This window comes from Bubalus kerabau, chromosome 18 (assembly GCF_029407905.1).
Source record: "Bubalus kerabau isolate K-KA32 ecotype Philippines breed swamp buffalo chromosome 18, PCC_UOA_SB_1v2, whole genome shotgun sequence".
Lineage (NCBI taxonomy): Eukaryota > Metazoa > Chordata > Mammalia > Artiodactyla > Bovidae > Bubalus > Bubalus kerabau.
This window is the reverse complement of record NC_073641.1, coordinates 775,839-845,179: the sequence shown is the minus strand read 5'-3', so window position 1 is coordinate 845,179 and position 69,341 is coordinate 775,839. Positions and strand designations below refer to the sequence as shown.

At 44.8% G+C, this 69,341-nt stretch overlaps 3 long non-coding RNA genes and 1 other non-coding gene across 5 annotated transcripts; 2 read left to right on the top strand and 2 right to left on the bottom strand.

The window, feature by feature from the left end:
• Window positions 1–28,455: 28,455 nt before the first annotated feature.
• On the top strand, window positions 28,456–49,483 carry LOC129632867 (uncharacterized). Of its 2 annotated transcripts, XR_008704710.1 has the most exons (4): window positions 28,456–28,525; window positions 29,002–29,148; window positions 32,340–32,492; window positions 35,011–36,238. It is a non-coding gene; the product is annotated as an uncharacterized LOC129632867 (long non-coding RNA). The 2 variants fall into 2 exon arrangements; XR_008704711.1 differs by lacking the exons at window positions 28,456–28,525; window positions 29,002–29,148 and adding an exon at window positions 49,461–49,483 and having other exon boundaries at window positions 32,195–32,492; window positions 35,011–35,175.
• LOC129633476 (U6 spliceosomal RNA) lies at window positions 44,328–44,434 on the bottom strand. Its single transcript, XR_008705061.1, has one exon. It is a non-coding gene; the product is annotated as a U6 spliceosomal RNA (small nuclear RNA).
• A 10,220-nt stretch (window positions 49,484–59,703) lies between the features above and the next one.
• LOC129632891 (uncharacterized) lies at window positions 59,704–62,174 on the bottom strand. The gene is made up of 2 exons (XR_008704736.1): window positions 61,916–62,174; window positions 59,704–60,875 (listed from the first exon to the last, which is right to left on the bottom strand). It is a non-coding gene; the product is annotated as an uncharacterized LOC129632891 (long non-coding RNA).
• Window positions 62,175–62,323: 149 nt separating this feature from the next.
• On the top strand, window positions 62,324–65,902 carry LOC129633204 (uncharacterized). The gene is made up of 3 exons (XR_008704955.1): window positions 62,324–62,493; window positions 63,286–63,362; window positions 65,684–65,902. It is a non-coding gene; the product is annotated as an uncharacterized LOC129633204 (long non-coding RNA).
• The last annotated feature ends 3,439 nt before the right edge of the window (window positions 65,903–69,341 follow it).

Below are 69,341 nucleotides of genomic sequence, written 5' to 3'. Positions count from 1 at the left end.
TTTTGAACACTGGATGTGTTTGCATTATAGTTGGGTTTAGAGTGTGTGGCCATTATGTGTGGTTCAGAATTCTGAGTAGTCCTTTCTGGGATCACCCGAAAGCTGAGACAAAGCATGAGCCCTTCACGTGGACTGTGCTGTGCATCAGGAAGATAATACGAGCCACCTACACAATCTAAAATTTCCTAAAACCCATCGGGCTACTTGACATCCTTCTTTCACTGTGAGTCTTGAAATCTTCTGTGTGATTTCCACATCTAGTGTTGCACCAGCCTGTCTCACGTGCCCAGGGGCGGCACGAGGCGAGTGACTGCCATGGCCGACAGCACAGAGCTGCCAGGTTGATTCGAGTGACTCGGAAACTTGGCCCGTTTGACTTGTTTTACCCCATGAGGAAGTGAAGTGGGCGTAGAGGAATGAATGTGAGGAATGCCCAGGAATGCAGGTGAGCTCCATGGAGACCGTTTAAAGCAATGAGAGGAGTGAGGGCAATAGAGTGAGTCGTGTCCCTCTGACCCGAACCCCCCGCCTGAAGTCCAGCTTCTCTCTACAGACTTCATCGTTGTTAATGGCTTGCCATGTTTCCTCCAGAGAAACCTTTTCTACACCTGAGATGGAACTTCCTCCTCATTATGGTTTATGGGTGAATATTGTTCTGAGTGTTTATATTTTCTAGGGACACCTAGAGAACATTTTCTCAGAATTAAAATGTTCGGAGTTGATACCTACTCACGTAACCTGTTCTGCACATTTCGGTGCAAGTCATTTTGCATCCGGAAAGCAAGCGGTGCAGGCTGTGTCATTGGCTTTTTCGTAGGGCCAGCTGATTCTAAACCTGGAAACCCTGAGAGCCGAAGTGGACCAGACGAGACTGCGAGGGGCTCCCTTCCACCACAGGTAGGCTGCTCCCCCAGGCAGCTCCCCTCAGCGCTGTCGAGTGTGACAAGGGCCTGTCTGGTGTGTGGACAGTATGACTGGGTGTTGCTCATGGTCGCACCTCAAGGAGCCTGTAGCTTCGTGGCCAGCGAGAGGGAAGAGACAAACATTGTTCCTTAGGGTCAAACTTGGTACCACGGAGTGGTAGTCACAGGATTGACAACACTCAAAACCACAGGCAGAGGTTTGGAAGTAGGGGGCCGACCAGTTGATATTTGGGCGTATTCATTTGAGGGGCCTGACAGACTGTGACACTGATGTTTCTGAAGAGTCGCAGAAGGTTAATGACCTGTAGTCATTTTTACATGAATGGAGACTGAGACATGACTTGCCGTTGACTGTGGTGGGAGGAATCACCTGGCTTGTGAATGAGGCGAGCAGATTACTGAGCATTCTGATTTTTTCTTGCTCATTGTTCTAGGGGCGATAATTCTTATTAAGTATTTAAATGTTTCTTTGGCTTCTTAACGGAAAATGGTCACAAGTGAGAGATAAACTTTAGCAAAGGTCATTAAGTGCTTAACTGGTGACATTCATTCATCTGTAGGAAATCGACTACTGCTTGAAGCCTGACTTAGGAGACAGTTTGGAGCCCATACGCATATTTCTGTGTTTGTGTGCTTAGGGGATCCTCGAAGTCCAGGGCCCCAACCCAGCTTTCTTCTAGAGTAAGGGGATATCATTTGAGACAAAGGCAGAGCCAGAAACTGGCAGGTGGACTCCGAAACCACAGTGGGTGGAGTTCAAGGAGAGCCCGTGCCCTGCAGAACGGATAGGGGACATGGCCGGACTTGCTGGTAGAGCTCCCCCAATGTGAGGGGCTGGTGCTGTCAGAAGTGGGGAACCCCTGCTCCCGGGGTGGACAAGGTGAGTGTGAGGCGGACTGTGTAGACAGTGGAGAAAGAGGAGGTGGACATGCCCTCCTGCTCTTGGGGGTTTTTAGGTAAAGAGGAGGGCCCGGGTGCCAGGACCCGAGGCCTGGCATGGTTGGGGGGCTCAGATGGAGAAGCCTGGGGCCTGTTCACCAGTCCCCTGTGTGTCAATGAGAGTGAGAGACGAGAAGAGGAAGCAATGGGCCACAGCGGCTGGTGCGAGGGAGGGGTGTCTCCAGGAGGCAGCTCTCGAGGGGTCATGGCAGTGACTTAGCAGCACAGGTGGGGCCTTGGAGTGGGGCTTGTGGGCACTGTGGGCTGGGTGGGGGGCACTGTGCTGGCTCAGGAGAAAGGGAGTGGGGACTGAAAACCTGGCTCACAGGCAGGGCAGGCACGGCGTATTTGGTGGGACCTCCCAGAGGAATTGGTCACCTTGTCTCTGAAACCTTCTCCTGGAGATCAGAGCAGGCGCAGGCCGAAGAGGAGGTGGGGTGCCAAGGAGAAAGCAGAGCAGGTGCAGGCCCTGCCCTGGGACCAGAGGGTGGGCTCTGGGGCGACCCTGGACGCCCCATCCCAGACAGCCGATCCTGTCCTAGTCAGCTCCACACCCTCGCATCAGCGCTGCCTTCCCCACATACAGAAGTTTTCCAGCTGGTGGGGCTGAGCCCTCAGTGTATGTGGGGCAGTGGGCAGCCTGTTGCTGTTGGAGCCAGGAGGGCCCTCCCAGGGGCCCTTTTGCTGTGAAATTGCTGATCTTCCAAATGGACAGGCTCTGGCTCGACTGACAGAGTGAACTCTTTTCTTCTAACAGTGCTATTCTTACCCGTGTGTTTCAGCCGACTGCCGGGGTCCAGCCCCGGTGGATCCAGGGAATTCAAAGCGGGGACGGCGTCAGCGAGGGTCAGGAAACAACTGCTTAATTAAACTTTAATTAAGGATATAGAGTAATAGAATAAGGATAGCTCAGTGAGGAAATTCAGTGGAGAAAAGAGGCTGAAATAAGAATAGCTCAGTGAGGAAATTCAGTGGAGAAAAGAGGCTGAATAATTCAGCCAGAAGGTGAGAGAAAAAACGACATGGGGAGACCAAGTTTTGGTGAACAAGGCCCGCACTTTATTTTCCAAAGTAGTTTTTATACCTTAAGTTATGCATAGAGGATAATGGGGGAAGGGGTAGAGTCATGCAGCAAGCCAGGCTTTCTTCCTGCAAACTTATCATATGCAAAAGCTTAGGTGATTTGCATCATCTTCTGGCCCGGAGGCCTGTTAACATTTTAAGACCCTTCCTTCAGAAGGCTTATTTTTCTCTAAAGGTGATTGGTCAGGAGCCACCCTCCAAAAGCATTCAAGTTGCATTCCTACAGAGCAAAGGTGTGGTGGGCTATAACAAGAAAAAGAATTAACTCAAGGGTCCCAGGTTACAAACATTAAAGCTACTACTTACACCAATTTTATTAATCAGTACACTGCCAGGGACACAGCAGGTAAGGGATATGGAAACTTAGCAGCAAACATTGGCCCAACAAGTGAAAATCCCTTCACCAATACAATTTCTAATCAATCTTGTAACTGCTCAAAGGAATCTGTGTTTAGACAGTTTAGAACATCTCATGCCTCTCACAGTTGGGAGGCTCTGAGCAATCACATGTGGCCGGAAAAACCTATTCAGGCAGGCTAGAGGATTTCCAAAGGAGTTTGTAGGTTGAAACACTGTCACACCCAGGAATTGTTAACTGGAGCTGTAAGCCAACTCTTTTTTCAGAGAGAGGTAGTGGGGGACAGCCCCCCGTAAAGTCAGAGGTGTAGGTGAAGGCACAAAGCAGAAAGTAGGCAGACTCTGGTTTTGGGGGGTAGATGCTCGAGAATTTCCAGGGGGACTCCTGAGGCTCGATCCCGCCTTTGCGTATGCCGAGCCTCCTTCCTCATGACCTTTGTCATGGGTGGAGCTCCTCACGCTGGCTCCCGGCAGTGATAGAATTCCAGTTGAGCTATTCCAGATCCTGAAAGATGATGCTGTGGAAAGTGCTGCACTCAATATGCAATATGCACTCAATATGCAATATGCCGGCTCCCGGCAGCCGACCCTACTTGGGCAGTGCCCCAAACCTCAGATTCCCTGTGGCGGACCGGCCGGCAGACTCCTCGGGCAACAGGGCGCTGCTGCGGTGCCCCCCAGAAAGGCCAGCTGGCAGCGCTGCAGAACGAGCCATCCAAGGCAAGGACCCCGCCGCCCCCTTCCCATCCCTGGTGGGCACCTTGTGAGGCACCTGCCCCCTCACACTGTGGTCCTGAGGTGGGTTTGGAACAAAGCACTGATAGATCGCTTTACATTTTCCTTTTTCTGGCTAAGAGTTTGCTTTTAAGGCATGCTTTTTTTTCTTAACCAATTTTGATAATTTGTGGCCTACTGTGAGGCTCAGCATGGTACTAATTAGCACAGTTTTGAAATCGTCCTACGAGTAAATGGATACACATATCCATCAGCTTTATAGTGAGAAGAATTCTCATTGGAAGTTTAAGTGCCTTTATCTTTTCACCTCATTCATGGCATGTATTTGTTCATACATGTCTGTGTTTTGAGCTTCTATATTGTTGAACAGTTAGTTTGGGCCAGACATGGTCAGAAGTAGGACTCCAACAGTGAATTAAAAACTGTGTGTGTTCTTTATCCACTGCTATGTAATGGATCACAGCAAACTTAGTGACTTCCCAGGGAGCAGCTCACAGTCCACAGTGCCTGTGCATTGTAGCAGGCGGGCCTGGTTCAGGGCCTCCTGAGAGCACAGACAGCCTGGATGGCAGGCTTTCAGACTCACCTGGCTGCTGGGGACAGGCCCAGGTCCCTGCTGGGTGGACCTCTTCATTGCCTGGCTTTCCTTGGAACACCCTCTGAGAGCAAGATTTTGGGGTGTAGCCCGGGGCCTTTCGCTCCCCAGTCTCGAAGCCACACACCTTCACTTCTGTTTGCGAGAGTGAGCTGCGAAGTCCTGCCTCGCTCAGGGCCTGAGCAGGAGTCGCCCCTTCTGCCTCTTGAAAGGAGGAGGATGGAAGAATTTGTGGACCCCCTTTTAAGCCCGTTGCAGCCTGTCGAACAGTAATGAGCAGGGAAAGGAGACCAGAGTGCCCGAGTTGTCTGAGGAGGAGGGGATGATTGTGTGTGAAGAGTGGCCAGTGAGGTGACACCAGGAGGATGACCTTGAACCAGAGACCCGGAGGCAGGAAAAGAAGTAGCCACTCGGAGATAGAAAAAGGGTCATGTCAACCAGCGGGGAGAAGGGAGAGAGCGGGCTGCATCAGGGAGGAGCCCGGGCTCAGGCCTCAGCAGCTCGAGGCCAGAGCCTGTTTCCTGAGGTGAGGAGGGCTGCCGGGGCGGGGAGCTAAGAGCCGGGCCTCAGCCCTGTTGAGGTGGACGAGCCCATGGGATGTCCAGGGGACGTGTCAGGAGAGCAGCTGAGTGTTCCGGCCTGCATCCGGGAGAGGACTCACTCAGCTCAGGGTGGACTGAGGTCATGGGCATACAGATGGCATTTAAAGGTACGAGCACGGTAAAGTCACCAGGCGGGTGCTGGTGGAGAGAGATGGGGTGCAAGGGTAGAGCCGTGGGGTGCCCCACATTCCAAGGTTGAGAAGGGGTGCAAGGGACTGAGGAATAACCCCAGGGAGGGCGGGGCCTGGAGCCCAGGGAGAGACATGCTGGGGCAGGCGTGGGGGAGGGCAACAGGGGAGGGGGGTTTGGTAACGTGGGTTCCTAGAGCCCCCAGGGAGCTGCCCTGCAGGGCGGGGCACACTGCCTGCTGGCAGAGACTTGGAGACTGGGTGGGGAGGGGGACCGTAGAGGCTGCTCCCAGGGAGCTTTCAGAGACCCGCAGTGGGCGCTGCAGGGAGCCCTGGACGAGGAATCTGCTGGTTCCCCTTGGTTGATCAGAAGGCAAGAGAAGGGAGAGGACGTGCTGACCGGGCTGATGGGGGTGAACTCATAGGCAGCTGGTTCTCTGGAGTGGAGCAGGAATGATGGCAGGTGGTCCTGGAGCCAGTGATGGGGTGGCCCCGCCCTGGGGCGGGGTCGTGATGAAGACAGGAGGCGAGGGTACTGGCCATAGGGGACAGGGAGCCAACAAGCCAGCACCTCAAGGCTGCCCTTCGGTTGCTTTGAGGTCATGTCTGGGAAAAGAAGACAGGACCTGGGTTGAGATTGTGGCAGGGGGGAGATTTGCAGAGAGAAGGGTGTGAGGTGTGAGAATGGGAGGCCAGCACGGGGCACTGTGGGCACTGCCCTGTGTGCCTCTGACGACAGAGCCGCCCTTGAGGTGTGAGGGGCCGTCCCCCAAAACAGCCCGAGGGCCTGTGCCCTGAGAGGGGAGCCACAGTGGGGCTGGCCCTCCCATCCCCCGGCTGCCCCTGCTCGATCCTGTCTGTGGGTGTTCAGACCAGCCTGGGAAACGGAGGATGGCACTCTCCAGTGAACAAGGACCAGTGATGACCACTGAAGGGGACCCAGCGGCTGCCGAGCTGAAGGGTTCTTTTTTCCTATTTTCCTCCAGCCTGGCTGATGGAGGCATGGATGTATTTTTGTAATTTATGGTTTCTGTCTCTGACTCCATCAGCCCACCCATGTGAAAAACCTCATAGGATTGCCTGCCGTCCACGATGAGACCTGAGTGTCACCAGGCCATATAGGAACTGGATTCTTGCCCTGCCCGTTTCTTCAGTCCTGCTCGCTTAAGAGATGGCAGTGTCTCATGAGCATGGCCCATTTATCCACAGTCAGGGCTTCCATGTAAAATTGGGTTCAGTTCCTGATAGACTTGAGCTGCCCTGAATGCCGCTGACGAGACGTGGTCCTCTCGTGCCCAGGTGCAGACCCCGAAGGAGCAGGACTGGGAGTGCACGCAGCAAGCCAGCGTGCTGGCCGACGTGGCCCAGGCGTTCAAGAGTGACGTGGGCATGTCTGACGGTGAGGGCGACAGGGTCACCCTCTTCAGCTTGGCCACTCAACTGTCACCCAGCGGGCAGGCCGATGCCAAGACTCTGACTGTGTTGCTTCAGGAGCAGCTGGACGCCATCAACGAAGAGATCTGGTGGGTGATCGCGAACTCAGGTCCCCAGAAACTCGGTTTCTCTGAGGAGCTGTCTTCTCCTAGGGACGTCTGAGTGTTCCATAGTAAGAAACCAGACCTCAGGTCTGCTTCAAGAATTTTCAGTTTTGAGATGGCCCTTGATTACAGAGCTCGGGCAGCCGGGGCGTTCTGTCCACGGTGTGGTGTCAGAACTCTGTGTGTGTGTGGGGGGGCATTGTGGGGTGTCCCCCCTCAGCTCTGAGCCCCAAGGTAGGTGAGGTGCCGAGGCGGTGTCCCCTGCGGCCCATGCACCCTCCTGTGTCCCTCAGAGCCCCCCACGTTCTGGTGAAAAGCCACCTGGTGAAAGCTGGGGTTTTGGGGTTGGCAAATTCCCACTCAGATCTGCCTTTTCCTTTTTAACTTAATGCAGTGTGAAGATTGGCTTGTTGTAAGACAGTGGTCCAAGGACATGTGTTTGAGTTTTTCTCATCTCATCAGTATATTTAAGATGTTTTCTTTAGACACCGTCTTGGCAGTTATAACAATTTTCAAAAAGGGATAGAATCCAAAGGCCCGCCTGGTGGTAAGCAGGGGGCCTTGGGTCTGGGTGCAGCTGGGTGGCTGGGGGCCCCGAGGCCTGCCTGGTGCCACACCCGCACAGCTATGCCCGTGTCCCGAGTCCATGTTCAGAGTGGCCGCAGGCCGGTGACCCTGCACAGGACCAGACAGAGTGGCTGCTCAGACTGTTTTCGTCACGTCAGCCCAGGCCAAGGTGCCCGTTTCTGTCGGCCGAGCGTGGGGGCTGGGGGAAAGGCAGGGGTTGAATGGGACAGCCAGTAAACGCAGGTGGTGCCGCCTGCCCGTTTGACGCCGAGACACACAGCTTTCTGGGCCGTGTTTGAGCACAGATGAGCTCAGAAAGATGGTCTTTCCACGTTCCCGCAGGAAATATGGAACGGTTATATATTATTTTTATTTTACAGCAAGTTGTCGGGTAAAAGTGATTTTTCCTTATACGACAAATTGACTTGATGTAAATGGTCAATTCTGTCCTTCAACTTGTTATCAACAGTGAAAAACTTTCCAGATGTATGAGTAGAAGTGAAGCTGGAGAGTTTACTTCCTGTAAGAATCTTGTATTTTAATTTGAAAATCATTTTATTCGCATAATCGTGTATTTAAACTGCTATATAAAAACATCCACCACACATTAGGGGAGAAGAGCAGAAACTAAATTCTAGGTTAATGCAGCACATTGACATGAATCCAGAAACTCACACAAAGCTGGTGGAGAACTTCATCGAGTGATGCATTTGTATATATACAACCTTAAAAAAAAAAAAGATCAACTCAGCACTTCATCTAGTCTGGAGACTTGTGTTTAGAAACTGCAGCTTGTTTGTGAATTGCTGTTTTGATTATACAGAGTTCCTGATTCCCAGTGGAAAAGACTTGAGGCACTTGATGTGCATCTCTGCCCTGAGAGCAGGGGAGGCAAGGGTTGTCAACTTGAGGTTTCTCTTCACAGGAAAGAGAGTTGCCACCAGGGCCCCTTCAGAATGTTAGAGTAAATAAGTGAAATCAAGCGTGAATGATCAGGGCCAGTTTGGAAGACTCAAGGCTAAGTTATTCTAAGTTTGAGAATATTCAAACGAGGAAAGGTAGAACCTTTTGGCTGAGATGTTAGTTGAGCAACTGTTTCTGGAATTTGCTAATCATGACACAGAATGCCAGCCCAAATTTATTGTCCAGACAGGTTCCTCTGCTGACAAAGGCAGGTGACGCCTTTTATTCTATTTTAGGTTGATCGAAGAAGAGAAGGAGAACACAGAGCAGTGGGCCGAGGAGACTGAGAGCAGGGAGGGCAGAGGGAGCTTAGGCAGCCTCCGTCGTTTTAAATCAGTGAGCTCCCTCAACCTGCTTCCCACCTCCTTGCATGCTGGCTCCTGCCCGCCCCTGCCCAAGCCCAGAAGGAGGCAGCACAGCCTGGCATAGGAGGGAGACCAGCTGGGCATCATGACTCTGGTATGTGTCTGCCTCCTCCCTGCCGCATCCCTCCCCCAGCATGCTGTTTTTTGTTTGTTTTTTGTTTTTTTCTCTTTATACCCAGAAGAAAATCAGGTACATTTGCTACGCTCAGAGGTCTAAAAGTTTTTAAACTGCCTCGTCTTTAATCATTCCACAATGGCACAGCGACAAATTAGTCTTGATATTTGGACCACTACTTAGCACGTCATCATGAACTCAGCCAGAGCCTGCCTCTGTAACGTTGGGCCTGGCCTTGTGCAGGGCACAGCAGCTGCAGGGAAGTTTCTGTTCTCAGGGAGCAGACAGCTTCGTGAAAGTAACCATAGGCAGCTCTCATGGCATGGGAAAGCTGTGCAGCAGATTTTCCACTGGGGATGCCTGGCTACAGGGTGCAGGGCATGCGGTGGGAACAAAACCAAGAATCTACACTGGTCTGCTTGCTGATGAACCTGGCCACGCACTCCGGCCAGCTCTGCATGTGAAACCAGGTTAAAAGCCCAGGGCCCCAGGGCCCCAGGGAAGACGTCGGGCTGCCTCACTTATCCGAGTCTAAAACTGGGATGACAACCTAGGGCTTTTGGTGACAAAGTGTGCAGCCCTAAAGCACATATTCCAGCTTTCAGAACCCCGGAGTGACCAGAACGATATAACTGGGCATGCTCAGTAGGTTGGCCTGATTTGGAACATACTTACAGCTTGAAAGGGGGTATTTAATGCTGTTTGTTTCAGGGTTGGCTGCATATTCGTCCTGGCACTCTATTGAGAGATGGCAGCCTTTCCCACCCTCTGGGCCCTCCCACTTTTCCATTTTGTCCCCGTGCCCAAATTTGGAGCCAGCCCTCCAGGATCTCCCAGCCAATCAAGAGACCACACATTGTTGCCTAAGAGACCCCGGATGCCAGCGAAAAGATGTATAGGTAGTGATTGGCCTACTGGAAGGGGTGGGGGCTAGACGGAGTCACAGAAACAGGAGCTATGGCAACACCAGCGCTAGAGGCTTGAGGAGAAAGACTTGAAGAGAAAGCCTTAAAGAGGTGAGAGCAGTGATCGCTGCATGAAAAAGATGGAGACTCGTTTGAGAGCTCTTCTCTCAGGTCCTCCTGGGCTTCTCACGAGGCTTGGCAGTGACCCCGGGAATTACATTTTGCTGTGTATTAGCAGTTAAATGACCAGGTGCATCGTATATATGAAATTAACAACCAACAAATAATTACTTCTGTGCTTATCAAAGCACTAGGTCTTTGCATTGTCTTATAGTTTCTCTTTGTTTCCACCTAGTTGAATATAAGATGAATTCATATTTAAATCTAGATCAGATCAGATCAGATCAGTCGCTCAGTCGTGTGCGACTCTTTGCGACCCCATGAATCGCAGCACGCCAGGCCTCCCTGTCCATCACCAACTCCCGGAGTTCACTGAGACTCACGTCCATCGAGTCAGTGATGCCATCCAGCCATCTCATCCTCTGTCGTCCCCTTCTCCTCTTGCCCCCAATCCCTCCCAGCATCCGAGTCTTTTCCAATGAGTCAACTCTTCGCATGAGGTGGCCAAAGTACTGGAGTTTCAACTTGAGCATCATTCCTTCCAAAGAAATCCCAGGGCTGATCTCCTTCAGAATGGACTGGTTGGATCTCCTTGCAGTCCAAGGGACTCTCAAGAGTCTTCTCCAACACCACAGTTCAAAAGCATCCATTCTTCGGTGCTCAGCCTTCTTCACAGTCCAACTCTCACATCCGTACCCTATTTCCTGATCATTTCCTGGCAGTCTCTATATCCTTCTCTGATGATACTGCAGCGTACAATGGGTGAGCTGTGTGTTAGTGGAGAAACTCAACCGTGTTCTGCTCTGTAAACGCCAAATAAAAACCCGATTATCCTGAGTCTAACCCCAATGCTCGGTTCCTAATGTTGAGTTGTACCTTCTTTGCCACTAGCTTTAATCCTTAAACCACCTCACCTCCACTATTGTGTTCATTCATTCTGCTGATTGAGACAAGGTTTTATTGAGCACCTACTGTGTACTACTGAGTTTAGGATTCAGGTGAGCACATTCAGAAAACCACATTAGCAGAGAAGCACCAGTTTTGTACCACATTCTCTGATCTGAAGTTCAGTGTGTCTGTACAGATAGTGCATGAAAGGAGAGGAAGGAAGATGAACCAAAAAGGTAAATTCATGGTGCACCTAGATCAGCATGCTAAGGATTCTGTAGCCATTACTGAGTCTCTGAAGGTTTTTGAGCTGAAAAATGACGAACAGACCTTTAAAAAAATACTTCCCTGAATAGAGTAGTGGTTAGCCAAAGTTGGGGAGGAGGGAAGTGTGGAGATATTGATCAAAGGGTACAAACCTTCAGTTATAAAAGGAATAAGTTCTAGAGACCTTATGTACAGCATGGTGACTATGTGGTGATGGTGGTGGTAGTTTAGTCGCTAAGTTGTGTCCCACTCTTGCAACCCCATGGACTGTAGCCCACCAGGTTCCTCTGTCCATGGGATTCTCCAGGCAAGAACACTGGAGTGGGTTGCCATTAACTTCTTCAGGGGATCTTCCTGCCCAGGGATCATGGTGACTATAGGTAATAATAATATATTATATACTTGAAATTTGCTAGAAGAGTAGATCTCAAGGGTAATCACACACACAGAAGCACACACATGCACACACACGCACACATGCACACACACACAGTAACTATGGGAGGTGATGGATATGTTACATAGTTTGGTTGTGGTAAGCATTCCACAATGTGTACATACACTAAAACATCACCTTAAATATATACATTTTTTTTTGTTAAAAAAAACCCTCTTGTAGTAGACTGTAATCTCCATTATAGGCAAGACTTGTCTTTATACCTGTAATACAGACCTAAGAAGTCTTTAGTGAAGTTGTGCAATGGTGACAGTGTGAAGAATGGCTTTGAAGATGGGATTGGAGGTGTGTTACCACTGGAACTTGACCAGAGGACCTAGCCTTGCCTTTAAGCATGACACTAGAAGCACACACTGGGGGTAAGGGCCAGAAGCCCTTTTTCTTCCCCTTCATCCAAAGAAAAATTAAAGGGGAACATGCAAGGACAGCCATTAAGGGGGAAAGAGGTCATGAAAAAACAACAGCCAGGTTTGTATGTAGAAGGAGGGAAGGCAACTTGCTTTGTCTTGTAATTTTTTGGTATGTTGTATGAAAGCGTCTGAGTGGTCTATACTGTGAACCAGTGTGGACATGCAGATATGCACACTGCCCATCTTCCAGAGTGGACAGAGGAAAAAAACTGTAAAAGGATAATGACAAAAACCAGGGCAGGATACCTCCATATGCCTGCTTCAGGAAGACTATTACCAAGAGGGCTCTTTTGCTCAGCCAGGCCCATCTCCTGAAAACCAAACTTTACTCAAATTGACTTGAAAAAAAAAGCCTAATTCAAATGATTTCTAGCTCTGAAGAACCAGGAAGGAAAAAAAAAAAAAAAAAAAAAACCAGCAAAACCTTAGGGAGGACCTGGAAAAACTACTTTGTCTTAATCAGAAATCGTGCTTAGAATCAGTCAGATTGTTTTCTACTCAAACTGGGAAAAGAGAGTTTCTGAGCTTACAACAGAAGGTTTTAACCTGGTATAATCAAAATGTAATGTTAATATGCGGAGAAGGCAATGGCACCCCACTCCAGTACTTTGCCTGGAAAATCCCATGGATGGAGGAGCTTGGTAGGCTTCAGTCCATGGGGTCACTAAGAGTCGGACACGACTGAGTGACTTCCCTTTCACTTTTCACTTTCATGCATTGGAGAAGGAAATGGCAGCCCACTCCAGTGTTCTTGCCTGGAGAATCCCAGGGACGGGGGAGCCTGGTGGCTGCCGTCTGTAGGATCACACAGAGTTGGACACGACTGAAGTGACTTAGCAGCAGCAGCAGCAATGTTAATATGAATTTTTCTAGGGAGAAGATTCATAGTTTTCATCATATCCTCAAAGAGTTTTATAGCCCTGAAAAAAATAAAATAAAAGATGGAAAACAATTGGTTTAAGGAATTCCCTGGCAGTCCAGAGGTTAGGACTCTGTATGTTCATTGCCGAGGACCAGGGTCAATCCCTGGTTGGGGACTAAGATTTTGCAAGCCGAGTGGCTTAGCCTAAACAGATAAATAAAAATTGTTGTGTACACACAACTTCAATCAATTTAAATAGAAGAAACATCAACCATGAATAAATAGCAATAAAAAAGGAAATATGTGATTTTTAACTGAGCAGATCTAGACTCAGTGACCATGCTTTATATATTTGCCTGCTCATGTGTATTTTTATAGCAGCCAATTAATAATACTGTAATGAAATCATTTCTTACATCTTTGCAACTTAGCTGTTAGGAGCTAAGAATGTGAGGGCTCATCTGAACCTCCTTTATTTCCCCTTATTCCAGTGGAGTGGTATCAGCAGGCAACTGCAGGAAGACATTATCTATGGTTTAAAACCCTGAGGTTTTAAAACTATAGAAGAGAAACTGAAGAGAAAACTGAAGAGAAAACTGGCTTTCTCTTCAGCTCTAATTTAAACCTGAGAGGGAATATTACATGTCAAGTGAGAGTCACAAAATTTCAGATCTAGCATTTGGGGGAATCTTCTGTAAGTCCAAAACTAACGGTTAATTTAAAATATATATATTTGTTTTTATTTATTTGGCTGTGCCAGGTCTTCGTTGTGGCACGTGGATCAAAATATTGTCTGGGTGAATTCCCTGGTGGTCCAGGGGACCTGGGTTCTATCCCTGGTCAGGGAACTACATCCCACATGCCCTAACAAAGACCTGGCTCAGCCAGATAAATAAATAAAAAGAAATCTTTTTTTAAATTGTCTTATATTTGTTGCTATACTTTTTGGAGCCCTGGGTCAGGCAGGCAAATCCTGTGCAGGCTCCAACTCAGCACCACTGCTTTGGATCTGAAACATACCTTCAGAGAGGAAGAAGGCACAAACAAACAGAAACACTGAAGCTATATACTGAAAAATGCCATCCATCTGCTTTAAATATTTTTTACCTTAAAATATTTTGTTGTGCCCCCTTCAAGGAGAGGCTTTGAAGAACTCTGGAAATAACAGGAAGTTCTAAGAAAGTCTGTGGTGATGCTATTTTTTTTTTTTTAAACTTTTTATTTTGTGTTGGAGTATAACCAATTAACAGTGTTGTGGTAGTTTCACATGAACCATGAAGGGTCTCACCCATACATATACATGTATCCATTCTCCCCCAGCCAGGCTGCCATTGAGCACAGTTCCTTGTGCTATATCATGGGTCCCTGTTGGTTATCCATTTTAAGTATAGCAGTGTGTACCTGCCCAAGTCAATCCTAAAGGAGATCAGTTCTGAATATTCATTGGAAGGACTGATGCTGAAGCTGAAGCTCCAATTCTTTGGCCACTTGATGCGAAGAGCCCACGCATTAGAAAAGACCCTGATGCTGGGAAAGATTGAAGGCAGGAGGAGAAGGGGATGCCAGAGGACGAGATGGTTGGATGGCATAACTGACTCAATGGACATGAGTTTGAGTAACCTCCGGGAGATGGGAAAGGACAGGGAAGCCTGGCATGCTGCAGTCCATGGAGTTAGTCGGACATGACTGAGTGACTACTTGCAAAAAGTTTCAAAGCTAGTAAGTTTTAGAGCCAGGATCCAAACTGTGTAATGTAAAAAGTTTTGGTTGCAAACAACAGCAATAGATTCTAGCTAATGTGTGTGTGCTGTGTGCTTAGTCGCTCAGTTGTTTCCAACTCTTTGTCACCCGCCAGGCTCCTCCGTCCATGGGGATTCTCCAGCCAAGAATGCTGGAGTGGGTTGCCATGCCCTCCTCCAAGGACTCTTCCCAACCCAGGGATCGAATTCAGGTCTCCCGCACTGCAGGCAGATTCCTTACCATCTGAGCCACCAGGGATGCCCCTACAAGAAGGGTCTTCTAGCTAATGTAGGTGAAATTTATTGAAGGCTATCAGGTGGCCCACAAAATGGATAAGAAAGGACATGCATGCACGCTAAGTTGCTTCAGTCGTGTCTGATTCTTTGTGACCCTGTGGACCATAGCCCACCAGGGTCCTCTGTCCCAGGGATTCTCCAGGCAAGAATACTGGAGTGGGCTGCCATGGCCTCCTCCAGGGGATCTTCCTGGCCCAGGGATCAAACCTGCATCTCTTCTGTCTCCAGAATTGGCAGGCAGATTCTTTACCACTAGCACCACCAAGGAAGCCCCTCCAAGAAGAGTCTAAGAACAGCTTAACAGTCTACTCAGAGCATCTATGGTACTTTGAATGATCACCTTGGCTGTAAAGCAAGGATAAGCCAGCATCAGTTACCTGGCCTAGCTTAGTCTTATGACTGGGCAAGGGGAGGCCGCCTCGATTAACCAACCCAGCAGACCCTAAACACTGAGGGAAAAGTAATCCCTCGTGGAAATTAGAGTGCTTTAATCCAATGAAGACATACATAGGGACTTCCCTGGCTGTCCAATGGTTAGAATTGGATCATAAAGAAGGTTGAGCATTGAAGAATCGATGCCTTTTAATTGTGGTACTGGAGAAGACCTTTGAGACTCCCTTGGACAGCAAGGAGATCAAATGAGTCCATCCTAAAGGAAATCAACCCTGAATATTCATTGGGAGGACTGATGCTGCAGCTGAAGCTCCAAAACTTTGGCCACCTGATGCAAAGAGCCGACTCCTTGGAAAAGACCCCGATGCTGGCAAAGATTGAAGGCAGGAGGAGAAGGGAGGCAAAAGAGGATGAGATGGTTGGATGGCATCACGAACTCAATGGACATGAGTCTGAGCAAACTTGGAGATAGTGAAGGACAGGGAAGCCTGGTGTACTTCAGTCCATGGAGTTGCAAAGAGCTGGGCACAACTTAGTGACTGAACAACAGCAGTCATGGTTAAGACTCAACATTTCCGATACAAGGGATGTGAGCTCATCTCCGGTGGGAGAACTGAGGTCCCACATGCCGTGAGGCCACAAAAATGAAGGCAGACATATACAGTACTGGGTGTACTGTATATTTTCCCCAGTGTATTTTTCTCAATAAACCCAAATCTGTCCATATATAAATTCTTGGCCTTGTCCATTGTACTATTCTACTTCTTAAACATGGTAGCAAGCTAGAGCCCTTGTTAGCTAGATGTCAGAAAGTTAACAGAGGAAGAAGGAGGTCACAAGGGACAAAATGGAGTAGATCAGATTGCACAGTGATTTTATAAATACTTCTTTATGACCAATATGGTATGTTCTTAGCTAAGAGTGATTCTGATTTTTCCCGCTTGGTCCAGTGAAAATCAAACAGAGTTAAACAGACCTGGGTCTGATTCTCTGTTTCACCACCTACTGTCTGTATAACTCTGGGCAAAGCAAAGTGAGCCTCATTTTCTTCATCTGTAAAATAAGCTAAAACCCACCACCTTACCATATTGTTATGGGTTTAATTGAGCAAACCTGTTAAGTGCCTGACATATAAAATACTCCCAGTAAATGTCACTCTCCCCCTAGTCCCTGTCCCAGTGTACTGAAAAAGATTATATGGTATTAGTTTTTTTAGTATTCTGAAGATTGTATGATTCATTTCTTCTGAAGACATAGTTTTTCTTACAGAAGAATATCCAGTTATTTCATGATGGCATTTGCACCTCCAAAAAACACAAATGGTCCCAAAATGCAGACAAAGATGAGTACCTGGACACCCCTAAACCATCAGCTTTTGAATGACCGGGTGAGTAATAAGAACTATTGTATTAGTTGAAATCATACTTTGAAGGGAAAAAAAGCATTAAAATTTTGGTAATCAAAACATGAACAGGAATTGCTTAGGATTGTATAGTGGATAAAAAAAAAAACAAAAACAAAAAACAAAATGAAGGATTTCTTCAAAAATTTTAATTGAACAAAACTGAAATACATTTAGAACAAAAATAAAGAAAACTTTAATTGAGCCCCAGTTACCTGGCCAGAGTTGGCAAGAGATACAAAGTTCCTGCTTAGAAAGAAAGATCTTAGGGACTTCCCTGGTGGTCCAGTGGCTAAGACTCTTTGCTCCCAGGGCTGGGGCCCAGGTTCTATCACTGGCCAGGAAATTCAGTCCCACATACTGCAACTAAAGACCTTGTGTGCTGCAACTAAGACCCAGCACAGCCAAATAAATTAATAAACATTTTTTAAAGATTTAGGAGATGAGAAGGAAGAGTGTCTACCAGCTCCCCTTCACCTCCATATCCAACTGGTTTTCAGGTTCTGTGAGTCTTCCTCCGAGGTCTCTTCATCCAGACCCCTTTTCTCCTTTGACTTGTGCACATCCAGCTCCACGTTCTCAGTTCACACACTCACCCCCCTTTGCCTGGCACATTGCAGTAACCCCTCAGCTGGTTTCACTGTCTCTAATCCATCCTCTATTCTGGTCCCAGAATGATCTTTCTAAAATACCAAACTAATCCTATGAAGCAAGAGATAACAGACTGTTCCAAAGAATAAATTGCACCCTACCCACCATGCATAGCACTGAGGACCCCTTCATGTGTGTTAGTCACCGAGTCATGTGCGACTCTTGGAGACCCCATGGACTATAGCTGGCCAGGCTCCTCTGTCTGTGGGATTCTCCAGGCAAGAATACTGGAGTAGGTTGCCATGACCTCCTCCAAGGGATCTTCATGACCCACGGATCGAACCCAGTGTCCTTTATATCACCTGCATTAGCAAGTGAGTTTTCTTTTTTTAATTTATTTGGTTGCAATTTTGTTGAAGCATGTGAACCCTTAGTTGAAGCATGTGGGATCTAGTTCCCTGACCAGAAATCAAACCCAGGCCCCCTGCATTGGGAGCATGGAGTCTTAGCCCCTGGACCACCAGGGAAGTCCCAGCAGGTGAGTTCTTTAACACTGGCTCCACCTGGGAAGCCTGAAGAGCTTTTGTCAAATTTTATGAGAATTTCTAGGGAATTCCCTGGTGGCCCAGTGGCTCAGTCTGTGCTCCCAATGCAGGGGGCTGGGTTCCATCTGCGTTCAGGAAACTAGATCCCACATGCCACAAGAGTTTGCATGCTGCATCTAAAGAACCCACATGGCACAACTAAGACCCAGTGCAGTCAAATAAATAAAAATGTTTAAAAATTTCATGATTATTTCTAGATGAGCAATGATAAGAGAAATAACAATTTCTATTAGAAATGATATTTATTTTGTTGTTCAGAACTCCCATTTTATCACCCCCCCCCACCATTTTTAGTTTGGTTTAGTTAGGTTCTAGTTTGGAGTAAAACTATTTTCAAAAATCTTAGCCTGCCATATGTAAAATAGATAGGCAATGGGAATTTGCTGCATGGCTCAGGAAACTCACACAGGGGCACTGTATCAACCTAGAGGGGTGGGGTGGGGAGAGAGAGGGGCTGCCAAGTCACTTCAGTCGTGTCCGACTCTGCGACCGCATAGGCGGCAGCCCAACAGGCTCCCCCATCCCTGGGATTCTCCAGGCAAGAACACTGGAGTGGGTTGCCATTTCCTTCTCCAATGCATGAAAGTGAAAAGTGAAAGTGAAGTCGCTCAGTCATGTTCGACTCTTTGCGACCCCATGGACTGCAGCCTACCAGGCTCCTCCGTCCATGGGATTCTCCAGGCAAGAGTACTGGAGTGGGGTGCCATCGCCTTCTCCGAGAGAGAGGGGAGGGAGGTTCAAAAGGGAGGGGATATATGCATACCTACGGCTAATTCATGTTGAAGTTTGATAGAAAACAACAAAATTCTGTCAAGCAAAATCCTTCAATAAAAAAATAATTAAAATTAAAAAACTGTCAAATCAATATGTTGTACACCTGAAACTAACACTATATTGTATGTCAATTATAATTCAATAAAAATTAAATATAATACAAATTAAAAAAATCTTGGCCCGTGTATATACCCATATGTATGTGAATGAATGTATCAGTACTTAAGACACACACATGGAATTTGCATATGTATACAGCAAACTGATAATAGTGTGTGCACAAGTGCTCAGTCTTGTCTGACTCTTTGCAACTCCACAGACTGTAGGCCTCCAGGCTCCTCTGTCCGTGGAATTTTCCAGGCAAGAATATTAGAGTGGGTCGCCATGCCCTCCTCCAGGGAATCTTCCCATCCCAGGGATTAAACCCACGTCTCTTTATGTCTCCTGCATCGGCAGGTGGGTTCTTTACCGGTTGAGCCACCAGAGAAGCCCAACTATCAATAGAGGTTTCCCCTAAAAAGTTGGACAACATGGAAGAGTGGGAGGGAAGTCTGTTGGAAGAGAGAGTTTTTGTTTTTTTACCGTATACAGTGCAATGATTTTTAACAATTTAAAAAACAAATATAAGTAAAAGCGAGCAAAGAACAGTAATGCTGAGAATTAAAAAACAAGGGTTCCAGATCAGCTATACTAAATAATCTCCTGCTTGACTTCAGCGAGTCTCTTATGCCTCTGATCTTTACTACCTGCCTTTGGAAATTGAGTGGCTTGGATCAGATGACCTCATAGGCCCCTTCCAGGTCTAACATTCTGACACTGTGAAAGTGGTTAAAAATAGATACCTAAGTTTACAGCTGGGCAGACCGTGTCCATACGATAACTTCAAGGGCTTTTCTACACTTCTACAACAGGGCATTTGCCAGTGATCAGCGTAATTTTGAGGTCCTCTTTTTCTGTTTTGGCCACACTGCACAGCATACGGGATTTTAGTTTGCTGGCCAGGGATAGAACCCAGGCACCCTGCATTGCACTTGTGGAGTCTTAAACATTGTACCACTAGGGAAGTCCCTGGTTTTTGTTTTAATTTTGCCTTTTTTCTATTCTATAGTGAAACGAAAAATATGAAACTGTTTCAGTCTAAAATAAACCTCATAGGAGTTTAACTTCACAAGAGGCTTTAAGCAGAGGGATTGAATTCAAATGTAGATGCCAAAATTATAGCATCCTCATATTACAAGATAATTCAGACCTTGTGAAAACGTTGAGAGGAGGAATGTTTTATAAGTATGTATTTCTTTGCTGTCTAGTGTAGGTTTTTTTTTTTTTCCATCTAGTGTTTTAATTGAAAGTGATCAAAATTTCTTTTTTTTTTTTAATATGGTTCACACATGTAGTACAGTACACATGTAGTTATAAAGGGTGTTCTGAGCAAAAGCACCTAACCACCATCCATCGGTCATAATTTGGGAGCCCCAAAATGTCTGATGCCTCCATGGGAATGATGTCATATGCTGAAATATGCAACCACAGTGTCAACAGACTAAAATAACAACCATGGGATTTTGACTTAACAGCAGGCTCTGAATAAACTGTGATGTGAGTAAACTGTGATGTAAACCAACTGCAACATTCTTCAAGGAAAGACGATTCTCTCTAATGTTTTCCACTTGAAGTGATACTGTTTCTGGGCTCTTTTTTTTATTTTAATTGAAGTATGGCTGATTTACAATGTTGTGTTAGTTTCAAGTGTACAGCAAAGGGATTCAATTATACATATCTATTCTTTTTCAGATTCTTTCCCTTATGGGTGATTACACAATATTGAGTAGTGTATGTACTATAAGTAGGTCCTTGTTGGTTATTTATTTTATATATAACAGTTTGTATATGTTAATCCCAAACTCCCAATTTATCCTTCCAACCCTCTTCCAGCTTTTTAAGATCAAAAATCTGATTGCAAAGCCTTGGAATGAAGACTTGCTCCCAACCAGAGACTCTAAGATTCTGAGTCTGCCTGAGGGCCTGACAGTTAAATAATTTGTTCCAAATTATACTTCTTGTCAAGGGTAGAGTCAGAACCAGATCTGAGTTTGTCTAGTGTTTCTCTTTCTGCCCATCATGCCTATCAGTTCCTACCTGACTCTAATCGCCTTTTGATGAAGAACTGGATTTGCTTGGACTCTGCTTAGACTTGGTCATTGGCCCTCTAAAGACCCTATCTCCTACCCTCTTTATTTGATTTTATTATCAATGACTGACTTGATTTATTATTTATTTATTTAAATATTTATTTTATTTATTTGTTTGACTGCACTGGGTCTTCATGATGGCATGCAGGATCTCTAGATGCGGCGTGTGGAATCTTTTTAGTTGCAGCAAGTGGAATCTAGTTCCCTGACCAGAGATGGAACTCGGGCCCCTACATAGGGAGTTTGGAGTCTTAGCCACTAGACCACCAGGGAAGTCCCCCTGCCACCTTCTTGCTGACTCTCCACACCCCTTCAAGTCGGTGCCCCTTTCTTTCTGATGCCTTCTGTTGTCATTGGACACCATGATGGTCCTCCCAACCTCCTTTTGAAAGGAGGTTGTCATCCTGGGACCTAATTGTTTTTTTTTTTCCCACTGTCAGGTCAAATCATGGGCAGCAATTCATTGAGAACGTAGGGCTTGAGGTCAGAATAGGGAAGATCAAGGTTGGGGGTCAGAATAGAAAGACCATGGTTCTAGCAGGGTTTCCTAGGTGTTAGTGATAAAGAATCTGCCTGTCAATGCAGGACATGCAAGAGATGTGGGTTTGATCCCTGGGTCAGGGAGATTCCCCTAGAGTGGGAAATGGCAACCCAGTCCAGTATTCTTGCCTGGAAAATCCCATGGACAGAGGAGCCTGGCAGGCTACAGTCCATGGGGTCTCCAAGACTTGGACATGACTAAGCACAAGAGATGGGAATACCAGACCACCTGATCTGCCTCTTGAGAAATTTGTATGAAGGCCAGGAAGCAACAGTTAGAACTGGACATGGAACAACAGACTGGTTCCAAATAGGAAAAGGAGTTCGTCAAGGCTGTATATTGTCACCCTGTTTGTTTAACTTCTGTGCAGAGTACATCATGAGAAACGCTGGACTGGAAGAAACACAAGCTGCAATCAAGATTGCCAGGAGAAATATCAATAACCTCAGATACGCAGATAACACCACCCTTATGGCAGAAAGTGAAGAGGAACTCAAAAGCCTCTTGATGAAAGTGAAAAGGAGAGTGAAAAAGTTGGCTTAAAGCTCAGCATTCAGAAAATGAAGATCATGGCATCCGGTCCCATCACTTCATGGGAAATAGATGGGGAAACAGTGGAAACAGTATCAGACTTTATTTTTCTGGGCTCCAAAATCACTGCAGATGATGACTGCAATCATGAATTTAAAAGACGCTTACTCCTTGGAAGGAAAGTTATGACCAACCTAGATAGCATATTCAAAAGCAGAGACATTACTTTGCCAACAAAGGTTTGTCTAGTCAAGGCTATGGTTTTTCCTGTGGTAATGTATGGATGTGAGAGTTGGACTGTGAAAAAGGCTGAGCGCCGAAGAATTGATGCTTTTGAACTGTGGTGTTGGAGAAGGCTCTTGAGAGTCCCTTGGACTACAAGGAGATCCAACCAGTCCATTCTGAAGGAGATCAGCCCTGGGATTTCTTTGGAGGGAATGATGCTAAAGCTGAAACTCCAGTACTTTGGCCACCTCATGCGAAGAATTGACTCATTGGAAAGGACTCTGATGCTGGGAGGAATTGGGGGCAAGAGGAGAAGGGGATGACAGAGGATGAGATGGCTGGATGGCATCACTGACTTGATGGACGTGAGTCTGAGTGAAGTCCAGGAGTTGGTGATGGAGAGGGAGGCCTGGCGTGCTGTGATTCATGGGGTCGCAAAGAGTCAGACACAACTGGGTGAATGATCTGATCTGATCTGAAGCACACTTGCACCACATGGCTTTTTAGTGAGGAACCAAGTATATTATTCAGCTGAACATACAGTCTGGAACCAATGATTTTTCTTTAAAATCTATAAAGGTAACCCTTTGGGCCTCTGCTTATCCTCTCTAAAACAGAAAAAGTGAACCAAAAGATCCTAAGATTCCTTTTAGCCCTAAAATTCTATGACATCTGAATTTCTTGTTGTTGTTCAGTCAGCAGGTGTTTTGTTGAGAGCTTCCCCTGGAACCTGTGGATCATATAAGGGAAAGTAGGTGTAATCTACCTGGGAAGAGAAAATGAACAGAATCATCTGGTGGGCAATAGCGAATCCTAGAAAGGCCAGGTGGAGCATGGGCTGCAAGTGGAGGAGGAGTTGAGAAGAGTGAGACCAGTGGGTGCCAGAAAATTGCTGGTGCCCGAGACTTAGGAGGGGAATTAGATGCTTGATAGGACTTTGTTAGACACAAGAGAAGGGTTCAGGAAATGTGTGAATCCTGATTTTTCTCTCTTTTTTGTTGTTATTCTTTATTTTTTCTTGGCTGCACTGAGTCTTCATTGGTGCACGAGGGCTTTCTCTAGTTGCAGCGAGTGGAGGCTACTCTCTAGCTGCAGTACGTGGACTCTAGGCCGTGCAGGATCAATAGTTGTGGATCACTGGCTTAGCTGCGCCGAGGCATGTGGAATCTCCCCGACCAGGAATGGAACCTGTGTGCCCTGCATTGGCAGGCAGATTCTTAACCCCTGGACCACCACGAAAGCCCTGAATCCTGATTTTTCAGTCTTCTGAAAAATTCTATAGGTTTTAAAATTTTATTTTATAGGCTCTCTTCTATTTTCCTTTTCTTTGTTTGCTTGTTTTGACCACTTCATTGGCCTGTGGGACCTTAATTGCCCAACCAGGGATTGAACCTTTGCTTTCTGCAGCAGAAACACAGAGTCTTAACCACTGGACTACCCGGGAAATCCCCTCTACTATCTCTATTATCTAGAAATTCTGAGATCATCTGTCACTGTTATTTGAGGGTCCTAGTAGCCCAAGGGGCAGTTAATTAGGAGGGAGGAGAAAATGGTATTCTTGTTCTTTTTCTCTAAAGTATAAAAAGTGTCTACCTGTGATATATGATATTCCCTGGTTAGTAGCAAAGATGGCATTTTACGGCCTTGAGGTTGTTGTTGAATCAATTATTTCAGTCTCCATTTTGCCTGCCCTTTGAAAGAAGAATTTGAGAGTCTAAAAAAAGAAAGGAAAACAGATCTGTTGGAAGCATGAAACCAGCTCCTCATCCTCCTCCACAAAAGCGAAGAAATAGCCCTGAGCTAGTTTCTAAGTAGGAATAGTGCAAGAGAATTTAGAAAGTGCCAGGAGGAAGGGAAAACATGGAGCCCGATTTTGAAAGCCCACAGAGCACAGGGTGGGCGCCAGAGAGACAGTCACACCTGTTACCTGCTGTCTCTTGCTTCCTGGCTCCAGCTTGCCCTCCTCTGCCAAACCTTCTTGCTCGAGTTGTCCCTTCCTCACCCATTCAGATAGATACACATGTGACTGAAGCTCAGGAAAACACCTCTCCACTAATACGTAAATACACTCACATGGTAGCGATACATCCAAAGGATATTCATTTGTCACAAGCATATTCATTCCTTCCAGCAAGCTTGAGCACCTGTAATATGCCACATACAGCACTCTGCAGTGGAGAAGTCAAGGTGAATAAGACATAGTTTCTGTCCTCAATGGTATATAACAACAAACCTATACACTGAGCTATAAGCCCAGAGGTGCACATATGCAAACATATATGTAACGTACACCCACTGGTATGTGAACTCATGAAATAAAAAAAAAAACAGAGCTACTCACTCATAAATTTCACAAGTTCTAATACTAGTCATGCTGAAATATTTGGAGGGAGGTTGAACTGCAAGGAGATCAAACCAGTCAATCCTAAAGGAAGTCAGTCCTGATCGTTCATTGGAAGGACTGATGCTGACGCTGAAACTCCGTACTTGGGCCACTGGATGTGAAGAGCCGACTCATTAGAAAAGACTGATGCTGGGAAAGATTAAAGGCAGGAGGAGAAGGGGACGACAGAGGACCAGAGGGTAGGAAAACATCACTGACCTAATGGAGGTGAGTGTGAGCCAGCTCCAGCAGATGGCGAAGGACAGGGAAGTCTGGCATGCTGCAGCCCATGGAGTTGCAGAGTCAGACATGACTGAGTGACTGAACTACAATAAAATGCAATGTGCTTGAATCACCCTGAAGCCATCCCTCCCTGCCTGTTCCCCCTGTCCGTGGAAAAATTCTCTTCTATGAAACTGGTCCCTAGTGCCAAAAAGTTTGGGGACCACTGTTTATAACATTAGCTACCATGAGTTCAAAGAGTCATACACTCTTTCAGGAATTTTATACATATTTTCATTTCTTTAATCTTCCCAGTAACTCTAAATTTTGATATAATTATTCAATGTGTAAAGGAAGGAATTAAGAGATTCTTAGTGAGACTCTGAATGGCCTCACTCCCAAAGCCCCCATGCATCCTTAATGCCGTATTTTCTCTTATCATGTTGCTGAGCTGATTCACTATTGTGAGGCATTTGGGGTTATTTCTGATTTACTGTAGTGATAATTATATCCCATAAACATTTCTTCCCTCATCATCCTGGGTCCCCACATAGCTCAGTTTCTACAGAGTAGCTCGTAGCACTGCCCAAAGTAATTTTAAAGATGAATACCAATTTTCATGTTGTCTCTCAAAGAAAAATCACAGGGGATCCAATTCAGAACTCATAACACTACTTACCAGATCCCCTTTCTTCACTCCCCAGTTCTCTCACACTGTATAACTGCTGGAAGGGCAGTTACAGTCTGAACCGCCACAAACTGCCTACACGCCAAAACCCTGCAGCTCTCCTATGTCCATATGCCCCCCACTGGCTCCTTGTTTTAGAGATCACCGCAGCATCGTGGGCTGGTCCTTCCCCCAGCCCTCACCACTCTGGTCTGGCTTCTCTATCATTCTAATAACCCATCCCCAAAGGAAAGAAGTCTCATATTACGTTAGTTAGAAATATGGACTGTGCAGAAACAGGCGGAGAGGAAATCTGGGAACATTCATACATGAATACATTTTATTCACTTATTTGTAAATTAAGGTTTCTGATGTTTTTTTTTTCTTTTTATTTCATTTGAGAGTCCCCCCTCCCCCTTGAATGATAGTGTCCAAAGTGAGATTGATGAGCGCTGAAAAGATCTTGTAACAGTGAATAGTTTTTGTTTTATTTAAAAATCTTTGGTTTGGCTGCACTGGGTCTTTGTTGCAACACAGGCTTTCTCTAGTTGTGGCATGTGGGCTCTTAGTTCCCTGAGCAGGTTATCAACCCTAGTCCCTTGCATTGGAAGGCAGATTCTTTTTATTTATTTGTTTATGGCTGAGCTGCGTCTTCGTTGCTGTGTGCGGGCTTTCCCTAGTTGTCGTGAGCATGGGACCACTCCTCCCTACTTGAAGGACGCAGTCTTCCTACTGCAGTGGCTTCTCTGGTTGCAGAGCACAGGCTCTAGGGTGCTTGGGCTTCAGGGGCTGTGGCATGTGGGCTCAGTAGTTGTGGCTCTCAGGCTTACTTGCCTTGCAGCAGGTGGAATCATCCCAGACCAGGGATGGAACCCATGTCCACTGCACTGGCAGATTGTTAACCACTGGACTTCCAAGGAAGTCCCACAGTGAATGGTTTTAATCGAGAAGTACTCCAACTAATTAAAAAAAAAGTAGATCCTATGATTACAAAGAAGTTGACTTGTCATAAGGCTTAAAATACATTTTTACTTTATATGCCTTTTTTTTTTTTTTTTTTTAAAGGGCCTCCCTGGCAGCTCAGATGGTAAAAGCGTCTGCCTGTAATGTGGGAAACCCAGGTTCGATTCCTGGGTCGGGAAGATCCCCTGGAGAAGGAAATGGCAATCCACCCCAGCACTCTTGCCTGGAAAATCCCATGGACAGAGAAGCCTGATAGGCTACAGTCCATGGGGTCGCAAAGAGTTGGAAATGCCTTTACTTGCACTTTCATGCCTTTTTAGGTGGTCAATGTATTTTATGATTAAAACTAAAGTATTATAAAATTCTGATTACTTTATACTAACTAGCAAATATCTATTGGTGAAATGCAATAGTGTATAAAATACAAGTAGCCCCAAACTTTCCTGTTTTCTCTCCTCTAATGGACTAAAGAAGAAAACCAGAGGTTTAGACTCTGATAACAGCTCCTTCCGCTGCTAGCTGTTCCCATAAGAACCTTTCTTTTGATTTTGGCCAGCTCTCACACTCTCATCTTTGATTAGTCACTCATCTTGGGACTGGTTTGGGGTCATCACTGGGGAAAATTGTGAAGTAACCCAAGCGTTTGTTTGGTATGCCCCAGATTGCTTTGGCATGTACTTCCTGTCTCTGGCACTCTTTTTTTTTTTCCAGGTCCTCCTATCAACTTTTCCTTTCCAATCATATCAATCATTTACATATTAGTAGGACTTTAACTCGGAGAAGGCAATGGCACCCCACTCCAGTACTCTTGCCTGGAAAATCCCATGGGCTGAGGAGCCTGGTAAGCTGCAGTGCATGGGGTCGCTAAGAGTCAGACACAACTGAGCGACTTCACTTTCTTTTTTCACCTTCATGCATTGGAGAAGGAAATGGCAACCCACTCCAGTGTTCTTGCCTGGAGAATCCAAGGGACGGGGGAGCCTGGTGGGCAGCCGTCTATGGGGTCGCACAGAGTCGGACACGACTGAAGCGACTTAGCAGCAGCAGCAGCAGGACTTTAACTGGAGCTTCCCAGGTGGTGCTAGTGGTAAAGAATCCACCTGCCAATGCAGGAGACCCAAAAGACACAAGTTCGATCCCTGGGTCGGGAAGAGCCCTTGGAATAGGAAATGGCACCTCATCCCAGTATTCTTGCCTGGAAAATTCCATGGACAGAGGAGCCTAGCGGGCTCAGCAAAGAGTCAGACAAGAGTGAGTGACTGAGAACACACACACACACACAGGACTTTAACCCTATATACTCCCCCTTCTCAGAGATATTTGCTTGTATTGCCTTATCTCTAATTGTGAATGCAAAGGTTTGTTTCTGGTCCTGGAGTTTTAATCACTAATGAGCTGATGTAAACTATGGGGGAAGACTGACTGCCCGGGTGTCTTCTCTTAAGGTTGTACAGACAGTCTGTGGCTTAAGATGCTTTGGCTTAGCAACTTTTTGGCTTTACAGTGATGCAAAAGTGATAGACATTCAGTGGACACCATAGTTAAAATTTTGTATTTGGGTTTTTTTGGGAGGGGTGGCTAGCCATGTGCAGTAGGATACTTATTTATGGTTCTGGGCAGCCAGTGAGCCACAGCTCCCAGTCAGCCACTCAGTCACAAGAGTACAGGCCAAATACACTTAAAACCATCAGTACCCAGACAGCCATTCTGGTTTCACATTCAGTGTGCTTGTATATATGCTAAGTTGTGTCAGTCATGTCCAACTCTGTGCAACCCCATGGCCTGTAGCCCCCCAGGCTCCTCTGTCTATGGAACTCTCCAGGCAAGAATACTGGAGTGGGTTGCCATTCCCTTCTCCAGGTGTAGTAGTCAATAAATTACATGAACTAGTCAATGCTTTCTTCTAAAATAGGCTTTGTGGTAGATGATTTTGCCCAACTATAGGCTCATGTGAGGGCTTCCCTGGTGGCTCAGTGATAAAGAATACTTCTGTCAATGCAGGAGACTCAGGTTTGATTCCTGGGTCAGGAAGATCCCATGGAGGAGGGCAAGGCAACCCACTCCAGTATTCTTGCCTGGAGAATCCCATGGACACAGGAGCCTGCTGAGCTACAGTCTATGGGGTCGAAAAACAGCTGGACATGACTGAGCGGCTAAACAACAGCAAGGAGCATCAGGGTTCATGTAAGCGTTCTGAGCACGTTAAGGTAGACTGGGCTAAGCTAGGATGTTTGGTACGTTAAGTGTATTATGTGCATTTTTAATTTATGATACTTTCAACTTAGGATGGATTAATTGGGATATAGCCCCATCAGAAGTTAAAGATCTACATTTTACAAGTCTGTATATATTATCAGTTTACGACTATGACCAGCTCCCAAATTTTTCTGTAACTCCAAGTTTTGAGGTCAAGTGCATGTCTATGTCAACACTGGCCTTGCTTGGGCTCACACACACACATGTGAGAAAGAACAGGTAGGTGGCAAAACATGGGGTGTACTTGTTAGGGAAAGAAATGCATGCAATTCGTTAAGAATAAGTTACTAAACTCACTTTCTATGCAGTTCTTTATCTCTTTCATAATGCGTCTCTGGTGTCAGACTAAACCTGGAGCTTTTTTTTTTTTTTTTTTTTTTTGCTTTGCTTTTTTTTTTCTCCAGTTTGACAAATGGATGGACACTCAGAGGAGAAGAATCCTGACAGTCCTGTTAGAACGCTGCTCCCTGTCACAGCAAAAGTTCTGCTGTTGAAAGCTTCAGGAGAAAATTCCAGCAGAAGCTCTGGATTTTACGACCAAGCTCCCAAAGGTGTTATCTTTATACATCTTTTCTTTCCTGGACCCCCAAAGCCTTTGTCTCTGTGCACAGGCACAGATAAAGAAGCAGGGTTCAGTGTTTTGTAAAGACAGCCTAGAAAACACTGAACCTTGAGGGAAAAAGGAAAGCACGCATACAAAACCGAGCACCGACAAGACGCTCACCGCGTTTCGTTGGCACGGTTTGGATTGGCCCCAGCTCTTTGTGTCTGGCTGTGCACTTAGTGCTCAAAGGGGAGAAAAAGTAAGCCATCGCTAAGTGTCCGTAAAATAGTATTAGCCAGTTGGGGAAATATATACACATGTATATAATGGTTCATCATCAGAATAGCCTTATATTGCACAGCAGAGGACCATAAGAGTGTAGAGTGCAGGCCATTCATAAATAGAAAAGCATGAAATAAGGTGCTAATGTGATAAATACAGAAGCATGTGAGACTAAAGGAGTTCAGAGTGGGCAAATGTGCTCACAGGTTGGAAAAGCATCTGACCATTATTTTCTTACAAATAATTTCACGGTGTATTCAAGTATATTTTTTAAGACGTAAAATTGATAGTCATTTTGTTGATTTCTTTTCATAGTCTAGAAAGACCAGAAATTCCCTGTTACTGTGCATTCACAGGGTAACTTTAGTTTTTAAAATTAAGAAAATGAAAAAAAAATTAAGAAAATGAATGCAGTAAGATAGATGACGTATTTAATAATTGGTGCTGGGACAATTGGGCAGTATCTGGAAAAAAATTCTAGAAGGATAAAAGATTGATATGAAATTATGGAAAACCATTCCCTACTCAAAGGAGGGAATTCCCTGGTCCAGTGGTTAAGTCTCTGCTCTTTCACTGCTGAGGGCAGAAGTTCAATCCCTGTTTGGGGAACTAAGATCCTGTAAGCCACCAGGCATGACTAAAGGGGGAAAAAAATGTAATTAAAGGAAATCTAGGGAAGGAAGACTTTGTGAATAATCTATAATATTCAGAGCCTCAAAAGAAAATGTATAACTTAAAATCTTTCTTTATTTATTTTATATATTTTGTATATATATTATATATGCTTTATAAATAAAGAAAGCAAGATTTTAAGTTGTGATTATAAAAGTTAAAATTTTCTCCATCGAGAAGAAAACTGTAAATAAATACAGACAGTAAACAGGAGGGAGCTCCCTGGGAGTGGTTAGGACTCAGTGCTTTCACTGATGAGGGCTCAGGTTCAGCCCCTGGCCGGGAGACTATGAACCCACAAGCTGCTGCAGTGTGGCCCCCCAAAATTAAAATAAACTGGGGGACAACATATTGCCAGCAAAGGGGTAATTTTCTTATTTTTTAAAGAACGACTATAAATCTACATTAAGAAGAAAAAAAAAAGAGCAAAGCCTAGCAGAAAAATGAGCAAAGGAGGTGAACAAATAGTTCACAGAAAGAAAAGCAGATGTTTCTAAAATAGATAAAATGCTTAGCCTCATTTTCATGCCATCGTTTGTGACTCAGATGGATTGAGTTTCTTTTTTTCTTTTTTTATTTATTTTTTTAATGATAACATTTTATATTGTTAGGGGTGTGGGGAAACAAGCACCTTCATGTGTTGCACCTTCATAGATAAATTGATGCAAACACCAAGGAGAGCAATTTGGTAGTACCCAATTTTTAAATAAAGATTCCTGGACATTCCCTGGCGATCCAGTGGCTTTCACTACCAAGGGTGTGAGTTTGATCCCTGGTCAGGGAACTGAGATCCTGCAAGCCATGAGACATGGCTAAAAACTTTAAAAATCTTTTTAATTAAAAAAAAAAAAACAAGATTACCTTTGGCCAGTAGTTCCACTTCTTGGAATTTGTCTGATGGGTATACTTCAACACATGCAAAATGTATGTCTATATAAGAATATTGCATCATTGTTTGTGGTAGCAAAAGGTTGGAAACAATGGAAATGTCTGCTAATAGCAGACTGGCTGCAACTATCTCCTCAATATATCATCAATAAAACAACAAAGGTGCAGAATTATCCTACCACTTTGGAAGAATAAAAGAATGCATCCATATTTCCTGCTCTTCTGGAATGGCACACAAGAAGCCAGTAACAATGGTTACATTCACAGAGGGAAATGAGTGGCTACATGACAAGGATGAGAGAGGCTTTTTTTTTTTTTTTTACTTTTTTTACAGTGTGCCCCTTGGTATCTGTGATTTTAGTATTGATGTACACATATTATTCTAAAACTGAAACAATTTGTTTTTTAAAAAAACATAGTGTTTTAAATGCCCAGTAATAGAGTATCATTCTGCCATATAAAGAATTATTAGGCAGTCATTAGAAAACATGTTTTGCAAGAACAGAGATGCTTATTATATGTAAAATGAAGAAAGCATGATTTTAAATTGCACGCAGTTTCCCAATTTTGCTTTCATATATACCTGAAAAACAGAAAGGAAAATAACTCTACCAGCTTGTTGATAATGTTTGGTCATCTCTGATTGACAGGGTTCTGGGTATTGTTTTTCTTCAGGTTTCTCAGAATTTTCCATGTTTTTCACAATGAGAATGTTATCATTCCAGGGAGATGTGATATGAAATAGATAATCTTATCATCTATGTGTACCATATGTCAATCTTGGTAGATTTCAACATTTTATTTTATTTCCCAGAACTGACTGTGAGGCAATTGTTCTTTAGCTAGATTTAAAGTAAACAATAAAGTCATTGCACCAAGATGAGCTTTGAGCTGTTTAAAAATGTGGTGGCGGTTGTCTTACAGTTTTGAAAGAGCTTCCCCACCCTCAACTTTCCTCATTCCTGTTTAGTTTTAAACAAACAAAAAGCAGCAAAAATCAAAAACAAAGCAAAATTTTATCTATCCCCAGTGCGGGGGCAGTGGGAACCCCAACTTAACTACCCAGGTCTAAACCCGATCTAAGTCAAAAGAGGAAAAGGATGAGAGTTGAGAAAAACTTTCTCCCCATCCCCTCCCTCCCAAATCCCACATCTTGATTGAATTAACTAACCATATGGGGTTTAAGGGCAGTGCAGTTTCATTCTGGGTTGCACAAAGTGGTTGTGATCTCTGTTTCTGCCTGCAGTGTTGTATAAGATCCTCTAAGCCTTTTCCTCCATCTAGATCCTGAACCTACTGTTTCTCCTATTTATGCCCCACTTCTGCTTCCCTCTCCCCTACATGTCTTATCTTCAGCCCATAAAATAATCCTGGACATAACACACGGGCCACCTGATGCAAAGAGCTGACTCATCTGAAAAGACCCTGATGTTGGGAAAGATTGAAGGCAAGAGGAGAAGGGGACAACAGAGGATGAGATGGTTGGATGGCATCACCAACTCAATGGACGTGAGTTTGGGTAACTTTGAAACTCCGTACACAATGGATGGAAGGAGGGAGGAAGACAGACAGATAGATAAACAGATGGATGGGTAGTGAGTTCCATTACAGAGTGTTCTGCTCCTTTTGGGGGCACTCAAACATTATTTATTATTGAGTTAACCTTGAAAAAGAGGCCAGTTTTCCAAAGATGGAATGAATGTGAAGACTAGCTACCATCTCTGCAATTCATGTTAAGAGATATGGAATGCCTAGTCTGAACTTTATCTATGGACTTGATTCTAGTTTCTACTAAGACTTATTTAAAACCTGGAATAAATTATTTTAAAAACTACTACACATAATAGGGTCACCTCCACCATTTGCTGGATATGTAGGATTGACCATAATGCTATGAAAATGGAATGTACAGAATACTTTTTAAAAAATGTATTAATTTGGCTGCACCAGGTGTCAGTTGCAGCACATGGAATCCAGTTCCCTAACTAGGGATCAAACCCTGGCCCCCTGCACTGAAAGCATAGAATCTTAGCCACTAGACCACCAGGGAAGTCCCCAGGACAAACACTTAATGCTTCATTGAATCTTAAAGGCTATTTAGGACACATCAATATAGTATTAGTCATTGTGTTCCCTTTATATATTTAGTTAAATCATAAGCATGGAGGGAAAACAGAAGCATATCATGAAAAAAATAAGCAATGTGCCAACTGGAGTTTCTGTAGCCTTCATACAACGTTCATATGCAGACTCCCAGAGATCCTTCAGTTCAATTCAGTTCAGTCACTCAGTAGTGTCTGACTCTTTGTTACCCCATGAATCGCAGCACACCAGGCCTCCCTGTCCATCACCAACTCCCGGAATTTACCCAAACTCGCGTCCATTGAGTTGGTGATGCCATCCAACCGTCTCATCCTCTGTTGTCCCCTTCTCCTCCTGCCTTCATTCTTTCCCAACATCAGGGTCTTTTCAAATGAGTCAGCTCTTTGCATCAGGTGGCCAAAGTAATGGAGTTTCAGCTTCAACATCTGTCCCTCCAATAAACACCCAGGACTGATCTCCTTTAGGATGGACTGGTTGCATCTCCTTGCTGTCCAAGGCACTTTTAAGAGTCTTCTCGAACACCACAGTTCAAAAGCATCAATTCTTTGGCACTCAGCTTTCTTTATAGTCCAACTCTCACATCCATACATGACTACTGGAAAAACCATAGCCTTGGCTAGACGGACCTTTGTTGGCAAAGTAACGTCTCTTCTTTTTAATAGGCTAAGTTGGTCATAACTTTCCTTCGAAGGAGTAAGCACCTTTTAATTTCATGGCTTCAATCATCATCCGCAGTGATTTTGGAGCCCGGAAAAATAGTCAGCCACTGTTTCTCCATCTATTTTGCCATGAAGTGATGGGACCGGATGCCATGATCTTAGTTTTCTGAATGTTGAGCTTTAAGCCAACTTTTTCACTCTCCTCTTTCATCAAGAGGCTCTTTAGTTCTTCTTGACTTTCTGCCATAAGGGTGGTGTCACCTGCATATCTGAGGTTATTGATATTTCTCCCAGCAATCTTGATTCCAGCTTGTGCTTTCTCCAGCCCAGCATTTCTCATGATGTACTCTGCATATAAGTTAATAAGCTGGGTGACAATATACAGCCTTGATGTACTCCTTTTCCTATTTGGAACCAGTCTGTTTTTCCATGTCCAGTTCTAACTGTTGCTTCCTGACCTGCATACAGGTTTCTCAAGAGGCAGGTCAGGTGGTCTGGTATTCCCATCTCTTTCAGAATTTTCCACAGTTTGTTGTGATCCACACAGTCAAAGGCTTTGGCATAGCCAGAGATCTTTAGGCAGTTCCAAAGTCTTATCTGAAGCTTAGTTTCCCCATTTGCAAGGGAAGAATATTAATTATACTACCCTTCAGGTTGTGACGAGGATGGTTAATAGGTGCTCGATAAATATTAGTTGACTTGGATTCTGTCTGAATTAACATTAAAGAAAAGAAAAGAAAAAGGGGTACCCAAAGCCAGTGCTCTGTGAGAACCTGGAGGGATGGGATGGGGAGGGAGGTGGAAGTGGTGTTCAGGTTGGAGGCGACACATGTATACCTATGGCCAATGTATGGCAAAACCATCATAATGTTGTAATTATCCTCCAATTTAAAAAAAAAAAAACTTCCTGCCTTGTTAGGAAGCACTTCAGGTAAGAGGTAACTTGGTTGTGATTTGGAAAAAAAGACCAAAAAGAAACTACTTGTGAATTCCAGGCCTGGTTTATCAAGTTAAAATTATGTTTGCTCTGATTCATTCATGAACGAATCCATGAATCCACTTCCCCAGTGGCTCAGTGGTAAAGAACCTGCCTGCAGTGCAGAGAAGTGGATTCGATCCCTGGGTCAGGAAGATCCCTTGGAGGAGGGCATGGCAACCCACTCCAGAAAAAAAATAAAGAAGTTCTCTCAGTACCAGGGTGACGGCTCAAAACCTAGAGAAAGTGGACATGTAAGCTGAATAGTTTTTTAACATTGTTTCTCCAGGTGAGCTGGCATTGGAAGAATTTAACTGAACTGGATCAGCTCTGGATGCTAAAATGTTTACGGTTTAACTGGTATATCAATGTCTCCCCAACTCCCTATGAGCAGGGTGTATGGAAGAAGCATTATATTCAAATGGTGAAAGAACTCCATGTTACCAAGCCCAAGGTAAATTTGGGAAAAGAAGAATTACTAACATCAGCTACTTAAGAATTCTAGAACTAAGTTGGAGAAGGCCATTGTTTCAAAAGAGATATACCATGACTTCAAAATTCCCTTGTTCTAAGAACTTAACAGCTCTTTTCAAGATATCCATGTTAGTTGAAAGTAATCTGACACTCACAAACCACAGTTCCACCAGGTTATGACTTGGAGCTCCTCATTCTCTCCAGATTCCTGGATTTCTGTGTCTCTGATGCCTACAGTACACAATTCTGACACTGGGATTCTGTGGGTAATGTGCAGTATTTATTACCTATGGGTCATCAAATTTTACTTAACTAATTCAAATTTTCTGTGATTCTCCCAGGCAAATTGAAGTTTATGTTTCTATCATTAATAAAGAAAAGTTTGCAAAAAATTAGTAACTAGGAAATGGCATAATGGGCATATTAAAGTTCTTTTCACTTTAGAAACTAGCAATGTAAAGTCCTTACATAGAATTGTAAACAGTAAACAGTATGAGCATAAATTTTTTCTAGTGGTTTTCTATGCATTGCAACCAATGTTTATGTTCATTCTTATAGTCAGAGTTAATTAGATAACTTATGGGAAATTTGTATGAGCTTTTTCTTTATGGCATAATCTATATACATGCAGAGTTGTGCATCGTTTTGTATAATAGAAGAGTTCCTGAAAATTATGTGTAAATTACAATTTTAAAATTATTTTTAAAACCACAGGGATTTTTTTTTTTATAGAAAAGCTGCAGTGAGTCCTTTTTGAATTGGAGAATCCTTTTGAAATATGAATAGTTGGCTCTTAACATGCTGATTTACGTTTCATTTTATTGTGTTTACTTGAAGTAGAAACCCTCTACATTTAATATAGTAATAAAGTGCATAATTAATATTGTTATAATTACAATGATAAAAGCAGTCTTTCTGATTTCAATGATGGCTGTTCTTCGTGAGAATTTCTTTTAAAAAGAAAAATGTAAAGTGCAGTGGTGGAAGAGTTATTTTAAAAATTACAATAGCTATGACTCCTTTTATCACAAGGTTTCCCTTAACTCTCCTTCAACGTCACTCATAGCCAGGGAAAGGCTTCAATAGCTGACGCGTGGGCTGTTCTGGGACAGAGGAGAGAAAAGTGATCCACCAGGTTGTAGAATGAAAAAAGGTTTTGAGTATTGTATGTAATACTGATTTTAATACTTGGTCTTCAACAATAACTCTTTTTCCAGAAACCATTTATGGACTTCCCTGGTGGCTCAGATGGTAAGGAATCCACCTGCAATGCAGGAGATGCAGGTTTGATCCCTGGGTTGGGAGGATCCCCTGGAGAAGAGAAAGGCCACCCACTCCAGTATTCTTGCCTGGAGAATCCCCATGGTTGGAGGAGGTTGGTGGGCTACAGTCTGCAGGATCATAAAGAGTCGGACATGACTGAGCAACTAACACACACATATTTTAAGACGATGAATAGTTCTGATACAAGAAAATTGCCACATTGTTGCTTAGTATTTCATTTCTTTAGGGAGTAGTTTGTTATAGTAAATTTCAGTTTTTCTATTAAAGAAAAAATTGGCAAATTAAACCTGGTAAGATATAAAAAAGGAATAATACATGATGACCAAGTGGGATGTATCCAAGGAGAGTAAGGTTGGCATAATATTAAAAACAATCAGTCCATGTAATTCACAGAATAAAAGAGAAAAGATGTCTGGTTATTTCAATATATGCAAACAAAAGCATTTAAAATTTTTTCATCATTTGCCATTTAAAAAAGTCTCAAATGGCTTTGGGTAAAGGGAACAAAGTTTTTGTTTACTTAACAGAAAAGTCATCAGTTTTCATTATTATCTATTCTGTTAATGGGTCAAATATTTTGTACTTTTCAGAATTAATGTTTATGTATATAGTTACAAGCATTCATGCCTAAATTTTCTCCCCTGAAAATGCTTTTTTATTATCATGTATTCTTTATTACCAGTGGTGTTAAACAAGACCTCTTCCAGCAAAAATAGATTTCATTCAATATAAACTCAGAAAAATGAAATGAATGCCCATCTTATTTTATTTATTTTATTTTTTTGGCCACTCCGTGTGACTTGGGCTCTTAGTTCCCTGACCAGGGATTGAACTCCTGCTCTCGGCAGTGAAAGTGTGGAGTCCTCACCACTGGACCACCAGGGAATTCCTTGAATGTCCATTTTAAGTGAGATCCGCACTGTGCTGTGCTTAGTTGCTCAGTCGTGTCCAACTCTTTTCAGCCCCATGGCCTGTAGCTCACCAGGCTCCTCTGTCCATGGGGATTCTCCAGGCAAGAGTACTGGAGTGGGTTGTCAGGATTCACACAAAACACTGAACACTAATCTTGTAATGAGCCATCGATTATATAAAAGTAAAATGTCTTCTTACTCTACTACTTACAATCACCCACTAAATCAGTAAATATGTATTAAATACTGTTATGTGCTAGCTGCTAAGGGTACAATGGTCTTAACCCCACTTTCTGGGAGCCTAGTCTATGGCCCAGGACACAAACAGATAGTTACCACACTGAATACGAAGTACTATCCTGTAAGAGAAATATGCACAAAGAAAGAGCAGTTGAAACAAGGATAAGAAACTAACTGATTCTGCTTGGAGGAACTTGGGGAATTTTTAAATTTTCACAAACAATTTAAGCAAATCAATTTACTGAGCAAAGCTTCCCTAATCTCTTAAAGAAAAAAAAAATTAAACCTTTAATGGCTTCTCAACGTAGCAGTATCTCTTCCCTTAGGCTACAACCGCATAAAAACCCTTACGAATTTTATATACAAAAGAACAAGACTTTCATTTTGGGCAATTAAAAAATAGACTTTCCAAAAAAAAAAAAAAAAGGATTTTCATTTCCCAATTCTTTAGGAATGGCTGAAGTTTTGATAATTGATAAAATCTATAGTTTACCCCTACATAATGGAAATTGTTTCTGTGTTTTAGATAGGTAGAACAGGGTACTGTTTTTAAGAACGTATATTGTTATGAACAAACTAACTGCAGTTGTGGAATAGCTGTATAATGATATGGTAGGAGAGGTGGTGACACAGGATAGAGAAGCTCACTGTGTGGCCTGAAGCTGGAGAGTCCCGGATTCAAATTCTGACCCTGGGTCTTACTGCTTATGTCTTCACAGTAGTGGTGGAAAAATTTATCAGTTTATCCTACCTTCAGTTTTCTCTTCTGTAAAATGGAAGCAGTTACAATTACCTTTTAAAGTTATTATGAAGGTTGAATAAAGTAATGTAGGAACGGGACTTTCCTGGTGGTCCAGTGGTTAAGACTCTGTGCTTCCAATGTAAGCGGTGCAGGTTCGATCCCTGGTAGGGGGAACTAAGATCCCACATGCCTCACTGTATAACCCCCCTCAAAAAATAATAAGGTAGGAATACTTCCTGAGACAGTGCCTGGCACATACAAGTACCTCTGGGTTGGTGGCTGCTATAATCACTGCCACCATTATCAGTGCCATCATGGTGATGATGATAATGATTCTTTTAAAGGATTTATTTATTTATTCATTTTTGGTTACAAAGGGTCTTCGTTACTGCCCTTGGGCATTCTGTAGTTGCAGTGAACAGGGGCTACTCTTTACCTTCCGTGCTCAGGATTCTTATTGCGATGGCTTCTCTTGTTGCAGAGCACAGACTCCAGAGCTCTGGCTCAGCGGTTGTGGCACACGGGCATATGGAATCTTCCTGGACCAGGGATTGACCCAGTGTCCCCTGCATTGGCAGGCACATTCTTAATCACTAGACCACCAGGGAAGTCCACGTTCTTTGTTTTACTTTTGTTATTATTATAGTGTTTTGAGAACAGAAATAATTTTCTCCTTCTGCTGCTGCTGCTGCTAAGTCTCTTCAGTCGTGTCTGACTCTGTGCGACCCCATAGACAGCAGCCCACCAGGCTCCCCTGTCCCTAGGATTCTCCAGGCAAGAACACTGGAGTGGGTTGCCATTGCCTTCTCTGACAAACTAGGAGCACAATCGGACATTTCTCTGGCTTAAAAAACAAAACAAAAATCAAAGGCTAAACAGAAACCCTCTCTCTGGGTTTTTGACATTTGCCATCTGTCACCCTCTAGCAGGGCTTGCTTAAGTTAAAACAGTCATAAATTAAAGACTTCAAAAGTTGTGCTCATTCAAGCTGAAAGGGAAACCAGGGCAAAGTAAACACGGATGGAACACCATTAAACTACGAGTAGGTGAAGTGTGTGATTATATGGACCTACTTGTGCGTGTTATTTGCTCAGTCATGTCTGACTCTTTGCGACCCTGTGGACTGTAGCCTGCCAGGCTTCTCTGTCCATGGAATTCTCCAGGCAAGAATACTGGAGTGGGTTGCCATTTCCTCCTCCAGGGGATCTTCTGACCCAGGGATCGAACCTGGGTCTCCTGCATTGCAGGTGGGTTCTTTACCATCTGAGCCACCAGGGAAGCATACTTGTGTGGTTTCTGTAAATATGCTAATTAGAATCACTATTTCTGCTTAATTATGATAAGGAGCATTAAGGCATAATTAAACCCTCCAAAAGTGAGCTGGGATGTTTGACTCAACATTGGTGTCTATGATATGCGTGCATGCTCAGTCTTGTCTGACTCTTTGCAACCCCATGGACTGTAGCCTGCCAGGCTCCTCCTTTCCATGGAATTTTCCAGGCAAGAATACTGCAGTGGGTTGCCATGTCCTACTCCAGGTGATCTTTCAGACCCAGGGGTCGAACCCGAGTCTACTGCATCTCCTGCCTTGGCAGGCAGAGTCTACCACTCTGCCACTGGGGGAGCCTTGTGGCTGTTCAGGCCGCAGACTGCAGGTGGCTAAGGCCCCCTCCCTCCACTGAGCCAGTTTGCCCCCCACCCCCCCACCCCCCGCCCACCACACTCCTACATGAGGCAAGGTGATTGTGAAAATGAAATACTAGCTATGGGGCCTGAGAGGAGAGGAACTGGGTTTTGAGGAAATTCATTTAGGGGACATAAAGAAAGTAAGGAGTAAATAAAATCTGACAATAAAATGGATAATGAAGGACCTACTGTACAGCACAGGGAACTCTGCTTAATGTTATGTGGCAGCCTGGATAGGAGAGGGGTTTGGAGGAGAATGGACACATGAATACGTATGTCTGAGTCCCTTTGCTGTCCACCTGAAGCCATCACAACATTGTGAAGAATCGGCTGTGCTCCAGTGTAAAACAGAAAGCTGAAAACGAAACAGAAGTGACAAGTGCAGCTGTGGAGAGAGTGTGGTAGACACGGCCCAGGTGTGATTAGAGTGGAGAAAACCACAGGTTCATTAGATAGAAAGTTCTTGCATCATTTAGACAGGTTTATCTAGGAAGATTCAGGAGGAACTAGAGAAACAGGGGAGCAGGAAAAACTTAGGGGAGCGCCTTACAGAGCCAGGATGAGAAGGACAGATCACCAGCGCCCAGGGAGGACCTGAGGCCTGAACACTGGTGTGCACCCTGCCCCTCAAAGTGGGAAGAGGCATGTGACGCTAGGGGAGGTTAAAGCTTTGTGAGATGGGGCAGTTAGAAGACAAACAGTGTGGGTGTGAAGGACAAAGAACATTCCTTTGAATATCCCCAAACTTTTTGGCACCAGGGACCAGTTTTATGAAAGGGGATTTTCCCCATGAATTGGAGAAGTGGGGATGGTTTCAGGATGATTCAAGTGCATTACATTTATTGTGTACTTTATTTCTATTATTATTACATCAGCTCCACCTCAGATCATCAGGTATTAGATCCCGGAGGTTGGGGACCCCTCTCTCAGCTCTCTCTCCAGGGCATGGCTATCAGGTCACTGAGGCATTTTCTCTGTTTGCCTGTCATTACTTAGAGCCTTCAAATAAGAGAATTATCCCCCCAAACAGAAACATTCTCAAAGAAACAGTTTCAAATCTGTGTATATTGCTGTGAGTGGGTGATGTTTTCTACTATTATTAGGTTTGAGTTTCAAGGGTACCTGATTCCCCTTTGAATTCTAGCACTGCCTCCTCATAGCTGCTTCATTGAACCACCTTTTGGTGTGAATCATTGATAGAAGCTAGCCTTCCCATGTGGCTCAGTGGTAAAGAATCCACCTACCAATATGGGAGACACAGGTTTGATCCCTGGGTCACGAAGATTCCCCTGGGAGAGGAAATGACAACCCATTCCAATATTCTTGCCTGGGAAAATCCTATGGACAGAGGAGCCTTGTAGGCTACAGTCTGTGGGGTCCCAAAGAGTTGGATATGACTGAGTGAATCTCTATTTGATTACTAATGTTTTATCATTTTGAAGATTTATTAAAATTATGTAAACATCAAGGTATGTTCATTCCCATTAGTTTTTTGTGGTAGTGGTTGTTTGTTTGTTTTGCTTCTTGGCCACACCATGTGGCATGTGGGATCTTAATTCCCTGACCAGGGATTGAACCTGTGACCCCCTGCATTGGAAGCTCAGAATCTTAACCACCGGACCATTAAAGAAATCCCATCATTAGTTATTATAATAAAATTCCAGACAGAACAAAGCCTTGAAAAAAATACAAGCACTACAGGACAGCCAAGTGCCACCTTAAACTTCAGAGATTTTCCCATGTTGAGTAAAGACGTGAAAAAAATAATTGTTTGAAATCTTAACAGCTGGCCCCATGATTCCTTTTTGGGAAGAGGAAGGAGGGAGCTGTCTCCTTGGGGGAAAGCCACTGAGGAGCAAATGCTACAGGCACCTGGACTCCAGGGGAGGGAAAACCTGCCAGGCTGGAGATTAGAGGAAGAGTTTCTTGTTTTCTGCTCCTGCAAGGAGAGGAGAGTAGGGGCAGAGGGCAGAAAGGAAAGAAATAAGACCATGAAAGAAAAGCCAGCCGGATGGATGGAAGCTGAGCCCGGGCAGGGGAAAATGACATGTCAGTACTAGATGGTAACCCAGCCATTCCCAATCAAATTTGTTCCCTATTACTGGGATGTAAAGCCTGACTTCCATCTCTTTAGGAAATTGGACTCAATTTACACATGGAAGCAAGATCTCAGTAGTCTAGAAACCAAGAAAGCCCTTCAGGACTATTTACAAAAACCAAGGTGGGGAGGGTGGGACTTCCCTGGCAGTCCAGTAGTTAAGACTTCACGCTTCCAGGGGGTGAAGGTTTGATCCTTGGTAAGGGAACTAAGATCCTACACACTGAACGTGGCCAAGGGAGGGAAAAAATGCTATCCTTAAAAATAAAACCAAGAGGGGCGGGCTTTGGGCTTCCCAGGGCTGGAATTGGGACCCAGCTGAACTGACATCTTGTTTTTTCTTTCCTTTTCCCTACCAAGTTAAGTATAAAAACAAATACCTTTTTGTCTCACGCTCAGCTTTTTTTTCTTGAAGGTTAGAAGTCCTCACTTTCCAGGTTTTGATTTAGCCAAGGATTTCAAAAAGCTTTCTGTTCACAGCGTTCAGCTAAATACAAGTAACAAAAGCTTACCTGCTTACTCTAATTGCGTTAGATTAAGACCTTATCTTGCCTGGTTCTCCTCCCCTTAACTCCAGCCTCTGTGGTTACCGTCTTGACCTCCTTCCAGGATAACTTGATTCTTAATGTCCTTAATTGTTTGGGTTTTTTTTTTTTTTTTGATATTTTAATTGTTTCTTTATTTTTAAAAGGTAGTTTTATAATTATAAAAATTTTTTTTAAATTTTATTTTATTTTTAAACTTTACATAACTGTATTAGTTTTGCCAAATATCAAAATGAATCCGCCACAGGTATACATGTGTTCCCCATCCTGAACCCTCCTCCCTCCTCCCTCCCCATTCCATCCCTCTGGGTCGTCCCAGTGCACCAGCCCCAAGCATCCAGTATCCTGCATCGATTGTTTTTTAATAGTCTTTAAGCTTTCTCACTTTTTCTCCCCCTATCTGGATTAAGAGAGGAGGAGAAAGGAGTATTCTCTAAAGGAATTCATGGTTCATGTCTAAGAAAAAACAATGGTTTAAGAATTGGGAAACCCCAGGTTCTGGCCTTAGCTCTACTGTTGACTAGCAGACACTCAAGCTATTTCTAAAATAAATTAGAATTGCATTTTTTTAAATAACTGAGGTTTCTTTTAAATATTTAATTTATTGAGTATTTATTTCACTGCACCGGGTCTTAGTTGCAGCACATAAGATCAATCTTCCTTGTGGCATGTGGGATCTAGTTCCCTGACCAGGGATCGAACCCACACCCACTGCATTGGGAGCACAGAGTCTTAGCCACTGGACCACCAGGGAAGTCCCTGAAATATCTCTTTAATGTCTCTTCCAGGCTAAAGTCTGAATCTCTGGACCCTCATAGTTTCCCACCACATTTACTCTCTGCTTTCCCCCAGTACCAAGAAAGAATCCAGTGTATTCATGAATCCTAATTCCAAATCATTAAAAACTGGTTTCTGTTTCCTTTTTTTTCCTTCAAACTTTAGAAAACCTAAATAATTAAAACAGAAGAACTTATAAAACATAGTTTATACAGTGGTTTTCTTGCAAGCAGTCTTTAATAGACTTCTTTCAAATTCTGACAAATACACTAGGTGTTTGGCTTGGATATGCAGGACTAAAAATATCTAAAGGAGAGATTTTTAATTGCTTAGTTCAATCCGTGAAATTCCTGCGAATTCTATCTGGAAGAAAGAATAAGAAAGAATATGAGGGACTTCCCTGGTGGTCCAGTGGCTAAGACACTAGTCCCACTGTAGGGAGCCTGGGTTTGATCCCTGGTCAGGAAACTAGATTCCACATGCCAGAGTGAAGACCTGAAGAAGCCAAATAAATAATGATAAATAAATAAAATTTAGAAGCAAAACAACAATATATATTTTTTAACAAATAGAATATGGGCTTTGCAGTCTGAGAGACCTGGCCTTTTTCTTTTTCATGGTAGCAAGCAAACAGGATTTATTTCAGAGAGAAAGTACAAAACTCTCAGCATAGACACAGAGGAGGTGAAGTGCCCCAGACCGGGACTTTGCAGTGCAACTTTAGATAAGTTACTTAACCTCTCTGAGCCTCAACTTCTAAAGAAATTTCCCTGTTTCATTCATACTTTTTTAACTTTATTTTTTAATTGCAGGAAAATCGCTTTACAATGTTGTGATGGTTTCTGCCATAAAAACATGAAATGCTTCACCAATTCGCATGTCATCCTTGAGCAGGGGCCATGCTAATCTTCTTTGTATCATTCCAATTTAAGTATATGTGCTGCCAAAGTGAGCACTGAGCCTCAATTTCTTCATCTATGAAATGGGAATGATACCTCCCTTGCAGGACTGTTGTGAGGATCACATGCCAGGTATATATTAAGTACTCAATACATGTTCATGTTCTCCTCCATTAAACACCATCTTATTTTTTACTTTGCTCACCAAGAGCACACGTTTGGGCCTGAAACAGCCTAGGTTCAATGGCCTGATCCCACAATTTTAGCAACTCGGTGATTTGGGATAAGTTGTTAACAATCTCGGAAGCACTGTTTTCTCATCTGGAAAATGGAGTTAGCACCAACAGTGCCCAGCTCCAGGAAGCGTTCATGAACTAGTCACATCCATCAGAATCACATTAAATCACCATGGAGACAGCAGGGATACTGAGAGAGTGCTGATGCTGAGTGGCTGCTGAGTTGCTGATGAGGGGTCAGCCAGGTGGCCAGGAGGAGGCTCCATCCTTCTCTTTCTTGATTTTACCTTTACTTGCCCCACTTTTCTTTTTTTAAATATTTTAAATTATTTTACGGCTACGCTGCTGCTGCTGCTGCTAAGTCACTTCAGTCATGTCCGACTCTGTGCGACCCCATAGACGGCAGCCCACCAGGTCCCCTCGTCCCTGGGATTCTCCAGGCAAGAACACTGGGGTGGGTTGCCATTTCCTTCTCCAATGCATGAAAGTGAAAAGTGAAAGTGAAGTCGCTCAGACGTGTCTGACTCTTTGCGACCCCATGGACTGCAGCCCACCAGGCTCCTCCACCCATGGGATTTTCCAGGCAAGAGTACTGGAGTGGGGTGCCATCGCCTTTCAGTTCAGTTCAGTTCACTTCAGTTCAGTCGCTCAGTTGTGTCCGACTCTTCGCGGCCCCATGAATCGCAGCCAGGCCTCCCTGTCCATCACCAACTCCCGGAGTTCACTCAAACTCACATCCATTGAGTCAGTGATGCCATCCAGCCATCTCATTCTGTTGTCCCCTTCCTCCTGCCCCTAATCCCTCCCAGCATCAGAGTCTTTCCCAATGAGTCAACTCTTCACATGAGGTGGCCAAAGTACTGGAGTTTCAGCTTTAGCATCATTCCTTCCAAAGAACACCCAGGACTGATCTCCTTTAGAATGGATTGGTTGCATCTCCTTGCAGTCCAAGGGACTCTCAGGAGTCTTCTCCAACAGCACAGTTCAAAAGCATCAATTCTTTGGCGCTCAGCTTTCTTCACAGTCCAACTCTCACATCCATACATGACCACTGGAAAAACCATAGCCTTGACTAGACAGACCTTTGTTGGCAAAGTAATGTCTCTGCTTTTCAATATGCTATCTAGGTTCGTCATAACTTTTCTTCCAAGGAGTAAGCGTCTTTTAAATTCATGGCTGCAGTCACCATCTGAAGTGATTCTGGAGCCCCCCAAAAATAAAGTCTGACACTGTTTCCACTGTTTCCCCATCTATTTCCCATGAAGTGATGGGACCAGATGCGATGATCTTAGTTTTCTGAATGTTGAGCTTTAAGCCAACTTTTTCACTCTCCTCTTTCACTTTCATCAAGAGGCTTTTTAGTTCCTCTTCACTTTCTGCCATAAGGGTGGTGTCATCTGCATATCTGAGGTTATTGATATTTCTCCCGGCAATCTTGATTCCAGCTTTCCATCGCCTTGGTGGGTCTCAATTGCAGCATGTGGGATCTTTCATTGTGGGGTGCGGGCTTCTCTCTAGATGTGGCTCCCGGGCTCAGTAGTTGTGACTTGCAAACTTAATTGCCCTGTGGCTTGTGGCATCTTAGTTCCCCCACCAGGGATCAAACCCTCGTCCCCTGCATTGGAAGGCAGATTTTTGACCACTGGACCACCAGGGAAAGCCCCTCCCCACTTTTCTTTGTCTTTCTCCTTTATCTTCTCTTTCAGTTTCTGCTGTGTGAAAAATGGTTGCATCCAGAGTGGTATGATATGTAACCCATATATTTTCTTTCCCTGCATGGCCTCCATAAATCTTGTGTCTGTGCATGACTCCTTCTCAGTGCTGGGTTTTTGATTCCACGTCCCCAGGTAGAATACTGTGTGTTGAACTCTGTGCCATGGATTTGGTGCTGTGCGTCCTCCTTTGCCTCTGATACCTCCAAGATGAAAAGACCTAATTGCTAAGAATCCTGGGGGCAAAATTAATTCTCAGGAAGGACCACGACTTAGCATCTTTGCATTTCTCTTTTACCTCGGAAAGAGCCTAGTCTGCTTGTTCTGTCTTGGGCCCTCTTGTTTGATCATGCTATGCATAATAAATTAATGTGGCATTTCCAACAGGAGTAATTCTACTTACTTCTTTCCCCGAATATTTAGACTGTGGCCAAATGGCTTCTTGTTTTTACTTAAGAGTTAAACAAAAGGGACTTCCCTGGTGGTGCTGTGGTTAAGACTGTGCCTTCCAATGCAGGGGCTGCAGGTTCAGCCCCCGATGGGGGGACCAAGATTCCACATGCCTCACTGCTCAAAAACCAAAACAAAAAACAGAAGCAATATTGTAACAAATTCAATAAACAACTTTAAAAATGGTCCACATCAAAAAAATTCTTAAAAAATATATACGTGTGCATATGTAGTCTATATGTATGTGCATGAGTATAACCCTTTGTACTAAATAGTTTGGCTTTTTACAGCAAACTACATTAGAAGCCAATTTGTTCAGACATGGATGCTTTGAAATGTAAATTCATAGTCCCTACTAACAAAGAACCATAGGAATTCTATGTTCTGTGCACATGTGGCGGCACAACCCGACTTTATGCCACCTATTTGGGAGGCTGAATGGTATATTTATATATATATATATATATATATATATATATATCATATAATCTTGGACTTAAATTCCAAAGCCCTGGCTAGAATTTTCTGCTTAGCCTTTCCCCCCACAACTGATGGTTTTACCCCAGAGCTAAAGACAAATGAAGAACAAAAACAGGCCTGTTGCTGTGTTGATTATTTCTTGCTCACCTCTATTTCTCTATTAAAAACATTTTTTAAGGTATATATTTTTTAATGTGGACCAATCTTTTTCAATGGCCACATCATACAGCATGCAGGATCTTTAGTTGGGGCGTGCAAACTCTTAGTTGTGGCATGCAGGATCTAGTTCCCTGACCAGGGATGGAACCCCAGCCCCTTTGCATTGGGAGCTCGGAGTCTTAGCCACTGGACCACCAAGGGAGTCCCTAGACCCATTGTTTCTTGACTGCTTTCCCTTCGTGCCTGTAGTCCTTTCTCCCCTTAAGATCATTAATTACTGAGACCTGTTTAAGGGCAAGCATTGTGGCCAGGTTTAGATCACAAAATGTCTTGGACCAAAATGAGGTCAAGCTTGATTATCTTTCTCCAGGGACCCCCTCCCCTATCTGCTTACAACACCCAATGTTGACATAAAGGAAATTTCCAGTTATTTCAACCAGATCATCAGATGCTGTGGACCAAACTCAAGACTGTTAGATTTGTAGTCTGTATATTTCCTCAGGCTTCCCAGGTGACTCAAGTGGTAAAAAAAATCTACCTACCAATGCAGGAGATACAGGTTTGATCCCTGGGTCAGAAAGATCCCCTGGAGGAGGAAATGACAACCCACTCCAGTATTATTGTCTGGAAAGTTCCATGGACAGAGGAGCCTGGCAGGCTACAATCCACGGGGTTGCAAAGAGTCAGACACAGCTTAGCCACTGGACGCACACACACACGCATGTAATTCCCCATATTTTGTCTTTCCTCCTGTCATGATGGGCATTAAAGTCTTAAAATGAGGGTCTACGAGCTTTTTTTCAGGGACAACCAGGAAGGGTGGTGGCTGACTAGCCCACTCAAGATGGCTGTTCCCTTGCTCTCTGTCCATCCCTTGCCCGACCAGTGCCTGCTTCATTTACACTTACTCTGGCCTTCCTACATACTTGCCTTGGGCACCAGCTAGTGGTTGTTCTTATCAAAGGGGCGGTGAGGTGTGTGCCCTTCTGTTGGTTTCCCTGGTAATCGATGAGCCCATCTGACATCAACTCCCCTGTAACTGGCAATCTCCCCCTCCACCAGGAGCAAAGACTGCTGCCACGTCCTGAAGGTGTGTGCTGCACAGCGTGGGAGGTCGCTCCAGGACTTCGCTTCAGACACAGAAGCTCCCCATCTGTCAAACCACTGAAGTCTCTGTTGCCTGATCCATGTGTGCATGCTAAGGCACTTCAGTCAGGCCTGACTCTTTGCAACTTTATGGGCTGTAGCCCGGCAGGTCCCTCTGTTCATGGGATTCTCTGGTCAAGAACACTGGAGTGGGTTTGCCATTCCCTTCTCCAGGGGATCTTCCTGGTGCAGGGATCGAACCCCCATCTCCTGTGTCTCCTGCATTGCTAGTGGATTCTTCACCGCTGAGCCACCGGGGAAGCCCTCTGTTGCCCAATCCAGGCTTTCGTCAGTCTTGAAGCTGGGCAAATGCAGGCTTTGTAGGCCTGTGAGGTGCAGTCCAACAGGTGGGCATAAAGAGACCAGGTTCCAGAGCCCCTCAGGAAGGGGTGAGACACTTGACAGCTTGGGGTGGTGGTGACAATTACCAAGAGCAGAGGTGGTGGGGCGGGGGAGTCCCTGGGACCTGCCAGGGTGGAATAGGAGAGTTTGAGAGGAGCCTGCCTGGGCCTGTGGATCTCCCCCGAGGGGACTTAGGAGAAAGGGTTCCTCAAATACACTGATAAATATACTCTGCACCGTAATAGGATTCCATTTGAAACGGTTGCAGCCGAGGTGTTATGAGCCCATTCTTGTGTGACAGAAAGCTAGGCTTTTCCTCCATTCGAAGGTATTATTTTATTTTCCTTGTTCCTAAAATAGCACAAAGGAAGGCTTCTGTTTGTTCTTTTACCTTGTGCTAATCCTAGAGCAACATGAATATGCTGACTGTACACGGATCTTGAAACAACAGCGAAAACTTCCAACACGGAAGACAATTAATTCCCACTCCTTTCCCCTTTCCTCTTGGATTCCAATGACTGGCTGTGTTTAACCCTAGTTTTGCCTACTCTTTCCCAGAAAAGTCACAGCTAACATGCATGGATCTACTAGCAGGAGCATAGATTCAGTAGATGGGGATTCCAGCTTGATTCTCCAGGGGCTACATCTCATCAGAGAACTAGTCCTGAAGAGCCTATGTTCAGTGCTGAGTTTGGGGGTCTGTATGATAATGGCTTCAGGAATGCAGCTGAGACAAAAATCCTGAGGGTTGAAACACTCAAGCTTCTTGGAGAAGGTGGGCCTCCATGGATAGATGTAGAGAAGGAGTAAAAGAGAGCAGGTGAGTAAGTCAGAAAGAGCAAAACAAATATTTTATATTAATGCATGTATGATATGCATTATGGCAGGCTACAGTCTATGGGGTCTATATGACCAAAGTCACGACCAAAGTGACTCAGGATGCATGCACCACACATATATACAGAATCTAGGAAAACAGTACTGATGAACCTATTTACAGAGAAGAAATGGAGATGCAGATGTAGGAATGGACTTGTGACACGGCGGGGGAAGGAGAGGCTAGGGACAAATTGAGAAGGTAGCATTGATGTATATACACTTACTCACTCTCAGAGTCACTCAGATGTGTCTGACTCTTTGAGACCCCATGGACTACAGCCCGCCAGGCTCCTCTGTCCATGGGATTTCCCAGGCAAAAATACTGGAGTGGGTTGCCATCCCATCTCCAGGAGATCTTCCCAATCCAGGGATCAAACCTGAGTCTCCTTCATTGCAGGCAGATTCTTCACCATTTGAACCACCAAGGAAGCCCCATGTATGCTCGTAACATGTGGAGGCTGCTATAGAGCACAGGGAGCCCATCCTGGAGCTCTGTGATGACCTAGAGAGGTGGAATGCGGGGCGAGGGAGGCTCAAGAGGGTAAGGGGATATATACATATATATCATTATGGCTGATTAATATTGATGTACGGCAGAGAGCACCACACCATTGTAAGGCAATTATCCTCCAATTTAAAGATACATAGAGAGAGAGATAGGCAGGTGGAGGGTGCAGGCGAGAGCAGCCTGTGTGGCGCATCTCTGTGGAAGAAGAGGGACCCAGTTCACTGGAGACAGCAGTCATGGCTGAAGCAATTTCAGATTCAGTGAAAGCCTAAAGTAGGACTTTCCCCAGATTAATGGAAACCCTGTGTGTTGCAAACATATCCATCAGAGCATTAGAGGGAGGTAACGGATGACCTAACTCCTGGGGCCTGCCAGCTGAATATGGAGTCGGGAGGGGAAAATGTTCGGAGAGGCTCAGCCTCTGTACATCTGCTTGCTCTCCTGTGTTGCTCTGCCCAGTCGGGGCTGAGATAAGAATGCGTGTGCCCTTCCTGCTCCCTGTAAACTCAGCTCGTATGAGGTCTTTCTCTCACTCTCTCCCTTTCTCTGCCTTTTCTGCTCACGGCCAGATGTTGAGAAGTCCTTCCTCGCTGTGAGTTTTGGATGGAATGTCCACGTGCGACATCAGTCTTTAGTGCGCATGCCCAGATTAGCAGGGAGGGTAAACGATGGAACTCTAGCAATACCCACCTGGTCTGAGGATCACGAGTCTCCAGGCCCAGCTCTAACACTTTTTAGCTCCTTGAATGCTGGCATTTCAACTACCTGCTCTTCAGTTCATTTATTTGTAAAATGGAGACATTAATACCTCCCTATCTACCTCACACAGTTTCCTTGAGGCTCAAATGAAATATGGTTGTGAAAGTGCTTTGGAGACAAAGAAATGTATTTATTAGGAGTGACTCAATAGTTGAGGGGTGAATGAGGGGAAGGTGGTAAAACTGGGACATCTCAATAAATCCCATCCCGTCCTATGATTTTATAAAATTGTTTACACTACTTTGTCCGTTGGTCAGTAACTAGGTTGTGTCCGCCTTTGGCCAACCAGCCTCTCTGTCCATGGAATTCTCCGGGCAAGAATACTGGAGTGCAATGCCATTCCTTTCTCCCAGGGATTTTCCCAACCAGGAATTAAACCCACATCTCCTGCTTGGCAGGTGGATCCTTTACCACTGAGCCACTAGGGAAGCCCTTATATTCCTTCAATAAGTTGAATTAGATAGCTTTTCTGCTGTTCTAACAACTCTCACTGTAGCGGTATCCTTTTCTTCCTCCCTAGATCTCCTTACATGCAGAACCCAGGGCCTCCCTACATGTTCCAGCTCACCTTGCTCAGCTTCCTCACCAGCCACTGGGTCTCCAGCCACTGAAGCAGCAACAAAAACTCTCACACAGCATCTCCAAAAGCTCTCTGGACTTCAGTCATCACCCAGGCCTTCCAGCAGCAGCTGATGTAAAAAATGTGAAAAGAGTTTTCCAAAAACGACAAGATGCTCCACACAGAGACTTGGATGTCACTTGGCTCCTCGCTTAGAAACAGCTTAGGAACCTTATTGTGAAAGTAAGTCCTGCAGTATTTCAGGAACAGGCATTCACAACACAAACGTTGACATATTTACAAACTTAGAATGTGATGATAGACACCGTGGAGTGGATAAAGGGACATATGATAAGTGTCCTTGGTGAGGTTGGCTGTGTGAGACCAGGTCCGAGAAGGATATAACCAGCACATCCCCAGGGCTCCACAAGTGGTTTAGTGATGGGACGATTGACATGGTGTCATAGTTTGCTGGGGCTGCTGTAACAGAACCTTAGGCCCGTTTAGGCTGCTGTAACAAAAGTGCCATTGATAAGTGGGCCTCCCTGATGTCTCAGAGGTAAAGAAACAGTATGCAATGCAGGAGACTTGGGTTTGATCCCTGGGTTAGGAGATGCCCCTGAGAAGGAAATGGAAACCCCACTCCAGTATTCTTGCCTGGGAAATCCCATGGACAGAGGAGCCTGGTGGGCTACAGCCCACAGGGTCACAAAGAGTTGGACACGACTGAGTGACTAAGCCACCACCACAATTGATGAGTGGCTTAAAAACAACAGACATTTATTTTCTGGAGGCTGGGAGTCCAAGATTAAGATGTGGGCAGGGTTGGTTTCTTTTGAGGCCTCTCTTTGGCTTGCAGACGGCTGCCTTGCCACAGACTGTCTTCCTTCTCTGCTCGTCGATGTCCTAATCTTCTCTTACTGTGTATATGCTAAGTTGCTCAGTCATGTCCGACTCTTTGGCACCCATGGACTGTAGCCCGCCAGGCTCCTCTGTCCATGGGATTCTCCAGGCAAGAACACTTGAGTGGTTGCCATGCCCTCCTCCAAGGTGATCTTCAGACCCAGGATCGAACCCACATCTCTTATGTCTCCTGCATTGGCAAGCGGGTTCTTTCCCACTAGTGCCACCTGGGCCTCTTATTATATGGACACAAGTCAGATTGGATTAGGGTCCACCTGTATGACTTTGTTTAACTTTAATTACCTTTTTGAAGACACTCTCCTAAGACAGTCACTTTCTGAGGTCTTGGGGTTAGAACTTCAACATAGGAATTGGGGGCGGGGGTTACAACTCAACCCTTAACTCACACTGTGGGCAAGGTAAAGAGAATCAAGATGAATGGAGAAGCCACTGGGAACTATTAACAGCAGAAGCTTCCATCATCCTTGGGCCTGGAGAAACAAAAGAGAAGGTGTGCTATTCCTAGAACCCATCCAGAGCTGTGGTCATAGCAGAGGGGCCGCCCCCCCCAACATAGGTGCTATATGACAGAGGAAGGCACCCATGTGGAGACCAGGCTCTGGCAGGAGGGAGGAGGGGGAAGACCCACCCCTCTCTCTTCCCGCCCTTCACACTCCTCTCTTCACACTCTTCTCTACTCAAAGTGCTTCCCTTTGGTCAAAGAGCCGAGAAAGGATGCGCTGAGAACAGCAAAGCCTGGGGGCTGGCAGCTTGTAGATGTCAGGCTTTGAGGCAGGAACGGGATGACAAGTGTGGCCAGGGGTGGGAGGGGAGTGGTAAGATATGAGTGGGACGATGAAGAATCACCAGCTCAGTGGAGAAAACAAAGACATTTCCAAAGGAGGAATTAATTATGCATACTCAGTAACATAAATGGGCTTTAAAGTATCATTGGAAAACAGAAAATGCTACTTAGCTGCAAAAATATTAGTCATCCATTTGAAACTGAACACGTATTCATGTACCATTTCCAGTCCCAGAAGTTACTATTCTAAGATACTTGTTTGCAGAAGTAAAGCCGAATGATAGAAAAATAGGTTTGTCAATCTTGTCATGTTGAACCACTTATGTTTTTAAAGTGGGGATGGGAAGTATTATTGGAACGGTTTTGGATAGAAAGCAGCTCTCTGACTCAGGAGGGTGTCTGTATGACCACACCCATCAATCGTCACAGCATGGTATATGAACTGGGTACGACCCCTGTGTTATCGCGCTGGGTGCACCATAACAAAATACCATAGGCTGGTGGCTTTGACTACAGAAATTTGTTTTCTCACCACTCTGGAGGCTGGAAGCTGAGACCCAGTGTTGACAGGGTGGACGTCTGCTGAGAGCTCCCTTTGGGAGCTCCTTTTCAGTGTGTGCTCACACGGTCTTTCCTAGGTGACTCTGCAGGGGGAAAAGTGAGGGGGATGGAGGAGGGGGAGAAAGAGCCGTCTCTTGGTGTCTCTCCTTTTTTTTTTTCCTTGCTGCTGCTGCTGCTAAGTCGCTTCAGTTGTGTCCGACTGGGCGACCCCATAGACGGTAGCCCACCAAGCTCCCCGTCCCTGGGATTCTCCAGGTAAAAACACTGGGGTGGGTTGCCATTTCCTTCTCCACTTCTTTTTTTTTTTTACCTAAGTTCAAATCATCCTGACTTTATGATCACAGAAATACTATAAATATCCACAGTTGGTGAACACCGTTATAACAAATACAGATAGAAGGATGGATAGACAGCTGCATAGATAGAGTGACTGTAAACAGGAATAGGCTCAATCTGCACATGCTGTTTTTAAAGTATAGTGTTGAATTTAGTGTTACTTGAATTTAAAAAAAAATTTATTTAATCACACCAGGGCTTAGTTGCGGCAGGTACAATCTAGTTTTGCTGACCAGGGATCAAACCCAGGCCCCCTGCATTGGGACACAGGCTTGATCCCTGAGTCAGGAAGATCCCCTGGAGGAGGAAATGGCAACCCACTCCAGTATCCTTGTCTGGAAAATCCCATGGACAGAGGAGCATGGCAGGCTACAGTCCACGTGGTCGCAGAGAGTTGGAGACGACTGAGCGACTTAGCACACACTCATCCATTTCCCTAAAGGCTCCACGTCCAAATACAGCTGCTCTGGGGGTTAAGACTTCAACATATGAGTTTTGGAGGGGACCCAAACATTCAGTCCATAACATCCCACGTAGTGATATGAAATAGATGACACTTGATATGTTGATACTGATAGTCATTAAATCAATAAAACTTCATTGCACACCTACTGTGCACCAGAATCTCTGCTAGGCTCTGAGATTATAGGTAGAAGGAAAAAAAAAAACTGCCTCAGTCTTTAATGAGTTTATAACTTGAAGAGAGACAGAGAAGCTGTTAGAACACAGTGGTCACTGCCAGGAGAGCCTGAGCATTTGTGCTAAGTCACTCGGTCATGTTTGGCTCTTTGAGACCCCTTGGACTGTAGCCCTCCAGGCTCCTCTATCAATGGGATTCTCCAGACAAGAATACTGGAGTGGGTTGCCATTTCCTTCTCCAGACCCAGGGACCGAACCCACATCTCTTGGGTCTCCTGAACTGGCAGCGGGTTCTTTTCCACTAGCACCCCTGGTGACTCAGATGGTAAAGATTTCACCTGCAATGCGGGAGACCTGGGTTCTATCCCCAGGTCAGGAAGATCTCCTGGAGGAGGGCATAGGTACCAGTATTCTCGCCTGGGATTTCCATGGACAGAGGAGCCTGGCGGGCTGCAGTCCATGGGGTCGCAAAAGAGTCAGGACATGACTGAGTGACTAACACTTTCACTTTCTGTTCAGTGCCTCCTGGGAAGCCCCAGAGCTCCTAGACAGGACGAATAAACCACTCCCTGGGGGCAGCAGAAGTGATGTGCAAGCAGAAACGGAGGATGAGGAGTATTGGATAGTAAACACGGGGTGGGACAGACAAGGGGGAGCATTCAGGATTGAGGAAGACGATACACAGAACTAGGGTGACCAGGATCCTGGTTTGCCCGGGGCTGTCCTGGTTTTAGCACTAAAAATCCCACATCTGGGAAAGCTCGGGGTCGCTGAGCCTTATATGCTGCTGCTGCTGCTAAGTCGCTTCAGTCGTGTCCAACTCTATGTGACCCCATAGAAGGCAGCCCACTCAAATGAACTCGAAATGAAAAAGGAGACGTTTCAACAGACAACACAGAAAGAGAAAGGATCATAAGAGACAATTAGAAACAACTGCATGACAATAAAATGGATAACCTGGAACAAATGGACAAATACTTAGAAAAGTACAATCTTCTAAGACTGAACCAGGAAGAAAGAGAAAATATGAATAAGTCAAGCACCAACACCAGTCACAAGCTCTAACTATGAACAGATCAATCACAAGCACTACTAACTGGGATCAAAAGTCTCCAACAAAGAAATGCCTGGGACTTCACAGATGAATGCTCTCAAATGGTAGAGATGTGATAATACCTATGCTGGTCAAACTGTTCCAGAAAAATGTGGAGGGAGGAGCATTCCCAACTCATTCTGCGAGGCCACCATCACCATGAACCAAAAGGAAGCAGAAATGCCACACAGAAAAGAAAGTTACAGGCTAACATCACTGATGAACATCAACGCAAAAATCCTGGGGAAAATTGTAGCAAAAACCAAACAAAAACACATGAAAAGGATCATACACCAAGTTCAAGTGGGGTTTATCCCAGGGATTCAAAGATTCTTCGCTATCTGCAAATCAATCAATGTGATACACTATATTGACAAACTGAAAGATAAAAAGCATACGATAATCTTGATCGATGCAGAGAAAGGTTTTGACAAAACTAAATACCAGTTTAAAAAGCACTCCATAAATGGGCATGGAAGATACCTACCTCAACATAAGAAAGGTCATATAGGAAAATCTCTCAGCAAACATTATTCTCAATGGTGTCAAAATGTAAGCATTTCCTCTAAGATCAGCATCAAGATCATGGTGCCCACTCTATTTCTATTAATCAATAGAGTTTTTAAAGTCATAGACACAGCAATCAGAGAAGAAAACGAGAAAGAACGCATATTGGAAAAGAAGAAGTCCATCTGTCATTGATTGCAGATGACCTGTTTCTATTCATAGAAGACCCTATAGGTAGAACCAGAAAATTACTAGAGCTAATCAATGAATTTAGTAAAGCCCAGGATACAAAATTAATACACAGAAATCCTTTGCAGACTTACAGCACAACAAGAAAAATCAGAAAGAGAAACTAAGAAAAAAGTGCCATTCCCCACTGCAACAAGAAGAATAGCATAGCTAGGAATGCTGCTGCTGCTAAGTCACGTCAGTCACGTCCGACTCTGTGTGACCCCATAGATGGGAGCCCACCAGGCTCCCCCATCCCTGGGATTCTCCAGGCAAGAACACTGGAGTGGGTTGCTATTTCCTTCTCCAATGCATCAAAGTGAAATGTGAAAGTGAAGTCGCTCAGTCGTGTCCGACTCTTCGGGACCTCATGGACTGTAGCCTATCAGGCTCCTTGTACATGGGATTTTCCAGGCAAGAGTACTGGAGTGGGTTTCCATTTTTCTTCCCCAATAGCTAGGATTAAAGTTACCTAAACAGACAAAACACATGTATGCAGAAAGACAGGCTGTATGATGAAAGATAGCCAAGTTGAAACAAACAGATAGAAAGATATGCCTTGTTCTTGACTTGAAAGAAATCAATGTTGTGAAAATGACTATACTACCCAAAGCAATCTGAAGATTCAATTCATCCCTATCAAACAACCAATGACTTTTTTTTTTTTTAAAGAACTAGGACGAACAATTTTACAATTTACATGGGGGGAAAAAAGACCCAGAAGGGCCAAAGCAATCTTGGAAAGAAAGGTGGAACTGGAGGAATCAACCTTCTGACTTCAGACTATACTATCAAGACACTATGGTACAGGCACAAAAGCAGAAACAGAGGGCAATGGAACAAGACACAAAGCTGAGAGATAAACCCACACCCCTATAGGCATCTTTTCTTTGACAAGGGAGGCAAGAATGTACAATGGAAAAAGGACAGAAAAGAGAGCCTCTTCAGTAAGTGGTGCTGGGAAACTGGACAACTACATGTAAAAGAATGAAATTAGAACGCTTCTTCATACTATACACAAAAATAATTCACAATGGGTTAAAGACCAAAAGTAAGGCCAGAAACTATAAAATTCTTAGAGGAAAACATAGGCAGAACACTCTTTGTCATTTATCACAGCAAGACCTCCGAGAATGACTGAAATAAAAATAAAAATAAATGGCATCTAGAGAAACTTCAAAGTATATAAGCAGCAAAGAAAACTATAAACAAGATGAAAGGACAACCCTCAGAATAGGAGAAAGTAATTGTAAATGAAGCAATTGACAAAGGATTATCTACAAAGTACACAAGTAGATCATCGAGCCTAATATCAGATAAAAAGCAACCAACTGAAAAGTGACCAGAAGACATGAACAAATTTATCCAAAGACGACATTAAGAAGGCCACCAAACACACGCGAAGATGCTCCACATCACTCATTACTAATGAAACGCTAATCAAAACTACATGAGGTATCACCTCACACCAGTCAGAATGGCCATCATCAACAATTCTACAAATAATAAATGCTGGACAGGACATGGAAGAAAGGGAACCCTCTTGCACTGTTGGTAGACATGTAAATGGATACAGCCACTATGGAGAGGGAATGTAGGTTTCTTTAAAAAGTAGGAATAAAGCTACCATATGATGCAACAATCCCCTACTGGCCATATAGCCGGAGAAAACCATACCTCTAGAAAGACACATGCACCCCAATGTCCACTGCAGCACTATTTAAAATAGCCAGGGCATGGAAGCAACCTAATATCTATCAAGAGAACAATGTATAAAGAAGTCGTGGAACATATACACAATGGAATATTACTCAGCCACGAAAAGGAACAATACGAGTCAGTTTAACTGAGGTAGATGAACCTAGAAACTGTGATACAGAGTGAAGTAAGTCAGAAAGAGAAAAACAAATATAGTATACGAATGCATACACATGGAATCTTGTAAAATGGTACTGGTGAATATTTGAAGGGCAGAAATAGATACACAGATGTAGAGGAAGGACTTGTGAACTCAGCTGGAGAAGGAGAGGGTGGGATGAATTGAGAGAGTAGCACTGAAACATCACCTACTACCATATGTAAAATAGCTAGCTAGTGGGAAGTTGCTATATAACATGGGGAGCCCAGCATTGTCCTCTGTGACGACCTAGAGGGTGGGATGGCGGGAAGTGGGAGGCAGGCTCACCAAAGAGTGGATAATATACTTATGGCCTATTCGTGTTGTTGTATGAGGAAAACAAACCAAACAATGTAAAGCAGTTATCCTTCAATTAAAAATTAATAAATACAATCTGAAAACTATCATTCAACACTTTTGTACTGTCGTCTAAAGCTATATGGGATCATCGTCTATTCCTAGCTATTTTTCCACTATAAGTGCTTATAAATGTCATTAAAGGTTTTGAAAATATGATTTTAATAGCTACACAGTATTGCTTAATATCTCACACATAAATAACAACATTTCAGTCTCAACATAGAAACATAATACCAAAAAAGGTTTCCATTTTAAACTAAAGCTTGCATTTTAATTCAGTTCAGTGAGAATTCCTCTGAAGGCCTAAAATTCTTATGAAAAGTACATTATGTGGAGTCCTTCTTGCTTTCATCTGTTATGCCGTATCCTCATTTACTTCTAAGGACTCTTGGACTTTTGACATTTTTGCCTGAGGCTGTAATTTTTGACTGAGATAAAATCTTAAATTTAGATATTAAGAATGTCAAGAAGCACTCTTGTAAGTGTGAGTCACTCAGTCATGTCCAGTTATTCGTGACCCATGGACTGTAGCCCACCAGGTCCTCTGTCCACAGAATTTTCCAGGCAAGAATATTGGAGTGTGTAGCCATTCCTTTCTCAAGGGGCTCTTCCTGACCCAGGGGTCAAACCCTGGTCTCCCGCATTGCAGGCAGATTCTTTACCATGTGAACCACCAGAGAACCCTGACCCGGGTGTACACGGATGTAAAAATCCTCAAAAGAATATTAGCAAACCAAATTGAAGACACATTAAAAAGAATCATACACTATGATCAAATGGAATTTATTCTGTGCCTGCAAGCATGATTTAGTATTTGCACATCAATCACTGTGATACACAATATGAGCAAAATTAAGAATGAAATCATGTGATCTTCTCAATAATTGCAGAAAAAGCTTTCAACAAAGTGTAACATCAATTTTGGTACAATCTCTCAATACAGTGGTTAAACATGGAACATCCTAAAGGGTATATAAGACAAGCCCACAGCTAACATCCAAGTCAGTGGTAAAGAGGTGAAAGATTTTCCTAAAAGATCAGGAATAGTACAAGGATGCCCACTCTCACCAATCTTGTTCAACATAGTAGTGGAAGTGTCCTACCCAGAATAACTAGGCAAGAAAAGGAAATAAAAGCATCCCCATTGGAACAAATGAAGTTACACTGCCACTATTCGATTATGACAGAATTTATATGAAACCATAAAAACTCCACCAAGTAACAAGTATTAAAACTAATAAACTCAGCAATGTAGCAGGATATGAGCCATCAGAGAGAGAACAGAACAGTACCATATACAAATGCATCAAAAAAAAAAAAAACAACATGAAATAAATTTTACCGACGAGCAGAAGCACCTGTACAATCACAGGCTCCAAGACATAGAGTCTGGATTCAAATCCCACCTTACACTGACCTGCAGAGTGACCCAGGGCAAATCACACAATGATCTGAGGCTCAACATATTCAACTGTAAAATGGACACAAACCCAGTATCTCCTCCCAGGGCTGTGAAACTCCAAGGAAATGCTTATTTAGGCCCGGGCATTGGAGTGTCTCCGGGAGCCTCTCCTTGTATGAAACTCCTCTAGAACTGGGCTCTTCTGATCCTGTGGGTGAGGGTCAAGTGTAGAGCCTGGGAGCCAAATGGGACTGGACAATGACGAGGACAAAAAAATATACTAGTTCTGTGTCAGGGAGGGAAGCCACCTCCTTTCCAGATCTCAGAGTGGGGCCTGCACCGAAGGCCCGGGGGATGTACAATCAGATGTGAACCCCGAACCGCCCCCCCCCACCCCCAGCAGGGATGGAGCCTTCCTGGCAAGAACCTTCTCTCTGGTCCGGGCTTCAGTGTGATGTGGTGCTGCTCCCTGAGTTCTCCAGGTCTCCACCAGGCAAAGAGCTCTTGGGACTTGGAGGTCTATTAAACCACAGGTGCCTGAGAGTCCGAATGACACAAGGGCTAACAACATTGAAAATTAGCTATATTTAAAAAAATGACAGAAGTACAGACAAGGCAGGGTATGAGAAGCAGAAGGATTGACTACCTCGCAAGCCTTTAGCAGAAATATCTCCACACCAGCTCAGCAGAGCCCACAGGAGGAAAATATAATGGAAAAGCAGGCTATGGGTATATCTCTACACTGCTGGACCCAGGGACCCAAGTCCCAATCCACCAACATCATTTTGCATATCCAGACAGCAAGAGGGAGAAACACAGACCTTGCCTTAGGAAGTCTCAGCCAGACTTAATATTGGGGTTGCTGAGCATGGTTACATGGTCACTAGGGTCACCCAGTCCCTCCTCTCTGCTCACATCCTCTGTCCTCACAGAAACATACATGGTTCACTACAGAGAACCCTCTGAGGGTACTTGTGTATACTAGAAACAGGCAATGGTGAAGTGTGAAGAGAAGACACAGAAACGGAAACATGCTTCTGGGGTGCTGTACAAATTTCCAAAGATCTGAAGTTCTTGATACTTGGCATTTTTAAAAGAAGCTTCTTAATGTGTAAACGCAGAAAGGATATTTCCAGGAGAAAGGACAAAGGAATCATCCCATTGGGACAATTTGGTGTCCATGTGGGAAAGTAAGTTGGATCCCTACCTCAAAAGACAGCACCAAATCAATTAGACACATAGTAAAAACCAACAATTGAAGGAAAAACTTGACAAAATTTCGAACCATTTTTGATGAGGGAATATCTTTTCTTTAAATTGAGGTATTGTTGATTTACAATTTGTTTAAGGTTTACAGCAAAGTGATTCAGTGATTCAGCCTCTCAGGTACTTCCTTGGACAAAATTCATTCCCTTTGGGAGGCCCCTAGGCCATGCCCTCTACTCAGAACAGCTAAGAATCCTGAATAGGCAAAGCAGCATGTCGTGGTGCTCAGTGAGGGTTTTTAGACTGAATAAACTATTCTAACACGATACAAGGAACAAGCCCAGAGTTTAAGAGAGGATCTCCAAACCTACCTTCCAAAAGGAGGTCTTGCTCCCTTGAATGTCAGTGCGTGAAACAGCGCTTGGGAAGGGAAAAGGTGTGTCATGAATATTTGGTCTGCAGAGGAGACAAAGTGGTGTGTAGAGATGATGTGCAGGCATGTCCCAGGACACTGAACACACGGACAGAGTGACCGGACTCTCAGCCCTGCTCTGGGGGCATTGCACTCTCTCCATCCCTGACAGAGCGTGAGCAGCTCACACGTGTCTTGGCGAGTATGGTCACATGACCTGGACCTGGCCAATCAGTGTGCTCCATCCCTGGGCACCATGATTGGCACTGACCAATCGGGACCCAGGACCAGGCCTCAGGCTGGATTCAAAGGAAGAGGAGGGCTGGCTCTGCCGGAAGGGGTGGGGGCCTGTGAGGTCAGGCTGCAGCAGTGGGAGGGGGTGTGAGTTCACCTGGGGCAGTTGGTGACCTTCTTGCGCCCGTTAGGGCAGAGCCGCTGGCCTGAGAAGGAGGGCGCTGCTGAGCCCAGGGGTTGAGAGCGCCGGTTCCTGCTGTGGTCCCGGGGCTCCACCTGAGACCGGAGGGAAGCCGTCTGCCCGTGAGTCCTCTCCTGCTTGACTGTCAGCTTGTTTGGACTACGCTGGGTTTTCTGTCCAGCTGGCTACGTGAAGACCCTGGAAATGCACCTGTGTGGGTTTTGGCTGGCTTCAGGGAAGAAATGCCAGATGACACTGGGAGACTCCAGTTTAATCCGGATTCAGGTCATATCTCTTGAAAGTGAAGTGAAAGTCCCTCAGTCGTGTCCACCTCTTGGCGACCCTGTGGGCTATACAGTCCATGGAATTCTGCAGGCCAGAATACTGGAGTGGGTAGCCTTTCCCTTCTCCAGGGGATCTTCCCAGTCCAGGGATTGAACCCAGGTTTCCCGCATTGCAGGCAGATTCTTTACCAGCTGAGCCACAAGAGAAGCCCAAGAATACTGCAGTGGGTAGTCTGTCCCTTGTGTAGCGGATCAGCATTCCCGACCCAGGAATCAAACCGGGGTCTCATGCATGGCAGGAGAATCCTTTACCAGCTGAGCTATCAGGGAAGCCCAGTATCTCTTAAGGCCAGCTATTCATTGTAGTATCAACCATATTAGTCTTCATGGGATTAAGGTAGCAACCTGCTAAGGTAGCAATCGATGTCCTTTTTCTAGAGGACAAAACTGGGGCTCAGAGAAGGGGGTAACACAGCTAGAGCAAGGAAGTGTGTACCTAGACAAAACCCCCCGATCCTGCTGTTAGAACTCAGGGAAGCCATACGGTGGCTTGTCCATGTGACGGGGGCTAAGACACCCAGCCCACACCGGATACTGTGGGGACCTGACTTGGTAACTGCCTTCTCGCAGCTCTGAGACTCAAAAAAGCGATTTTCACTGGAGAGAGGAAGGATACGTCCCTCCATCCAACCCACCACATCCTCCAGGTACTCCCACACCCTGCCCCCTTTCTCTTTCTTTGTGAGGGAATAAGCGTCATGCTCATGTGACCACATTGGCTGTCCACTGTTCACGAGCTACCACCTGGAGCTGCTACCGGAGAGGCCAAGAGCCTTTGCCCCCGAGTACCCCTCTTTCCTTTGCACCGTGGGGGCCCTTCTCGACACCTGCACACCAGAGGCCGTTTCTGAGGCATGCAGGGACCCTCCTTCAGTTTGCAACAGACTGCATCCATCACTGTCCTTTCAATGCTTCCCTTGACACTCAGCTCCTGAGCTCCTTTGTCTGCATTGCGACCCACCTGGCTGCCACGGGAGGGACAGAGCTGACCATGAATCCAAAGCTCAGATCTGACAGGCAGGAATCTGTGTATAAAGGGCCTGATTAATCATGCCGTAGAGGCTGTAGTGGGCTCCAAGGATCCGTAAGTAGGACTTGGGCCAAAGTGATTCCACAGCTGTTTTAATGCCTGGGGAGGGTCTGGCTGTAGTGGGGGTGGGGTGAGTCTCCTGAGGTTCTGAAGGCCCACTGTGTGCAGATTCATGGCACATAGAGAAGAGAAGGCGGAGTCCTTCCCTGGAGGTGGTCCAAGCTCATGGATGAGCCAGACAGGCAGGCAGGGCACGAAAGCACCTGAGCTGCCATTATGAGTGAATGGTGTGGGGGCAGAGGAAGAGAACCAGGTCTGCTCGCTTATTGGCGCCCAGGGCAGGTTGTCCCCAGACTAAACACTTATTATGGTGATGACCGTCACTGCTGTCTGCAAAGGGTTTACATTGGTGTGTGTCTTCATCGAGTGGTCAGGCCTTCTCTAAGCTACACTGGCCATGGGCATTGCCTCTCCTTGGAACTTGACATGATTCGTCTCTTCCTTATGGAACATTCATTTCTAAGAGGGTTTTTGGGCCACAAGGATGTTGGGTTTTTCTCTAGCTTTGTCTCATGAGGAACGCTTTTCCACTTGTTGATGTGGTTTGTTTTCCCAGCTCTCTTTCTGCTTTATTTTGTCAATTTGTTTCTGCCAGAGGAAGAGCTCAGAATTTGCCTCTGGCTGATATGTGACACTTACAACAGCGACACCCACCTGGGTATTATGACCACATTTGCCGAAAGGGCTTTGTTTTGCAGAAGACATCTTGAAAGTACCTACACTGTCCTTTCAGATTCCCAAAGGCTATTTGAAATGAAAGAAAAACAAGAATTCTCAAGTTTAGTCTTACAATATGTGGGGAGTCAGAAAAATCCCCTGGAGAAGGGAAACACCACCCACTCCAGTATTCTGGCCTAGAGAATTCCATGGAGTGTCTACTCCGTGGGGTCACAAAGAATCAGACAAAATCTGATGACTAATCAACAACACCGAAGCTTCACCATTTGTCAGAGATAACAACAGTATTTACACGACCGTGTGCATGTTCAGTGGCTCATACGTGTCAAACTCTTTGCAGCCCTGCAGCCCCTAAGATCCTCTCTCTGTGGAATTTTTCAGGCAAGAATACTGAAATGGGTTGCCATTTCCTCCTCCAGGGGATCTTCCCAACCCAGGAATTGAACCCAGGTCTCCTGCATCTCCTACATTGGCTGTCGGGTTCTTTTCTGCTGAACCACCTGGGAAACAAGTCATTACATCACTGGGTTATCCTAAAGTACTTAACTTGGAGTCTGGCACTGGGGAAGTTCTCACTGGTGATGTGAATATTCAGTCATATATCATTATTGCTCATATGATAATGAAATGGCCATGCTCATAAAGGAGAAAGAAGAGCCTTTCCAAGTCCAATTAAATCCTTTGCCACACATATGTTTTTAAAAACTTCTTGACTTTGAAATGAACATCAAACATAAAGACATTGGTTATGGCCTCCAGAAAAGATTGAGCTGTACCAATAAGTGACGAGGATTCTTCTCCCAGTTCCAAAATGCATGCGTTGTTTCCCGGGCACCACCGAGCACTTCTCCGGTGGGCTCAGAGAGGCTGAGTCACTCACCAGAGACCACACAGCAGCAGACCAGGACTCCGACCCAGGTTGCTGAAACCACGGCTCCCTCCTGTGCCCATCTGACCTGCCCCTTGAGGGCAGCAGGAAGATCTGGGCTCCCCTGGCCTGAGCCCCTGGGCCTGCCTCCCCTCGTCCGCGCTGGGATGTGTCCATTCCCAAATCATGCACTGTGTCCCCCAGCCCTGGGCCGTCATGTCAGGCTCCAGGCTCCCTGCAGGTGAGCCCCACGCCCACCAGCACACCTCCGAGCCCTGCCCATCTGGTCTCTGTGCCCGAGTGTCCTGATCCTAACTGTTTTCTTGAGGCAGCCCCAGGACTGGGCCCTGCTTCCTCGAAGCTCCCTTCACCAAGCCCAGTGAGGCTCTGCCCTGTGGCTTCATGACAAGTATGTTGGGCTGAGTGGTGGCTCCGAAAGCCATCCATCCTTCTGCAGCCTCCAGAGGTGGCCTTATTCCGATGAAAGGTCTCGGCAGATGGAAGTAAGTTCCTGACCCCTGCACCAGATCACCCGGGATGCATGTGGACCCTAAATCCAACGACAGGTGTCCTTGGAAGAAAAGAGGGGGTGATCTGAGGCACTGAGCCACCCAGGGGAGAAGGTTTGTGCAGATGGACGCAGAGGTCGGGGTGATGTGGCCAGAAGCCCAGGGAGGCCTGGCGTCCCCCAAGGACTGGACCAGGCCAGAGGGACCCTCCTCTGGAGCCTCTGGAGGGAGCTCAGCCCTGCCCACACCTTGATCACAGGTTTCTGACTCCAGAACTGGGGAGGGGGGGGAATGAATTTGTGTTAAAGCTGTCCAGTCTGTGGCCAGTGGCTGCAGCCACCCCTGGACACCGAGAGTGAACTTGCTGGCTCCAAGGTGAGAACAGTGGCAGGACTCACCCCCTACCCCCCAACCCCAACACACAATCTTGTCATGAGGTTAAATGAGTTCATACACACAGATGGCTGAATCAGGGACTGACACTTGGATCTCAGCCCGCTTCACTTCCTCCTCCTCGTCACCATCACCGTCATTGTGAGGGGCCCTCATCCACTCATTCAGTGGACATACAAGGGCCTGATGTGGGCAGCGAGGCCAGCGAGCTGGGAGGCTCCGCACAGGACTCACCCTGTCTGCTGGGGCCACATGGACGAGGCTTGTGCGGTGACACGGAGGCCCCGGGAGAGGCTGGATCCTCCGGTCGTGGGAGGCATGGGCGCCTCAGCATCAGAGGTGGAGGGTTGAGCTGGGTTCATCCTGGGGGGGTGCAGCCCTTCACTCAAAGTGAGGGAAGAACCCCATTTGGCACCCAGTGTCCGGTAGCCTCCCCTTGCCATGGCAGGCTGCGGGCAGAGCCATGGATGACCAGGAGTCTGCATCTCACTAGGGGCCGAGGCTGGCACTGAGGGAATCCTCAGTGAGGATTTTTTTTAAAAAAACCATCCTAAGTGACTTCAGCTCCATTGCTTTTTGCCAAAAACCTGCAATGATCCCAAGAGCTTTGTACACTCCAAGGGTGGTGACTGGACGTGGAGCCCAGCACAGACCCAAGTCAGTCCTGCCCTGAGTCCCACGGGCCGGCCACACCCTCCCCCTTCCTTGGCCTGGCTTTCTTCTGCCAGGACCCCCAGAATGGTGGAAAGGCAAGTGTGGCCTCAAGCTGAGGGGCCCAGCCTGGGCTCCAAGCCCCTGGGGGTCCCCTTGGGAGGTCTGGTGGACCTAGTTCCCCCTGCCGTGGGGCAGCTCTCTCGCGGGGACTGTCGTGTTTCTTTGCTTTCTGTTGTGATGGGGCACCCCAGTTATCTCGGGGCGATGGGAAGTCTGTTGGTGTTACATGCTCCTGCCTTAGATGGGGAAACGTTATTGCTGCATTGACACTGCTCACTCGATACTGGGAATCGGTTAAACACAAATGGCAAGGGGAACAGAGCAAAACAGAAAAAGAAAAATAGAGAGTTGCTGGGTTGCTTCAGGGCTCACCTGTGATTAAGAGTGTGTACAGCCTGCACGTGAACCTGGGTTCCCACACCTGCCAACTACCAGGTGCCAGGCCCTGATTTTAGACCCCCAGCTTCACTAAGGAGTCATTGACAGATACAGTTTATGTGTATTTAAAGTCTACATTGTGATGACTTGATGCCCACAGATGTCATGGAATGATTGCCTTACATACGCATCACCTCACACGGTTAACTCTGTGTGTGTGTGTCTTTATGTTGTTCTTATAATCCGTGAACACAATATAGATAGCTCTCCATTTTTTAAGATCTTCTTTAATTTATCTTAGAAGTTTATAGTTTGCTGTATGTCTTACAAATGTTTAATTAGATATCTTGATATTTTCAGTGCCATTATAAATTCCTAATAGATACAGAATTTACTTTTCTATATTCACTTGGTAAATCCATATATTTCAAATCATTCTAATTGTATTTATTTATGTATACACAATTATGTCTGCAAATAAGTTCTTTTTTCCCCTTTGCAACTGTGATAACCCTTTACTTTTTCTTGCCTTATTGTATGGACTAGGATCTCCAGTACATTGGTGAACAGAAGTAGTGAGAATAAGTATCCTTGTCTCTTTCACATTATCAGAGGAAAAGTTTTCAGTATTTCACCATCACACATGATATTAGCTTTTCTGTAGACAGTTTAATCAAAATATGTAAATTCTTCTCTTTTAGTTTACTAAGAGTTTTTTCTTAGTCGTGCACTAAAATTATTACATTAAATTTTCTTGTTTATTTTCTGCAGATTTTTGAAACAGGTAATTTTTCTTGTATGTGATTATTTTTCTTTTATGTGATTTAACTTTTAAAAAATTTTGTGATTCTAAAACGACCCCAACCTGATCTCAATGTATTCTCCTTCAGTTGGACTTTATTTCTTAGTGTTTTATTTAGGATTATTTCATCTATACTCAGAGTCTGTAATTTTACTTTCTTGTACTTCTTCCTGGTTGGATTTAGTATCAAGGTTATGCTAGTCTTATAAAACAAGGTTGGAGAGTGTTCCTTGTTTACTGCAAGAATTCCTGTGAGATGACTGTTTTCTTCCCTAGAATTTTGGAAGAATTGATTGGCAAAACCAGTTGGTTTCATTGTGGGGAGGCTTTTAATTTCAGATGTAATTTTTTTCATGCAAATAAAATTTTCTGATTTTGTATGTCTTCTTGGGTCTATTTCAGTAAAGCATTTCCCTCCTGCTAGGAAGTTATTGAGGCGAGCAGACTCTCCAGTTAGTAAGTGAACTGTGGTTCATAATATTTTTCTTATCTGCAAGATGTGTTGTCTCCCCTTTTAAAAACCCCTGATGCTGGTGATTTGAGCTTTGTCTCTTTCTCTTAATAAGTCTCTCTAGGGGTTTATCAGTTCTTTCAAAGAGCAAACTTTTGGCTTTGTTTTTAAAAAACTTCATATTTGCTTTCTGTTTCCTTGTTTTCTGCTCCCTTTTTTCCCCATCTATGTTGTGTTTCGTTTGCTATGTTTTTTCCCTGGTTTCTTGGGAGAGAGGCTTAATTGATTTTTAGCCTTCCTTCTTTTCCAGTGTATGTGTTTAAGGCTTTAAGTTACCCTCTAGACACAGTCGCTGTGTCCCACAGGTTTGAATAAGCCAGATTTTCATTATCTTTTATGGAAAAGTATTTTCTAATTTTCATTGTGTTTTTCAAAATCATTATCCATGAAATTCTTCAAGCAGTATGTCATTTAACTTCGCAATGTTTGGGGAGCTTTTTCCAGTGATCCTTTTTTGATTTCTAGCTTAATTCCATGAAGAGCCCCGTCATAGGCTTTTGGGGTTACTGTTATAAATCCCGTAGACTAGCTGATAAACAACAGAAAGTTGTTTCTTGGAGTCCTGAGGCTGGGGAGTCCCAAGCTCACCAGCAGGTGCCACATCTGGTGAGGCCTGTTTCCTGGTTCCTAGACTGCCTCCTGCTTCTCCCTGTCCTCGCAGCACAGGAGCCCATTCCCTCCTG